The sequence below is a fragment of the Somniosus microcephalus genome, chromosome 6 (assembly GCF_052327205.1).
Source record: "Somniosus microcephalus isolate GS21.2 chromosome 6, FLI_Smic_1.0, whole genome shotgun sequence".
Taxonomy (NCBI): domain Eukaryota; kingdom Metazoa; phylum Chordata; class Chondrichthyes; order Squaliformes; family Somniosidae; genus Somniosus; species Somniosus microcephalus.
The window spans coordinates 32192432-32264520 of record NC_140992.1 but is presented as its reverse complement, the minus strand read 5'-3'; the positions used below and the strand labels follow the sequence as shown (position 1 = coordinate 32264520).

General features: G+C 44.9%; 2 protein-coding genes across 2 annotated transcripts in view; both read right to left on the bottom strand.

Moving 5' to 3' along the window:
* Positions 1–27889: 27889 nt before the first annotated feature.
* Positions 27890–54087, bottom strand: LOC147115587 (collagen alpha-2(IV) chain-like). The gene is made up of 5 exons (XM_085989960.1): positions 53930–54087; positions 50249–50365; positions 45650–45838; positions 41999–42285; positions 27890–33779 (listed from the first exon to the last, which is right to left on the bottom strand). The coding sequence occupies exons 1-5, from the start codon at positions 54024–54026 to the stop codon at positions 33519–33521; spliced, it is 951 nt and encodes a 316-aa protein (XP_085846086.1). The 5' UTR covers positions 54027–54087; the 3' UTR covers positions 27890–33518.
* A 16502-nt stretch (positions 54088–70589) lies between these two features.
* Positions 70590–72089, bottom strand: part of LOC147115586 (uncharacterized) — a 217811-nt gene continuing 216311 nt past the window's right edge. The window contains exons 37-38 of the mRNA XM_085989605.1: positions 71225–71296; positions 70590–70768 (exon numbers count right to left, since the gene is read on the bottom strand). Coding sequence (XP_085845731.1) covers positions 70590–70768; positions 71225–71296 — 251 coding nt within the window. The remainder of the gene's footprint in view (positions 70769–71224; positions 71297–72089) is intronic.

Here is a 72089-nt window from a genome sequence, read left to right as displayed (position 1 = left end):
AACCGGCGACCAGCGAGGCCCGAGAGCACTCGGAGCAGCGGGAGCAGCGGAGGAGGAGCCCGGTATAAAAACCGGCGACCAGCGAGGCCCGAGAGCACTCGGAGCAGCGGGAGCAGCGGAGGAGGAGCCCGGTATAAAAACCGGCGACCAGCGAGGCACACCAACTCAGCAGCGGGGAGAGAGGTAAAAAGAAATCAGTGTGTGACGTCATCAGGGAGCAGGTAAGTGATTGGTTGGTGAGTATTTCTCTTTTTTAAACTTTAACTCTGTAGTTTATAGTTACTAGGGTCTTTTCTGGTGTAGCAGGTACTGTTGGTAGACTATACAGGCGCCTTAGCGAGATCTTTAATTGGTGATAGTAAATTAATTTAAATTAATTAAAGGGTAAGTCATGCCAGGAGAGCCCAGCCCCGTGATGTGCTCCTCCTGCTCCATGTGGGAATTCAAGGACACTGCCCCTGGTGACTACGTGTGCAGGAAATGCATCCATCTGCAGCTACTAGCAGACCGCATTGAGGAGCTGGAGCTGCGGGTGGATGGGTTGTGGAGCATTCACGATGCTGAGAAGTTCGTGGATAGCACGTTTAGTGAGTTGGTCACACCGCAGGGAAGGGCTGCACAGGAAGAAAGGAAAGGGGTGACCATCAGGCGGAGCAATAGAAGTAGGCAGGTAGTGCAGAAAACCCCTGTGACCATTCCCCTCTCAAACAAGTATACCGCTTTGGATACTGTTGAGGGGGATGACTCACCAGGGGAAGGCGGCAGCAGCCAGCTTCCTGGCACTGGGGGTGCTCCTGCTGCCCAGGAAGGGAGGAAAAAGAGTGGGAGAGCAATAGTGGTAGGGGATTCTATAGTAAGGGGAACAGATAGGCGTTTCTGTGGCCGTAGACGTGAATCCAGGATGGTTTGTTGCCTCCCTGGTGCCAGGGTCAAGGATGTCACTGAGCGGCTGCAGGGCATTCTGGATGGGGAGGGTGAACAGCCAGAGGTCGTGGTCCACATTGGTACCAACGACATAGGTAAAAAGAGGGATGAGGTCCTGCAGCAAGAATTTAGGGAGCTAGGGGCAAGATTAAGGAGCAGGACCTCAAAGGTTGTAATCTCTGGATTACCCCCGGTGCCACGTGCTAGTGAGTATAGGAATGGGAGGATAGAACAGATGAATGCGTGGCTAAAGGGATGGTGCAGGAGGGAGGGCTTTAGTTTCCTGGATCACTGGGTCTGCTTCTGGGACAGGTGGGACTTGTACAAGTCGGACGGTTTACACCTGAACCAGAGGGGAACCAATATCCTTGCGGGGAGGTTTGCTAGCACTGCTGGGGGGGGTTTAAGCTAACTCGGCAGGGGGATGGGATACAGAGTGGAGCTATAGTAGGGGGTGATGTACAGCCAAATACGGAGGAAAAAACAAGTCAGCAGGGAAGGCAGAGCAAAGATGTGAAGGCAAAAGGGAATATGGCAGGGCTGGAAGGCATTTATTTTAATGCAAGGAGTCTTGCAAATAAGGTGGATGAACTGAAGTTGTTGTTGAACACATGGGAGTACGATATTGTTGCTATCACGGAGACATGGTTGAGGGAGGGTCAGGACTGGCAGCTGAATATTCCGGGGTATAGAATCTTCAGGCGAGACAGAGGGGGGTGTAAAAGGGGAGGGGGTGTTGCAATATTAATTAAGGAGTCAATTACTGCTGTAAGGAGGGATGATATATTAGCGGGTTCCTCTAATGAGGCCATATGGGTAGAACTTAAAAACAAAAAGGGGTCAAGCACTTTGCTGGGAGTGTACTATAGGCCCCCAAACAGTCAGGGGGAGATAGAGGAACAGATATGTAGGCAAATCTCAGAAAAGTGTGAAAATAATAGGGTAATAATAGTGGGGGATTTCAACTTCCCCAATATAAATTGGGATAGTCAGAGTGTGAAAGGCTTAGAGGGTGCAGAATTCTTAAAGTGCATCCAGGAGAGCTTTTTGAGCCAACATGTAGAAAGTCCTACAAGAGAGGGGGCGGTACTGGACCTAATTCTAGGGAATGTAGCCGGGCAGGTGGTGGAAGTGTCTGTAGGAGAGCATTTTGGCGATAGTGACCATAATTCGGTGAGATTTAAGGTGGTCATGGAAAAAGACAAAGACGGCCCGGAAATAAGGGTTCTAAATTGGGGGAAGGCCGATTTTAATAAGATAAGACAGGATCTGGCCAAAGTGGACTGGGAGCAGCTACTTATAGGAAAATCCACATCAAAACAGTGGGAGGCTTTCAGAAGGGAAATAGAGAGAGTACAACACCAACATGTTCCTGTAAAGGTCAAGGGTGGGACCAACAAGCAAAGGGAACCTTGGATGACAAGGGATATACAAAAATGCATTAGGAAAAAAAGGGGGGCTTTTGGCAGTTACAAAAGACAAAAGACGGAGGAAGCCCTAGAGGAGTATAAAAGGTGCAGGGGCATATTAAAAAGGAAATTAGGAGGGCGAGGAGGGGCCATGAAATAACACTGGCGAGCAAAAGAAAGGAAAATCCTAAGATGTTTTATAAGTATATTAAGGGCAAGAGGATAACCAGGGAAAGGGTAGGGCCCATTAGGGACCAAAGTGGCAAGCTGTGTGTAGAGCCAGATGAAGTAGGTGGGGTTTTAAATGAATTTTTTGCCTCTGTGTTCACTATGGAGAAAGACGATGTAGACATAGAAGTCGGGCAAGGGGACTGTGACATACTTGAACATATTAGCATCGGGAGGGAGGAGGTACTAGCGGTTTTAGCAGGCCAAAAAGTGGATAAATCCCCAGGCCCGGACGAGATGTATCCCAGGCTGTTGTGTGAGGCAAAGGAGGAGATTGCAGGGGCTCTGACACAAATTTTCAGAACCTCTCTGGCCACAGGGGATGTACCAGAGGACTGGAGAACAGCTAACGTAGTACCATTATTCAAGAAGGGTAGCAGGGATAAACCAGGGAATTACAGGCCAGTGAGCCTAACATCTGTGGTAGGGAAATTATTGGAAAAAATTCTGAGGGACAAAATTAGTCTCCGCTTGGAGAGGCAAGGATTAATCGGGGATAGTCAGCATGGCTTTGTCAAGGGTAAATCATGTCTGACCAATCTGATTGAATTTTTCGAGGGGTGACTAGGTGTGTGGATGAGGGAAATGCTGTGGATGTGGTTTACATGGACTTCAGTAAAGCTTTTGACAAAGTCCCGCATAGGAGGCTGGTCAAGAAGGTAAGAGCCCATGGGATCCAGGGGGCCTTGGCGCGTTGGATCCTAAACTGGCTGAGTGGCAGGAGGCAGAGGGTGATGGTCGAAGGTTGCTTTTGTGACTGGAAGCCTGTGTCCAGTGGGGTACCTCAGGGATCGGTGCTGGGTCCCTTGCTGTTTGTGATCTACATTAATGATTTGGATGAGAATGTAAAGGGTATGATCAGTAAGTTCGCGGATGACACGAAAATTGGTGGGGTGGTAAATTGCGAGGAGGAAAGCCTCAGGCTACAGGACGATATTAACGGGTTGGTCAGATGGGCGGAAAAGTGGCAAATGGAATTTAACCCGGAAAAGTGCGAGGTGATGCATTTTGGACGGACAAATAAGGCAAGGGAATACACATTGGGCCAGAAATTCCAGGCCAGAAGCGTGAGTACGGTCGGCTTACTCACGCTTCTGGCCGTTGGAAATGCCGGCGTTCAGCATGAACAGCGCATGCGGGGAACGCCGGCATTTCCAGACCTCGAGCGCGTGCGACTGCGCAGGCAGCGCTTGCGCAGTGAACTTCGTGGATTTCATTCATGAAATCCGTGAGGTTAAGTCCTTAGAAGTTACACTGAAAAAAAGCAAGTGTAAAGTGGTTCATTGGCTGCGGAGGAAGATATATTTTATCGTGGAGCTTTTGAAATGCAATATTTTTGTTTGGGAAAGGGAGGGAAGTTATTTTAAGAAATTTTAAGTAAGTTTTAAAGTTAAAATTTTTTTTTCTTTAAAGGGTTTTCAGAACGGTAGGTAGAAGGAGCAATTGTGGCTGTGTGAATGGAATGTGAGAATGAGTTATGTATGTATGTCCACATATATTCCTTTACGTATATGTATGTATGTTTTATATTCCTTTACTATGAATGTATGTTTTTAATTATGATTTTCCAATAAGTTACTTTCTCTGAAAGTCATAATTAAATAATACATTCATACACATAAGTAAAGGAATATATACATAACACGCAAAGGAATATATACAGACATACATACTTTCAGAAGCTCCACGATAAGAAATATCTTCCTCCGCAGCCTCTGTAGCAACTGTACCCATGCTTTTTTCATGTGTAAGTTGTAATGACTGGACCTCACTGAAAGCATTAATGAAAGCGGCGGATTATACTGCGCACGTGCTGCATGTGCAGTCGCACGCGTTCTGCCTCTGAACCCCTTCGTTCAGAGGACAGGAAATGCCGGTTTTCCCCACATGCACTGTGCATGCTGAAAACCGGCATTTCATCCGGCCAGATGCGTAAGTACCCCGACCGTACTAGCGCATTTGGAAGGGAATTATTGGGCCAACATTTTACATGTCAATAAAATAAAAAATTTAACACTTGCACGACTTGCCCCCTCGCATCTGCGACTGAGGGTCCAAGGAGGTGCATTGCGCAAGAGGTCATCATCGGACGTATCCTCACACTGTTCCCTTTGGGGAACTGTATGAAGTGGTGGAAGGATTTATGGCCGTGATTAACGCTCATTCCGTGACCGTAACCATCTTTGAACCAGCCATTAGGGTGGTTAGTCCTATGGCGGGAGGGTTTTACGGGCTCCCACAACCCATCTGAGGGGGGGGGGCCACCAACACCCATGGACGCAAGTATCCCGCTGGATGTCCACCCAGAATTTAAAGTTGGAGCTCCGACTCCACTTGCCGGGACTGTCTGGAGTGGGGTTCAAAACCCTACTCCTTCTGGCCCAGCGGCGGGGATGCTTACTGCTACACAAAAGGCCCACTCCGCACAAAAGGTGACACCCATACGTTTCCTGCGCCTTTTCCCCCCCCGTGACTGGAGCCCTATGCTGCCATTTCACGTTGCTAATCGGATTGGGCGTTTGTCATAGCGGTAGGATCCCCGCCGCTGGGCCAGATCAGGGTAGGGTTTCGAACCCCGCTCCAGACAGTCCCGGCAAGTGGAGTCGGAGCTCCGGCTCTAAATTCTGGGTTGACATCCAGTGGGATATTTGTGTCCGTGGGTGTGGGTGGCCCCCCCTCCTTGTATAGCTTGTGGGAGCCCGTAAAACCCTCCCGCCATAGGACTAACCGCCCTAATGGCTGGTTCAAAGATGGTTACGGTCACGGAATGAGCGTTAATCACGGCCATAAATCCTTCCACCACTTCATACAGTTCCCCAAAGGGAACAGTGTGAAGACACGTATGACGACGACATTGCTAAATAAATAAATGGAATTTAAAAAATTCTTTTAGGGCTTTTAAAAGTCTTTAAATTGCTTTAATTCTCTTTAAAACTACTTCAGATTACTCAAAATAATGTAAACATTTAAAAAAGTTTATAAAAGTTACCAAAATCTTCAAAAAACTTCCAAAAACCTATTTAAACTGCTGCTTTGCATGTAAAAAAGCAAAGCAGCTTGACAGAAACATTGGGGGCGTGTCCAGTGAAACTGGGACCTCAAGGGGCGTGTCTCACTTACACTGCACGCTCCTGGGTCCGCGCTGGCTGCACTCCTGGGCGGCGTGACGTCATACGCTGCCCGGGAATGTGCTTTCTATTTCTCCAAGTTCAGGCGTCCCAGAAGCTGATCGGCAGGAGCGCGGGGTAAGTGCAAATACGGGGCTTGCACGCGCTGCAAGCCCCGTTCTGGAATTTCTGGCCCAATGAGTGGTAGGACCCTAGGAAGTACAGAGGGTCAGAGGGACCTTGGTGTACATGTACATAGATCCCTGAAGGCAGCGGAACAGGTAGATAAGGTGGTTAAAAAGGCATATGGGATACTTGCCTTCATTAGCAGAGGCATAGAATATAAGAGCAGAGAGGTTATGATGGAGCTGTACAAAACGCTGGTGAGGCCACAGCTGGAGTACTGTGTGCAGTTCTGGTCGCCTCACTATAGGAAGGATGTGATTGCTTTGGAGAGGGTGCAGAGAAGATTCACCAGGATGTTACCTGGGATGGAGCGCCTCAGCTATGAAGAAAGACTCAACAGGCTGGGGTTGTTTTCCTTGGAGCAAAGGAGGCTGAGGGGGGACCTGATTGAGGTGTACAAAATGATGAGGGGCATAGATAGGGTAGATAAAGAGGAACTTTTCCCCTTAGTAGGGGGGTCAATAACAAGGGGGCATAGATTCAGGGTAAGGGGCAGGAGATTTAGGGGGGATTTGAGGAGGAACTTTTTCACCCAGAGGGTGGTTGGAAGCTGGAACTCACTGCCTGAAAGGGTGGTAGAGGCAGGAACCCTCACAACATTCAAGAAGCATTTGGATGGGCACTTGAAATGCCATTGCATACAAGGCTATGGACCAAATGCTGGAAAATGGGATTAGACTGGACAGGGATTGATGGACGGCGCAGACACGATGGGCCGAAGGGCCTCTTTCTGCGCTGTAAAACTCTATGACTATGACTCTATTTATCATAAATCTTATATATATTTTGTTAGGTCACCAGAAATGCCACAAGGCCAGGTTCTAGAACCATAGAATGATACTGCACTAAAGGAGGCCATTTGGCCCACTGTGCCTGTGCCGGCTCTTTGAAAGAGCTATCCAATTAATCCCCACAGCCCTGAAAATGTTTCCCCTTCAAGTATTTATCCGGTTCCCTTTTGAAAGTTATTATTGAATTTGCTTCCACCATCCTTTCAGGCAGCGCATTTCAGATCATAGCTCGCTGTGTTAAAAAAAATTCTACTCATCTTGCTTCTGGTTCTTTTGCCAATTACCTTAAATCTGAATCCTCTGCCACTGGGAACAGTTTCTCCTTATTTACTCTATCAAAACCTTTCATGATTTTAAACATCTCCAATTAAATCTCCCCTTAACCTTCTCTGCTCTAAGGAGAATAACCCCAGCTTCTCTAGTCTCTCCATGTAACTGATACCATTCTAGTAAATCTCCTCTGCACCCTCTCTCTAAGGTTTTGGCATCCTTCCTAAAGTCTGGTGCCCAGAATTGGACACAATACTCCAGCGGGCGCCTAACCAGTGATTTATAAAGGCTTAGCATAACTTTCTTGCTTTTGTATTCGATGCCTCTATTTATAAAGCCATGGACCCTGTAAGAGCCATAAAAGCTTAAGAAAATACTTTAAAATAGTGGCTAAATGGCATAATACAGTTAATTTACCTGAACGACTTATTGTATTAAGAAACCCCCTATTTTCTTGCTCCAGTAGTATAGTCCGACACCCCCTTCATTCTTGCCACAATGGAACAGTCCCTAAGCCACACATGGGTGCAGCCATCTTACAGTTTTAAACTGCACGTGGTGAAAGAGGCAGAAGCTGTGAGGTTTGGAGCAGTACAGTTTTTGACCGTGTTCGTTTATACGTGTTTGCTTTGTAATTCTGTTTGTTAAGTGTTATAGTAAACCGTTTAAAAGACAAAGCTACGTTTGGGAACGTTTTATTTCGACACGCGTCTACTCGATGTTAAAAGCCCCACAGCCCAGTGGCCTGCCTGTTTGGAAACTAAGAAGCGCCACTACAGACCCCATATGCTTTTTTTTTTTAAAACAGGCTTCTCAACTTGTCCTACCACGTTCAAAGATTTGTGTCCATACACCCCCAGGTCTCTTTATTCCTGCACCCCCTTTAAAATTGTAACAGGGGGGTTGGCATGCCATACCCTCTTGCTTGTTGTTTATAATAAATATTCTTAGCAATCTTCATCGTGGCAATTAAGGTCATTGGTCAGGAGAATAATGCACCTCAGGCTAGCTGATATCTTAACAATTGGTAACAATTAAATCATTGGGGAAACTGTGGCTGAAATTACTTCAGTCTAAATTATTTCAAATATACTTGAACCTAAATCTGCGTGCAGGATTTTGAAAAAGGCATAGCGCAGAGGAAAACTACCACCGTCAGTGCAACAGTCCTTCCCTTTGCATAAACAACTTCTAGTTTGTCAACAGATATAGCCACCTGTATGGGTCCAGATCATAGCTTGATCAGTCTAGGTTATTTAGGACCCTTCCCTATAACACAGTATAACTCATGAGGGTAGAATCTGGAAACCAGTTTCAAAGTTCTAGTTCTGATAAAGGGTCATCGACCCGAAACATTAACCATGTTTCTCTCGGCACAGATGCTGCCTGACCTGCTGAGCGTTCCCAGTGTTTTTTCGTCTTTATTTCAAAATTCTAGTGGCATTTATGCATGCTTTTTTCTCCGTCTCCTACCCCTACAATTTGCAAAAGAGACTTCTCTTCGCCTGATCAGATTGACGCGCCTAGGTTGAGTGGTGGAAGGTAGGAGAGTTAGCCACTTAAGATGATTGGTGAAAATCATACAGACAATGCCTTCCACTTGGTCTCAGATCGTGAACTTGATGCCTACTCTGTCCTATCCATTAAATAAAGTGCCAGCAATACAAACAGAAAATGCTGGAGTTGCACAACAGATCAGGTGTGAGCCTTCCTCAGAACTGAAATAAAAGGGGCGATTTTGTGAATGGAGGCGGGTTGGAGGCGGGACTGCTGCTTGTCGGGTTTCAGTCCCTCCTCCATCGAGTTGTGGCTAACGCACGCTATTTTCCCCTGATTGACCTTGTTAAGCCCACCCAGCGGGCTTAGCAGGCCAATTAAGGGAAAGCCGGTTGCAGAGCATGTCAACGTGTGACGTTTCATCTGTCAAAAATTTTGGACAGATGAATTGTCATCGTTTGACAGCTCTGTGAAGCTGTCAAACAGTGACAATCTCTGCAGTTTGATGAGGTCTTGCATACAAGACCTCATCAACCTTCTTTCTTTGACAGAATTGAGATGTTTGTTGCATTGGAGAATGCAACGGACATCTCTCATCTGCAACACGGAGGTGCGAGGCTCCCCGTATAGAAACCGACTGAAGGCTGCAGGAAGAAACAAAGGTAAGTACACTTTTAAAAACACTTAGGACTTACCTCAGATACTTACCTCTCCACACTTGCACCCATCACTTACCTTCACACCACACTTTTGAAACCCCCTGACCCCCGCAGACCCATTACGCGCCTCATTGACCCTGGCGGGTTTTGGTGCCGTCGGGAAGCCTGCACTTATGAGGGCAAAAATGGGATAATCCTATTTTCTGCCTGTTAACTACCTGTTAACAGGCAGTTAATAGGCTTTAATCCCTTCCCACCTCCAAGGAGACGGGATCCGGCACGGGACGGCAACCCGCCTCCTGGGAAGATGGCACGGAGGCGGGTTGGGGGTGGGTTTGCCACCCACCCCCAAATTCTGCCATTTTCCCGGCAGTCCCGCCTCCTCGGGGCTGAGGAAATCGGCCCCAAAGTTTCAGGATGATTCTAGAATTCCTTTATTTTCCTACTAATGTTTTCCTGTATGAAAAAGCACCAAATTCAGAAATAATGAAATTGCTAACAGTAAATAAATACAATAGTTACACCTAATTGAGATTGGCTTACCTTGTTACCTTATAAAAGCCACTTTTGCAAAGGAACTAATGCTTTGAAAAGGCTCTAGTTTGGTACTGCCTGCTTACACCTCCTTAGAGAATGCACATATCTCGGCTGTTCTGTTTTATGTACTCTGCAATGTCCAATTTTTTAAACAACTACAATGTTCCAATGAATTACTCCTGGGACACATTGATATTCTCATTCTATCTATCTGACTCTCTATCTCCCTTTCACAAGATATGAAATAAATAAGAAGTCATGGCACTACATAATGCATACAGTCTGCTGGAAGGAGCAAGCTTGGGGACCAAATGCTTTTTTAGTGGTGTATGTTTCTTGTGTTTACAGTTTCTTATCGTTCTACTCTATGACTTGAGCACATGATCCAGGCTAACACTTCAGTGTAGTACTGCGGAAGTGTCACACTGCCGGAGGTGACGTCTTTTGGATGAGATGTTAAACTGGGGCCTTATCTGCCTCCCATGTTTTTAAAAATTAATTCTCAGGATGTGGGCATCGCTGGCAAGGCCAGCATTTATTGACCATCCCTCAATGCTCTGAGAAGGTGCTGGTGGGCCTTGAGAGGACAGTTAAGAGTCAACCACGTTGGTGTGGGTCTGGAGTCACATATAGGCCAGACCGGGTAAGGATGGTGGGTTTCTTTCCCTAAAAGACATCAGTGAATCAGTTGGGTCTTTATGACAATCCAACATGGTCACTTTTAGTTCCAAATTATTTTTTTAACTGAATTCAATTTCTCAAACAGCTAATGGTGGGATTTCCCTGGATTATTAGTACAGGGCTCTAGATAATTAGACATAAAAGGTCTCATGGCACTATTCGAAGATAAAGAATTCTCCCGCTGTCCCGGCCAATATTTATTCCTCAATCAACATCACTAAAACAGATTATTTGATCATTTATTTAATTTCTGTTTGTGGAACCTTGCTGTGTGCAAATGGACTGCTGCATTCCCTACATTATAACAGTGACGACACTTCAAAAGTACTTCATTGGCTGTAAAGCGCTTTGGGACGTTCGGTGCTCATGAAAGGTGCTATATAAATGCAAGTTATTTTTTTCCTTGTTTACAGTATTGCCACTCCTGCTTATTTTCCCATTACCTGTTTTCATTATTCTTGTTCCAGAATCCTGTACAGATTATTTCCCCTGTAAAATACAGTAATTCCTGTAGCTATTGTAAACACAGGAATTGAGAAATTGGCCCAGAAATTTTGTTTGCAGGCCTCCCGAGGGCTCCCGGGAGGCGCAGAGTTCTGTTGCTGGGCCTCTCCAAACTGCCGGTGCGCAGGGCCCACGTATCCCAGGGGCGCAGGTGGTTCGCAGTGTCCCTGGGATCACGTGGGCCATGGGGAGCCAATCAGAGAAGGGAATCTCCATTCATAGATTTGACAGAAAGACCTGTTAAATCTATGAATAGAGATCACCCCCAAAAACATAGTAAAACTTTAAATAAATTTTTTTTTTATCACATTTTTAAAATGACTTTAAATAACATAAATTAAGTATTTTATACAAAAATGTTATTTTTTGAAAAAAAAATTTAAGTTTTTAACGGGGCTAAAAATAAACGTAGCTTTCTTTAAAGTATTTTTAAATGATAAATCAGTGGAAATTAAAAAAAAAACGTTTTTCAACTCTTATCCTGGTAAAAGCAGGCCTTGCACCTGATTTTACCAGGCGCAAGAATTGTAAGTGTTTTCTGCGGGCAGAGGGTCTCCAAAAAACAGAACTCTCCACCCGCAGAGGCCCTGCTCCAGGGCAGCCGGAGGATCTGTCAAGAGCTGTCTTGACAGATCGGAAATGCCGGTTTCCAGCGCATGCACAGTGCATGCCTGAAATCGGCATTTCCGTTGGCCCTACGGGTGAGTACACAGCGTGTACACACCCGTAGGGACTGGAATTTCTGCTTCAATGTGTTTTGTTTTAATGAACAGTTTTGGGCTGCCTGAACTGGAGCACACAGTTACATCGAGATTTGAGCTAATTTTTGCCCTTTTCAAAATGCCTTTCAGTCTCTCAAACCTTCCCCAACCAGTCCAGTGTTTGCTAGAGCTGTGGTGCACCCTCTGTTGAAAATACTGGGTTATAGCAGAAGACAGTGGGCGACAGTTTATACATATTCAAGTAGTTTCTACAATGAATTGGGAAATGGAAAATCTTTACACCCAGAGCCAGAAACAAGGGCTTGCTTTAATAAATAATTTATGTTCCAAGCATTTTAATTATGTGATAATGACCGGGTTGTTTTAGTGAGCGATCGTTAGCCAACTGCACAAAATGTAAGACACATTTTTACCAAACTTCTACAAATTGAAACAGCAATAACATCTGAAGCTTCAAGTACTTACCTGGCGACATAAAATCCTTGCTTGTGTATCAAAGTCTAAAGTGTAACAAGCATTCTGCTGCTCTTGTCAGGCTCCTGCCAGTTACCATTTGATTCAGCAGTTAAAATATTTAATTGAATAAAATTAAATTAACTTCATTGACTTACTGCTCATCAAGATAACTGATAGTGGCATAGTGCTCTGTATTTGAACTATGCATAATTAACCTGAACTGTCCCTCTTCTTCCAGTAGGTATAAAAGATTAAGGAGAGAAATGGGCCAACTTTGTAAATGGTTAGGAGAGTTGATGTACTGTGTGGCTCAATGTATTTAATTGAAAGAGCTAGGTGAAGGGCAAAGCCTATTGTTCAAGAACCTACTCATAGAGGAGAGAAAACAAGATAAATTAAGAACTAGTGATTAAGTGATGCCAACTTTGGGCTTTAAAAGCCTGATCCAGTCCTTACCCAACATTTAAATTTGGTGCTGCTCATCTAGTACTGTACTTCTGAACTGGGAACTTTAGAATATTGTACATCTGATCTGGGTGGGGAACTGATCTGTTCAAATATGTACTGTTCATTTGACCTGGATACTGTACATCAGAATGGTGTACAGAACTGCACATTTGATCTGAATACTGCATAGTACTGCACACTTAATCTGGTCCTAAGGTATAAAAGTAAACAGTATTTGCTGATGCGCAGAGAGATCAGCACAGACTGTCTTAAAATGGAGTGCACTTAAACAGATTGTTGTAACTTGGGAATTTGGAGAGTGGGAATTCGGAGCAGAGGGGGAAGGAAGTGCTGCTTTTTGCATCCAAAACTTGAGTGCTTTGTGTTACAGGTAAATATTTAATTTCATCTACCTAGAACTTAAACTAGATCTAGTAATTAGTTAAAAGATAAACTGTAAGCTAAGTTAATTAAATACATTAACTTTAATTACCTAAATAATTAAAACAAGGTTATATAGGGATAGCAGTGCAGGCGGTGTGCCACAACTGCAGCATGTGGGAGTTTGTGGAGAGCATTGCGATCCTGGACAACCACGTCTGCAGTAAGTGTCTGCAACTCGAGGAGCTTCAGCTCAGAGTTGTTGAGCTGGAGTCCGAGGTGCAGACATTGTGGGGCATCAGGGAGGGGGAGAGTTATCTGGACATTTTGATCCAGGAGGCAGTCACACCCCTTAGGTTAGGTAGTGGTACAGGTCTGGTTAGTGTTCAGGGATAGGAGGGTGTGACTGCAACTCAGGCAGGTAAGAGTATAGTCAGAGGGATAGATACTGTTCTCTGCAGCCGAGATTGGGAGTTCCGAAGGCTGTGTTGCCTGTCCGGTGTCAGGTTAAGAATATCTCCCCGTGGCTGGAGAAGAATTTGGAGTGGGAGGGGGAGAATCCAGTTGCCGTGGTCCATGTAGGAACCAACGAAATAGGTAGAACTAGAAAGGAGGTTCTGCTGAGATTGTTTGAGGAGCTAGGAACCAAATTAAAAACAGAACCTCAAAGGTAATAATCTCTGGATTGTTACCTGAGCCACGAGCAAATTAGCATAGGGACAAGCAGATCAGAGAGTTAAATGCGTGGCTTAAAGAGTGATGTGGGAGGAAGGGGTTTTGAATCATGGGGCACTGGCACCAGTACTGGGGAAAGAGGGAGCTGTTCTGTTGGGACGGTCTCCACTTAAACCGGGCTGGGACCAGTGTCCTGGCAAATCGAATAACTAGGGCTGTAGGTAGGGCTTTAAGCTAAAAAGGGGTGGGGGGAGGGGAAATTTAGAAAGCTAAAGAGAAAAGTCAAGGCAATGGAGTAGTGTAGCGACTTGGGTAAAGATAAGCAGTGTGTGACAGGAAGGGACAGAGAGTTTAAAGGTAATCGTGGATCAGCGAATAAGATGAAAGCAGGGAATAATGGTAAAAGATTAAAACTAAAGGCATTTTACCTGAATGCACGAAGCATTCATAACAAGGTAGAAAAATTAGTGGCACAAATAGTGATAAATGGGTATGATCTAATAACCATTACAGAGACATGGTTGCAAGGTGATCAGGTTTGGGAACTAAGTATTCCAGGGTACCTGACTTATCAAAAAGACAGGCAGACTGGGACAGGAGGAGGAGTAGCCCTGATAATTAAGGATGACATAAGGACAGTAGTGAGAAAGGATCGTGGCTCAGAAGATCAGGAAGTAGAATCAGTATGGTGGAGATAAGAAATAACAAGGGGCAGAAACAGTGGCGGGAATAGTTTATAGGCCCCCTAACAGTAGCTTTACCTTTGGACAGAGTATTAATCAAGAAATAATAGGAGCTTGTAATAAAGGTAATACAATAATCGTGGGGGACTTTAATCTGCATATAGATTGGGCAAATCAAATTGGCAAGGGTAGTCTGGCGGACGAGTTCATGGAATGTATTCAAGACAGTTTCCTAGAACAATACGTCATGGAACCAACCAGGGAACAGGCTATTTTAGATCTTGTTTTGTGTAATGAGACAGGGTTAATTAGTAATCTTATAGTAAAGGATCCTCTAGGAAAGAGTGATCATAATATGATAAGAATGTCACTTTCAAACTCAATGTGAAATTCTAAGTCCAACACTAGAGTCTTAGGGCTAGATTTTCGGGGAGCCGTCAGGCGGGGTTTCAGGCGTGTGGGGGGGGGGGGAAATCCCGACTTTGGGGGTCCCGCCATCATCCCACCCAAAACACCGCCCCACGTAAGTTTCAGGGGCGGCGGTTACCCGCCCTGCACTGGGACCCGCCGAAACCAGGCGGGAAGGGATTAGTGCCAATTAACTGCCTGTTAACAGGTAGTTAACAGGCAGTTTTTAGCCTAATCCCCATTTTGAAGGGTTTTGTGTGGGTTTCCCGACGGCTCCAAACCACGCCAGGTTGGAGCGGCGGGCCATCGGGTTGAATGAGTTGGAGGGGTCGCGATGTTGGCGCTCAAGTGAGTGATGGGTGCATGAGTGTAAAGGTAAGTGTGTTTGGTGTGTCTAAAGTGTGTAAAGAACTTTTACTTACCTTTACTTACCTTCACAGCCTTTCTTCCTCTAGGCGTCAGGAGTGCATCAGTCAGGCAGAACTTAAAGCTGAACGGCTGCGATCTGTCAAAAGTGACAGCTTGCAGCTTTCCGAGTCTGCGTATGTTAAAAGGAAGAATTGGTCCCATAGAGGCTGAGACAGGAGACATTATATTGGGATACAAGGAAATGGAGAGGCTTTAAACAAATATTTTGTATCTGTCTTCACAGTAGAAGACACAAAAAGTATACCAAAAATAGTGGGGAACCAAGGGGCTAATGAGAGCGAGGAACTTAAAGTAATTAATATCAGTAGAGAAAAAGTACTTGAGAAACTAATGGGACGAAAAGCTGACAAATCCCCTGGACCTGATGGCCTACATCCTAGGGTTCTAAAAGAGGTGGCTACAGAGATAGTGGATGCATTGGTTGTGACCTTCCAAAATTCCCTAGATTCAGGAAAGGTCCCAGCGGATTGGAAGGTTCCAAATGTAACCCCGCTATTCAAGAAAGGAGGGAGAGAGAAAACGGTGAACTATAGGCCAGTTAGCCTGACATCAGTCGTCGAGAAAATGCTGAAATCGATTATTAAGGAAGTGGTAACAGGGCACTTAGAAAATCCTCCAATCCCGCCTCAACGGCCCAATGAAAATTGAACCCAAAGAGTCTGCAAAGGGATATCGATAGACTGAGTGAGTGGGCAGTAAGGTGGCAGATGGAGTTTAATGTAGGGAAATGTGAGGTTATTCACTTTGGTAGGAAGAAGAGAAAAACAGAACATTTTTTAAATGGTGAGAAACTTTCAAATGTTGGTGTTCAGAGAGATTTGGGTGTCCTCGTGCAAGAAACACAGAAAGCATACAGGTACAGCAAGCAATAAGGAAGGCAAATGGCATGTTGGCCTTTATTGCAAGGGGGTTGGAGTATATAAGAATAAGGAAGTCTTACTACAATTACTAAGATCCAAGGAGAGGACATATAAATTGGCCAGAAAAAGCAGTAAACCTGAGGATTGGGAGCAGTTTAGGATTCAGCAAAGGAGGACAAAGGGATTAATTAAGAGGGGGAAAATAGAGTATGAGAGTAAGCTTTCAGGGAACATCAAAACTGACTGTAAAAGCTTCTATAGATATGTGAAGAGAAAAAGATTGGTGAAGTCAAGCATAGGTCCCTTGCAGTCAGAATCAGGGGAATTTATAATGGGGAACATAGAAATGGCAGACCAACTAAATACATACTTTGGTTCTGTCTTCACAAAGGAGGACACATATAACCTCCCAGAGATGTTGAGGAACATGGGTTCTAATGAGCGGGAGGAACTGAATGAAATCAGTATTTGTAGGGAAATGGTGTTAGGGAAATTGATGGGATTGAAGGCCGATAAATCCCCAGGGCCTGATAATCTACATCCTAGAGTACTTAAGGAAGTGGCCCTAGAACTAGTAGATGCATTGCTGGTCATCTTCCAAAATTCTATAGACTCTGGAACAGTTCCCATGGATTGGAGGGTAGCTAATGTTACCCCACTATTCAAAAAAGGTGTTAGAGAGAAAACGGGGAATTATAGACCGGTAAGCCTGACATCGGTAGTGGGGAAAATGCTAGAGTCCATTATAAAAGATGTAATAGCAGAACACTTGGAAAACAGTGACAGGATCGGGCAAAGTCAACATGGATTTACAAAAGGTAAATCATGCTTGACTAATTTACTGGAATTTTTTGAGGATGTAACTGGTAGAATAGATAAGGGAGAACCAGTGGATGTGATGTATTTGGACTTTCAGAAGGCTTTCGATAAGGTCCCGCATAAGAGATTAGCGTGTAAAGTTAAGGCACATGGGATTGGGGGCAAGGTATTGACTTGGATAGAGAACTGGTTGGCAGACAGGAAACAAAGAGTTGGAATAAACGGGTCTTTTTCCGAGTGGCAGGCAGTGACTAGTGGGGTACCGCAGGGATCCTAGGACCCCAGCTATTCACAATGGCCCAGAAATTCGGGTCTCCACGGGTGAGTACGCACAGGGTACTCATCCGTAGACCCAATGGAAGTGCCGGTTTCCTGCATGCACTGCGCATGCGCGGGAAACCGGCACTTCCATTCCCCTGAAAGAAGGGGTTCAGAGTTCGAACGCGTGTGCAGGAGAGGCTGCGCATGCGCATCGAACTTACGTTTTTTTTTACAGGTTTTCCCGGGAGGGTAAGTCTCCAGAAGTTACACATTTAAAAAGCAGGCGTAAGGCCTGCTTTTTACAAGGTAAGTGGTGAATTAATTAAAATTAAAACATTTTTTCCACATGTTTATTATTTTTAAATACTTTAAAGCAAGGTAAGTTTATTTTGAGCCCTGTTAGAAAATAAAATTATTTTTTTCAAAAATTTAAATTATTGTTTAAGTTATTTCATGTAATTTATAATTTATTTTAAAAATGTGATCTTTTAAAAAATGTATTTGAAGATTTAGTGACATTTTGGGGCCCGTAGTATTTATAAGTTTTGACAGCTCTTCCTGTCAAACTTATGAATGGCGCATTCCCTGCTCTGATTGGCTCCCCATGGCCCACGTGATCCCAGGGGACGCATTGAACTAACTGCGCCCCTGGGATACGCAAGCACTGCGCGCCTGCAGCTGGAGCAGGCCCAGGATCGGAATTCCACCGGGGCCCACAGCTCAACGGCCAGCGTGTAAGGTAAGTGCAGGTCAGGGGCTTGCACCCGCGGGAAGCCCTCGACCCGAATTTCTGGGCCAATATATATTAATGATCTAGACGAGAGAACTAGATGTAATATCTCCAAGTTTGCAGACAACACAAAGCTGGGTGGGCTTCTGTGCTGTGAGGAGGATGCCGAGAAACTCCAGTATGATTTGGACAGGTTTGGTGATTGGGCAGATGCATGGCAGATGCAGTATAATGTGGATAAATGCGAGGTTATCCACTTTGGTGGCAAAAACAGGAAGGCAGATTATTAACTGAACAGCAATAGATTGGGAGAAGGGGAAGTGCAACGAGACCTGGGTGTCCTTGTGCACCAGTCGCTGAAGGTAAGCATGCAAGTGCAGCAGGCGGTTAAGAAGGCAAATGGTATGTTGGCCTTCGTAGCGAGAGGGTTCGAGTACAGGAACAAGGATGTGTTGCTGCAGTTGTACAGGGCCTTGGTGAGACCACACCTTGAGTATTGTGTGCAGTTTTGGTTGCCTTATCTGAGGAAGGATGTTCTTGCCATGGAGGGAGTGCAGCGAAGATTCACCAGACTGATACCTGGGATGGCAGGAATGACGTATGAGGAGAGATTGGGTCGATTGGGCTTATACTGGCTGGAGTTTAGAAGACTGAGAGGGGATCTCATTGAAACTTATAAAATTCTAACAGGACTAGACAGACTAGATGCAGGAAGGATGTTCCCGATGGCGGGGGAGTCCAGAACCAGGGGTCACAGTCTAAGGATAAGGGGTAAGCCATTTAGGACAGAGATGAGGAGGAATTTCTTCACCCAGAGAGTGGTGAACCTGTGGAATTCTCTACCACAGAAGGCAGTAGAGGCCAATTCATTAAATATATTCAAGAAGGAGTTAGATATATTTCTTAAGGCTAAAGGGATCAAGGGATATGGGGAGAAGGCAGGGACAGGGTACTGAGTTTGGATGATCAGCCATGATCTCATTGAATGGTGGAGTAGGGTTGAGGGGCCGAATGGCCAACTCCTGCTCCTATCATCTATGTTTCTATGTTTCTATGTAATTGTACAGGGCCTTGGTGAGACCATACCTGGAGTATTGTGCACAGTTTTGGTCTCCTTATCTGAGGAAGGATATACTTGCCTTGGAGGCGGTGCAATGAAGGTTCACTAGATTGATTCCTGGGATGAGAGGGCTGTCCTATGATGAGAGATTGTGTAGAATAGGCCTATATTCTCTGGAGTTTAGAAGAATGGGAGGTGATCTCATTGAAACATATAAGATTCTGAAGGGGATTGACAGGGTAGATGCCGAGAGGTTGTTTTCCCTGGCTGGAATGTCTAGAACTAGGGGGCATAGTCTCAGGATAAGGGGTAGGCCATTTAAGACCGAGATGAGAAGGAATTTCTTCACTCAGAGGGCTGTGAATGCTGAGCCTTTGAGTATATTCAAGGCTGAGATAGATAGATTTTTAGACTCAAGGGGAATCAAGGGATATGGAGATTGGGTGGGAAAGTGGAGTTGAGGTCGATGATCAGCCATGATCTTATTGAATGGCGGAGCAGGCTTGAGGGGTTGTATGGCCGACTCCTGCTCCTATTTCTTATGTTCTAATCCTTAAGGGTTGTAGATTACCTGTCCAATTTGCATCTACTTTGTATTCCAAAAGCTGAAATCTAAGAGCCTGAAATTCCAGGGGGCGGGGGGAGTGGATTCACAGTGGACTGCCAGCTGGGTGAGGGGATGGAATCTGGATGGTTCAGGGTCCTGTCCCTTTTCAGCCCCATTAGAAATCACAGCACTTTTGCGGCGGATTCATAATACAGCCACCCCCAAACAGGTGGATATAAATGAGAAAAATACATTGTACAATGTATTTATCTCATTTTTGCCCCTAATAACGCTAAATGCCGGGGACACCAGAAAGGCCTCGGTGCCCAGTGTTGCTATGGCACTTGGGATTCAAAAATTCAAAGGCCTGTTTTTGGGAAGGCAATTATTTGCGGAGCAATCAATCACATTGTCAAAATTGGCAGGAGAAGTCAAGAGTACATATTTTAAAAATGTTAGCGTTTGTTCTGGAGCCACTGACTCCCTCCCCTTTCCCGGTCTTGTTGGAACCTGCCCAAGATGTTTAAAATAGCCTGACCCTGGGATTTCTGATAGGGTCAGGGTGGTTGGCTGTGGGCAGGTTTGAGTTCTGCTCCACTTGAAGGCTTCCTGAGGAATTTCATGGCTTAAATGTTTAACGCAGGGCTTAAATGCCTTCCTGCACCAGCTTTGAAAAGTATTGTACTGAATGCTGTCTCTGCCCCCTCGGCGAAATCATCCAAAAGCACAAAATCAGATACCACATATGCGCTGACGACACCCAGCTCTACCTCACCACCATCTCTCTCAACCTTTCCACTGCCTCTGTATTGTTAGACAGCTTGTCCGACATCCTATCCTGGATGAGCCGAAATTTCCTTCAATTAAACATTGGGAAGACTAAAGCTATTGGCTTCAGCCCATGCCGCAAACTCCATTCCCTAGCCGCCAATTCCACCCCCTCCCTGGCCTATGTCTCAGGCTGAACCGGACTGTTTGCAAACTCTGCGTCCTATTTGATCCTAAGCTGAGCTTCTGACCCCACATCCTCTCCCTCACCAAGACCACCTACTACTACCACCGTAATATCGCCCATCTCTGCCCCTGCCCCTGCCTCAGCCCATCTGCTGCTGAAACCCTCGCCCATGCTTCTGTTACCTCCAGACTTGACTATTCCAATTCCCTCCTGGCCAGCCTTCGTAAACTTAAGCTTATTCCAAAACCCGTTCAATTGCGAAGGAATTCAACCTTATAACCCATTTAGAAAAATACACTACCTTATAAAGAATTCTACCTTATAACTTCTTTAAAAACAAGACAAGCTGGATTTGGAAATCCTAGCGATGAAAGAATTCTGGCCTTGTTGGCACACGACAGTTGTTTACCCTGAATAAGTAACCTTATTAAATCAGGACAGTTGTTGACCCTGGATAAATAACCTTGTTAAACTTCTTAAGAATGACACATGATGTAATGGAAAAGGCACAAAGGACATCTGCCCTTTGAAAATAAATGGTAAACTCCCAATAACTATTGATGATACAGCAGTAAGAAGTGCAGGGGTCAGCTAAAAGATGATTAGTGATAATTAACTTGGATCAACAAAAATCCTTATGCAAAACAACTGAAAAAGGGTATAAATATTGAAGTCTCAAATAAGATATCAGACTCACTTTAATCGGGCAAAGCGATTCTCGACTACAGAGGCGACTCTGTAGTCCTTCACTCTTTTGTACCTCGGGGATTGAAGGTAACTGCTACCTTGATAATTGATGGATATCCTGTATAGAAAATTTTAAGAACTGTAATACTGTAGCGAAGTTAAGATTTAAAAGTAAGATTCTCTGTTAAAAATAAGATTGTATTTTTTCTCTTTTTAGAGCTGTTAACATTGTGATTGACTGATTCACCAACTGTAAATTGCATGTCGGTTCTTTTAATAAATCTCTATATATTTTAGAATTGTCTCACATAAGTCTTTTGTATCAATAACTCGCTAACCTAATCTCTGTACACTCTTTGGTGAAGAGGTACATTTCTGAGGGGAGATCTCTGGACCCTCATAATATCCGGGACGTTACAGTCTGGTTAAACTTATTAAAAGTGCTATCTGGAGGATGGTAACTGTAAGATTTGTAAAATTTCCGCATCTCCCCGAAGGTTATTATTAATAAAAGGGACCCTGCATGGACATTTTTAAATTGAAAAGGGTGCCTCATGGCAGAAAGCCTGTGGGATTCCAAAATGGATTCTGCAGCGCAGACAGCTTGGGAGAAATCGAAACTAAGGCTGCAGGTTTTCTGTGAAGAGAAACTTTGTGTTTTGGAACGAGACAGGACTCTGAATTATGCATTAGACTGAATTGGAGACGGATCTAATTGCAGTTTAGGCCTATAGTTAAAGCCATCAAACAATCTGCATACATTATCGGAAACAGATTAACACAGCCATCGAGGTTGGACAAGCCCATCAAGGAACTTTCAGGACAATACAAGTCAATTATCGGGCCGGTAGATGCGATTACCGGCCATCTAAAACCCGTTAGTATGAATTGCTACCATTATTTTAAACTAGCCTGCCAAGTTTAAGACAAAGAACTAACCTGATTTGGCGCGAAGATAAGGGTTTTCGATGAAGGTATAATTGAAGGCCCCGGGTAGCATTGCGGGGGACAGCTAGTTCGTTCGTTCGGAGGAGGTCCGTAGAGTTCATTGGTTGGAGTGCTGGTGCTGCTCCTCGGGCCCCTCGCCCTTGTGGCCGCCGCTCTTTCCCCATCCCACGGCCTCTGCCCGTGCCCCTTTCCCACTCCATCTGGAACTGACACCGGGTCAGGCAGACACGGACAGATTCAGGCCAGGCGAGGCGGGACGCGATGAGGGGAGAAGGGAAAACCACCGAGGGGCAGACCGGCTGGAGAAGACCAAACGAGGGGAGGTTTTGAATCATCGGGCCTTCAGCCTCGGCCGACCTTCGAATATCTGCACACTAACTCAAACTGGCAGCTGTCGACGAAGAATCATTCCTGCAAGGTAAAGTACCCAAACAGAGACTTTCACTTTGGGGTACTCGAACCTGGACAACGTCCTTGCAGCACCCGGAGACCACGTGACGACGGCAGGCTCCAGAGAGCACTAAGAGTGAACCCCGAACCCCACCACTGTTTTGAATTGAGCAAACCCCGTTTTTGATTGGTGAGCATAGATTCTGACCCCTCATAGTTTAATCTAGTTAGGTATGGGGGTGGGATAAGGATAAGGGGATTGTTAAGATAGTTGTTTTCCCTCGATGTGTCGTGTGTTCCCCATTCCCTGTATAAGTGCATTTGCCTGTAATGTTATAGTGGTAACTTCTTTTAAGACTGTATTAATTTTCCTGTTCAATAAAATCTTGGTTTTTGCTTGCATCCAAACCACCTGTCTACTCGAGTTTTCTGTATCGCTGCCTGTACCTAAGTCCGGTGTCTAGAACCCAGGGGCGTGGGAGCGATTCGAACCGCTCACAGTCAGGAGCATAACTGACTGGGCGCATGCACCACACCCGCCACCTCCTACATAACATTCTCGGGTTGCTCCTTTCCTTTAGGGAGAGATAGCCCAGACCTTTAGACCCAGTTAAGCGTCTTTAGGATTCGGCTACCTCAAACTTTAGTTGAAAGTGAACATCTGAGAAATACGCCTGATCCGGGATAGTCCCAAAGGGGCTAGGATTTGTAAATATCCTTTCACAACCACCACCCCCCGTGCTCGCTGACCTACATTGGCTCACTGTCCCCGAACGCCTCCATTTTAAAATTCTCATCCTCGTTGTCAAATCTCCTCATGGCCTCACCCATCCCTATCTCTGTAACCCCCTACAACCCTCTGAGAACTCTGCATTCTTCCAACTCTGGCCTCTTGTCCATCCCCACCTTCCTTTACCTCACCATTGGCGGCCGTGCCTTCAGCTGCCTCGGACCTAAGCTCTGGAATTCCTTCCCTAAACCTCTCTACCTCTCTCTCCTCCTTTAAGACTCTCCTTAAAACCCACCTCTTTGACCAAGCTTTAGGTCACCTGCCCTAATGTCTCCTTCTTTGCCTCTGGATCAATTTTTGTCTGATTACATTCCTGCGAAACGCCTTGGGATGTTTCACTACATTAAAGGCACTATATAAATGCAAGTTGTTGTTGTTGTCTCTGTAGAACTCTAATTTAAGTCTGTTCATTATAACTAATTTGTCTGTGAAACTCATTCTAGATTGCTCATGTAATCTAATTGGACCAATTTGCAGTGTATGTTTGTATGAGATAAAATATGAAAACCTCTCCAGTAATGGGATGTTTATTACTTAGATGAAAAGAAAAAAATCTACATACAAGTAGTTTTAAACGTGCGGTAGAAATTGCGTAATTATCATTTCCTAAACATTTCCAAGATCAGCACAGGTAATGGTAATGGAGTAGGACAGAAACAAAACCTGTTCTATTTATAATATATCTACCAATTTTACAAACATAAGCAAAAGACAGTTTGTGTTTTTAACAGCTTGCTAAAATTTCAGACATTGTCAATCAGTTGAATAGTATTTTCAGTCATTGTATTGGGATCTCCACTAAAGACCAAAGCCATTCATGACTTTTTAAAAAATACTGCAATGACTTCATAATTAAATAACATATTCAAAGAATATATATATAAAATATATATATATATATACTTATGTTGATTACTTGAATAGTTATGTGGTTTGTTACAATACCAGAATAAAACTGTCATCAGCTGGCTACTGTACATTTAAACAACATGCACTCTGCTCGCTGTTTAACAAAGCACCATTTTCCAAACTCCACACTCAGGTTGGTGAGCAGGCAGGAAAGGAGAGGCAGTGCATTGGGACTTGAACTATGAACAACGCTGAACCTCAGTTTAAAGTTGCAAATCTTTGCTTTGTCAACTAAAACAAATGAGCAGTGCTGTACCTGTAAACATGACTTATTGTTTCAGCATGGGAAAGAGCTGAGAAATTTGTTCCTGCACTGAAACAGACTATGATTAGTTCTGTAATCAGATCCATATAACAGAACCCCACTGATCATGATGAACACAATCCTGACTTGCTGAGTTTTTCCAGCATTTTCTGTTGTTATTTCGGATTTCCAACATCTGCAGTATTTTGCTATCGTACACATGTATATGGCTTGTAGTTTTGGCAAGGGCAGATGGGTGATTACAACTGATTTATCACTTAAGCCAAATTGCACCCAGCTTTATATATACTATATATATACAGTTACAGCATCTAATGCATGTTTTTTACATCAGACTTCAGGAATCATATTCCACACTATCTGAGAAGCTGAAGCCTCGAGTTCCTGCAGATTTTTGGTCCTTCGTTTCGCCTCCTTGATTCAATTTCCATTTTCTTGGAGTGCTTTGTGATGTTCTTCTACAATTAATGGTGTTATATAAATGCCATTTGTTGATTTTAGATCTCTGTTAATTGAAGAGATTCAAGCCAATAGGCTACATTTCCCAACATACAAATTAGTTAATTTTTCCCTCTGTCTCGCTATAAAAATCCTCACCCTAAATAGATGGAGAGTAAAGAGCTGCTTCTCCATATTGTATGCAAAGATTTATATATATATATATACACATATTGGCCCAGAAATTCGGGTCGGGGGCTTCCCGCAGGTGCAAGCCTCCAACCTGCACTTACCTAGCGCGCCGGCCATTGTGCTGTGGGCCCACGTGGGATTCCGATCCTGGGCCTCCTCCAACTGCCGGCACGCAGTGCTTGTGTATCCCAGGGGCGCAGTTAGTTCGATGCGTCCCCTGGGATCACGTGGGCCATGGGGAGCCAATGGTAGCAGGGAATGCATCAGTCATAAGTTTGACAGGAAGAGCTGTCAAACCTATAAATACTATAAGCCCCAAAACATCACTAAAACTTCAAATAAATTTTTAAAAAACCATCACATTTTTAAAAAACTATAAATTACATGAAATAACTATTTTAAACAATTTAAATTTTTGAAAAAATTTATTACATTTTCTAACGGGGCTAAAAATAAACTTACCTTTCTTTAAAGTATTTAAAAATAATAAACCTGTGGAAAAAATGTTTTAATTTGAATTAATTCACCACTTACCTTGTTAAAAGCAGGCCTTGCGCCTGCTTTTTATATGTGTAACTCCTGGAGACTTACCCTCCTGGGAAAACCTGGAAAAAAAACGTAAGTTCAATGCGCACGCGCTGCCTCTCCGGCGCACGCGTTCCATCTCTGAACCCCTTCTTTCAAGGGAACGGAAGTTCCGGTTTCCCGTGCATGCGCAGTGCATGCACGAAACCGGCACTTCCATTGGGCTTATGGGTGAGTACCCTGTGCGTACTCACCCGTGGAGACCCGAATTTCTGGGCCATTATAATATCTACTATATGCAACCTATAATTCTATAGTTCATCAATCTTTTGTATTTTCATCTCAGTAGAATGTTTAATATCTATAACACAGTGAACTTTCCATACTTGTATCGTGAAAAGCATCCAAACAGTACAAGTATAGATTATGGCCCAGAAATTCGGGTCTCCACGGGTGAGTACGCATGGGGTACTCACCCGTAGGCCCAATGGAAGTGCCGGTTTCGTACATGCGCTGCGCATGCGCGGGAAACCGTAACTTCCGTTCCCTTGAAAGAAGGGGTTCAGAGGTGGAATGCGTGCGCCGGAGAGGCAGCGCGTGCGCATTGAACTTACGTTTTTTTTCCAGGTTTTTCCGGGAGGGTAAATCTCCAGGAGTTACACATATAAAAAGCAGGCACAAGGCCTGCTTTTAACAAGGTAAGTGGTGAATTAATTAAAATTAAAACATTTTTTCCACAGTTTTATTATTTTTAAATACTTTAAAGAAAGGTAAGTTTATTTTTAGCTCCATTAGAAAATGTAATTAATTTTTTCAAAATTTTAAATTATTGTTTAAAATAGTTATTTTATATAATTTATAGTTATTTTAAAAATGTGATTTAAAAACATTTTTATTTTAACTTTTAGTGATGTTTTGGGGCTTATAGTGTTTATGGTTTTGACAGCTCTTCCTGTCAATTTTATGAATGGGCATTTCCCTGCTACCTTTGGCTCTCCATGGCCCACGTGATCCCAGGGGATGCATCTAACTAACTGCGCCCCTGGGATACACAAGCACTGCGCGCTGGCAGTTGGAGCAGGCCCAGGATCGGAATCCCACGCAGGCCCACAGCCCAACGGCCGGCGCGCTAGGTAAGTGCAGGTCAGAGGCTTGCACCTGCGGGAAGTCTCCGACCCAAATTTCTGGGCCATTGTCCTTCCAAATTGGGGTTGTATCTGGTAAAGGTGTTTTGAGCTATATAATATTAGGGTGAAGTACTGATGGTTATAGTTTTTTGCTGATTATGGTAGGAGCATTTTGGGGTAATGAATTAAGAGCACCATATAAGAATATTAAAGCTCATTGACTTAGTGCAATTTGTGCCATGGAATTGATACCAATAAGATTAAATAAGCCTACTGGCATTGTGTAATTATATTTGCTAATTGCACAACATCAAACTGCACACATGGTTAGGTTTCTGAGCACATCAGCAGTATCTGTTTCTCACTGATTTAACCAGCACTATTATGTGGAATTTCTTTCCAGTATTGTGTCTACCAATAATTCAGCACTTGTATTCCGTAGGATGTTACATATTCAGAGCAGATTACATTTCAATGTACGTCCTCACACGATTTACACAGAATAGTAGTTCTTTCCCAGAATGTTTAATCTAAAGTGAAACCTAGAAATGCCACAAGAATCTAGTAAGCAGACAAGGTTCTGTAAATTATAATGTCTGCTGCTTTGATATGAGCAGCTGGGCAAAGATTAAACAATCCAATTTGACACATTGGAATTGAGAAGTTTTGAAATTCTTTCCAATTGCAAAATATTCAAATTTGCTCTCTCTATTGTAGGTGGTTCCTTTTTTCTAATTGTGTTTATTGTGAAATCTAAAGAAACAAAATGTTAAATATTTGAACAGTTGCCGCCCATGTGTTTTTTGCATAAAGCCAGTGTTACTTGTTGTATATATCTTTTTATTATACATTAATTCAAATGAAATGATAACATTTTAATGGCAAGTTAAATTATGATAATAGTAAAATACACTGCTTTGGTTTGGTTAATTGTTAATTTAAGACTAGTGGACATGGAAATGATGCTCAGCATGATGTGATATCAAGTATATTTGTTTAACATTTTCCCCTCTTCTGAACGGAGGGATATTTTGCACGGCGGGCCCCCATCCACTATGCATTGGATTGAGGTTGGCGATTCACTCAAGGCCCTCACCATCTCAGCTATCCGAGCTGGATTCAAACCAGGTCTTACGAAGGTTAGTGCACTGTGGCACCCAGTCACTTTAATCCTGTCATAGCAACTCAAGTAACACACAAACCAGGATAAAATAATGTGATATTTTTGATCTGGGTTATATTTAGTGCTTATAGCTTTAATTTCTTCCATTTCATTGTACTGTATTTTTTTACTGTGCAATCCATTCAATGCCTCAGTGTTTCAAGTGGTTGTTAACATTTAATGACTTCAAATAAAATTTCTGCAGAGGAGAATTAGGCAACACACATTCATTATATCCTGTTTCTGAACCAATGTGACATTTAATATGGACACTTGAAAGCAACAGAAAGACCGCGCATCATTTTGTGCACTTGTCCAATTGTGCTAAATACATGGTTCTGAATTAACAAAGCACCATAATAAGGAAGAAATCAGAGAATTTGCCATTTCTTTCACAGAAAACCTTTGATAAGTTCGGCATGCCAGTGTACTCTTGCTTTTGTCATTTGTCTCAGAATAAAGGCAGCAGAAAGTTTCTGTGCATATTGAAAGACAAATACAGTACTGTGAATTATTTTAGACATGCACTGAATAGCCTATAGTACGAAAGTGACTAAATGAACTGTACGATTCCCTGGCTGCTATGCTTCCCAGTCCAGGATTTTCCACCCACTTGTTTCAATGGGCAGAAAATCGCAGGCGGGGAACACAGAAGCAAAATAATCCAGCCCCTATTTATATCTGCGTCACCAGGTCTTATCACACTATTTGACATTAGGGGCTAAATCATGTATAAAATCTATACCTCCTGAATAAATATCCTGGCAACATAAAGGATCCCCCTTGGGCTTTTTGTTGGCACCTTAAGAATAACGTAAATTAAGTTTATCAACACTCACAGCACCTTAAATGAAGCCTGGTGAGGAAAAAGGTCAACATTTGATCATCTTCCACTAAATTGGCAGAGTTTACTGTTTTAATGTGTTTGGAATGTTTATTGTTATTGATACAGTGATATAGTTACAGTAACTTTTCACAGACCTATAGGGGGATTTTAATAGTAAAGAGTGTGTGAGTTTGGGTTCGGGAGGGTGTTTAAAATCGGTGAAACTGTCAGCGTGTCCAGAAGCCGGCTCCAACACGTCGACTTCCGGGTTTAACACAAGCGCATTTTGATGGGTGTGCGTAACCCCCACCCCAAAGAGGCGGGTCACTCCTTATAATATTTATATGAGGCAATTTGAACGAGATTTTCACCGGGATTTAAATTTAACAAGACATGCACGGGTTTCCCAGGCTTCCTGAAACGCACCATTGAAACGAAGGCGAGAAGACTGAACGGCAATTCGTGGGGCTCATTAAAAGTCAGGCAAACAGACATCAATAAATACTCAGTGCTCACGGCTGCTTCCTTACCCCCCACTGCGAAAGGATTTGTTGAGAGTGCTGGTGTTGAGAGGTTAGTTTGGACGAGGAGCAAGATGACCATCAGCAGCAGCAATAGCAACAGTCTGCTGTGGAGAGACCTGCAGGTGGTCGGCTGAGAGGGGAGCAGCAGAGGGGGGAGCAGCAGAGAGGGGAGCAGCAGAGGGATCAAGGTCACAGGAGGCACTACCCACGTAACAGGGTGTACAGGCAGAGGCTTAGCTCTCGTGACCTCTCAGAAGAGCAGTGCTTCCAGACGGTTGTCACGTCAGACATCTGCAGCCTCCTAGAAGAAGACCTGCTCCCTGCTGGACCTGGTGGCCACGCATTACCAGTGGTTGTCAAAGTGGCCACCGTCCTCAACTGTTTTGCCTCTGGATCCTTCCAGGACACTACCAGAGACATATCCAGGATCTCCCAGTCGGCTGCACACAAATGCATAAGGCACTTCACTGCTGGGTTGTTTGCCAGGGCCAGTAATTATGTCAACTTCGCCTGTGATGACGCCAGTCAGAATGGATGGCCGCTCTGGTTTGCATCTCTGGCTGGCTTCCCACAGGTGCAGGGCATCATCGACTGCACACACGTGGCAATCCGCGCACCTCCCAGGTCAACCAGGAGTATTCGTAAACCGCAAGGTCTTCCACTCGATCAATGTTCAGCTGGTGTGCAACCACAAGAAAAGATTTATGCAGGCGTGCACCAGTATCCCAGGGAGCTTCCCTGATGCTTTCATCCTACAACAGTCCAAGCTCCCCGACCTCTTTGGACCTGCACGCAGAATTAAGGGGTGGCAGCTAGGAGACATAGGATACCCCCTTCAAACTTGGCCGATGGCACTCATAACTAACCCCACCAATGAAGCCCCTCATAACTAACCCCAGGAGCAGTACAATGACAACTCAGAGGGTTATGAATCTTTGGAATTCTCTGCCCCAGAGGGCTGTGAATGCTGATTCTTTGAATATATTCGAGGCTGAGATAGATAGATTTTTGGACTCTAGGAGAATCAAGGGATATGGAGATCGGGCAGGAAAGTGGAGTTGAGGTCGATGATCAGCCATGATCGTATTGAATGGCGGAGCAGGCTCGAGGGGCCGTATGGCCTATTCCTGCTCTTATTTCTTATGTTCTTATATGATCACCAGATGTGTCATTGAGCAAGCCATGGGCCTGCTCAAGATGTGGTTCAGGTGCCTGGACAGATCTGGAGGCACCCTTTAGTACTCACCAGCAATGGTCTCCAGAATGGTCATGGTGTGCGGCGCTCAGCACAATATTGCACAGCAATGAGGATTGGAGCTGCAGGAGGAACAAGACGCTGAGCACACATCGTTTGCAGACAAATCCAATGGAGGATGAGGAGGAGGCAGAGGATGAAGATGGCTACCCAACGCAGCACCAGCCCCTCACATTGCTGCCTGGGATGTCAGGGATTCCCTTATATATGTAAGGTTCAGTTAGTCCCTACCACTGGACTGATGTAACAATCACACCCAATGGCCACTCTCTCCCCCTCCCTGCCAATCCCACTGACACAAAGCAGTCCGAGAACCAACCAACCACCCATTGGTCCCCGTCAATTCTTGTCTTCCTTTCATCAACAAGCAACTGAAAAGGCGAGTTGCCGCCCAACAACCAAGAATGGGCGACATGGGAAAGTGGTGCAAGGTAATAAATTTTATGTGATTCTATTAAACAATGGAAACTTAACAATATAGAACATTTTGTCAAACGCCCTTGTGCATACACTTGTTGAACTACAAAGCTTTACTCTTTCTTTTCCTACCGCTCCTACATGGTGCAACTCCTGTGGCTTCAGCAGAGGTAGAGACAGGCTGCTCAGATCCCTGTTCTGACAGTTGAGATGTTCTTGGTGTATGACCTCCGGGTACAGGAGCCCATGAGGGCCCCGCCAAAGACTGCTGCACCTGCACCTGTGCAGGGGCAGACTCGGCCATCGGGAGAGGAGGCAGCATATCGGGTACTGACTGGGGTGGGTTGGGGGGGGGGGCAATGGTGAGAAGTGGGAGCCCTTTGAGTGGAGTTCCCATTTCCATGTCCCCTTTCACCATTATCCTTCTCGTGCACCAGCCGCACTTAAGTGCTACCACTCTGCTGGAGAGCATCGTGGTGCAGATCAATGCTGTGCTGTAAGGCCAAGGCATCTGTTATCCTATTTAAATGTTGGCATTCAGAGTCTGCACGGCCGTGGTCAAGGCCTGCATTGACTTATTTGATTGCTGTGATTGAGGTTCCACGGAGTTGGCCAAGCTATCCATGGAAGACGACATCCTCACAACACCCTGTGACATCAACCCACTGATACCGGAGGCAGACTCCTCCATTGCCTCTGCAATCATGGACAGTGTGTGTGGAGGCCTGCCAGTAAATCATAGATTTTCTGCTGCCCCTCCTTTTCATCAATGGTCCCCCAGGGTACAGCATCAGTGTCCAGCTGAGCAGAACTTGGAGAGGGTTGCACCCTCCGATACGACCTCTCCACAGCCGCCCCTGCCACCACTGTTTGCTTGTGCTCACTTGTGAACTGTGTCACCAGGTGAAATCCCAACTAACTGCCGAGCTGGATCTACTGACGTGTGAGTATCTGCGCTGATGCATGGTAAGCATGAGTCCTGTGATGGTGCACCCTCAGAAGGAATCAGCTGCTCTGTGGACTCATTATCCAGGAGGTCCACTGACAGCTACTGCACACACGAAGGCCCTGACGGAGAGAAAAGACACGAATTAATGGCAAGGTAAGAATGTTGCAGCTTAGCATTATGAAGATGATCATATTTCACTCGCTGCTGAAATTAAGTCAACATGGCTGAGTGTTTTATGAAATATGAGTTGCTGATATTTAATTCCGTCACCAGGTAACTGGGAGGTCCCAGTCTCTCATTTCCCACGGTCAGGAGCGGTGAGATGCCACTGATCTCCAGTGCTTCCTCCACTGCAGCTGTCAACTGGGAAATCTGTGGAGGACCTTCCCCCAGTCCTCCTCCTCTCCCTAGTGTTCTGTGATCCCTGCTCCTGCAATGGGGCAAAGAACAGACCTATGAGTAATGGCATGTGTTCACCCAATGGATGCAGTGCATTTGGTGAGGGTGACTATCAGGGAGAGGCATCAAATTGCATAAGGATCAGGGGGAGTCTCAGTGGTGGATTGATAGATGCGCATGTGAGGAAATGCATAGAAAGAGAATGATGGGTGTGCTTACAAGGTAAGTGGGTGTGAGGAGTTATCTGATGGAGTAGGCTTGACAAGGCAGAGTGTGGGTGGGGGGGGTGGGGTGGGTGATGATGTGCACAACAGGATGTAGGTGAATGTGCAACTGTACTCACCTTTCCTGACCTGGTTAGGTCATTAAAGCACTTCCTGCAGTGAAGCCAGGAGCGTGGCACAATGCACCTGCTTCTGACCTCCTCGGCCACCTCCAGCTACACCTTCTTCATTGCAAGAGCAGGTTTCTTCCTCCCATTTCTAGGAAGAGTATCGCTCGCCTACTCGATGGTACGATAGCAAAATACTGCAGATGTTGGAAATCCGAAATAACAACAGAAAATGCTGGAAAAACTCAGCAGGTCAGGCAACATCCGTGGAGAGAAATTTGAGTTGACGTTTCGGGTTGAACCCTTCTTCAAAACTGGAAAGAAAAGAAAATAGATCGAAGGCAGGGCTGCGATCGGACGAAAGAAGTGAAAGAGACAAAAGAAGCAGAAGAGACAATAAAAGGTGGATCAAGGGACCAGCAGTGCATCAAGGGATGCGTCATTAAATCTTGGTGCAGTCCGTGACCATCCTGAATCCATTACAGCACTTCGCCCACACTTTGCTGCAATGTCTAACTCCTCCAAATTCCATCCTTGGATTAGCCCTTTGACTGCTCCAGTTGAGATCGCATCATGTGGGTCCGCACCGTGCCCGCGGTCATGCATTCAATGCCAAACCCAGAAGTAATATTATAATGTGGTGGCACCGTTGAAATACCACAAACCGACAAGCCGATACCTCTTCCAGGTTTTGGACTCGATATCGCACCCACTCTGCTCCGAACGCGCTTCAGAGCTACTATCGGGACCATTGGTATTAACAGTGATATAGTTACAATAACTTTTCACAGACCACTTTCAAATGCCTTGACTATGTAGTTTTTTTCTGTCATCTTAATTTTACAAGTTTGTGCTAAGACCAGGTGACAAAAATAATTCAGCTTTTTAAAAAATAATTTTACATATCTACATTTCATATAAAATTTAATCTCCATAGATTTTACTTTTTAATATATTGATTATCATAAGCATGCTAGTGCCAGTGTAAATTCCACATTCTCCTGACATACATTTTCTAATCAGTTGAAGTTGAAGGTGTACTTAGAGAGAGAAATTATATGAGCACCATTAACCATTAGGCCTGAATTGTTGTCTTCCCTTTGGTAAAAGGTCTTACCATATTCTTATCTTGTAGAATTCCAATGCAGCTGAAATTATTTATTTTTTCAAACAAACCTGACATCTACTAACTCTTTGCCTTTGTAATTGCTCTATTTTCAGAGTTTCTGATGGAGCAGATAGTTCAAACTGCTGGTTTGGTTGCACAGTTGTCAGCCAAAAGCTGTATTTATCAGTAAAGTAGTGGCAGGTGCCACGAGCCCCTTGGCACTCAATGAATGGCGTTGAACGGAAATCCTCCAAGCAACTCCCAGGCGACGTTAGAGACTGGCCTCCTCCTTCAGCACCCGCTCCTGTGTGCTGCAACAAGAAGGTACGATGTAAAACTCATAACTGGAAGTTAAATCTGTAACACTCCTAGTTTTATTTAATATTTTTAAATTCTAACCTTCGGTGCCATGCACCACTCCCTGAATAAGAAGCAAAAAGGTGAGCCAACACCTGTTTGCAGTCAAACGCTCTCTCCTGTGGGAAATTATATTAATCCACTTGGTGTGTGACAAAGACAATTAGCATAGATTGGGAAGTAAGTATACAGGATGAAGTTGCATCGACCAGAATTGCACCACTCCTGCTATTTTTCACCCAGCACCAAACGTAGCCTCTCTTCCATACATACCAAAGGCCTTGCTTAAAAAAAAAGTGTTGCTTTAGTCACAGGCTATCAATACTGCTACTTGGTTGATGTATCAGGAGGTGTCCTCGAGTGTTTTTGAAAACCACTCCTCCAGATTTCAGATGAGACGTTAAAACCGAGGCCCCTTCTGCCTCTCAGGTGGACGTAAAAGATCCCATGGCACTATTTTGAAGAGCAGGGGAGTTCTCCCCGGTGTCCTGGCCAATATTTATCCCTCAACCTACATCGCTGAAATGGATTATCTGGTCATTATCACATTAGCAAACTGGCTGGCACGTTTCCTACATTACAACAGGGACTACACTCCAAAAAGTACTTTTTGGAGCGTTCGCGATGCTCGGGACATCGTGAATAGCACGTTTACGGAGTTGGACACACCGCAGGTAGAGGTTGGACAGGAAGAAAGGGAATGGGTGACCAACAGGCAGAGTACTAGGCACAGGCAGGTAGTGCAGGGGTCCACTGTGGACATCCCCCTCTCAAACAGATACACCACTTTGAGTGCTGTTGGGGGGGGGTGGCCTATCAGAGGAAAGCAGCAGCAGCCAACTTCCTGGCACCAGGGGTGGCTCTGCTGCACAGCACGGGAGGAAAAAGAGGGGTAGAGCTATAGTAATAGGGGATTCTATTGTAAGGGGAATAGATAGGCGTTTCTGCGGCCGCAAACGAGACTCCAGGATGGTGTGTTGCCTCCCTGGTGCAAGGGTCAAGATGTCTCAGAGCGGCTGCAGAACATCTTGGAAGGGGAGGGTGAACAGCCAGTTGTCGTGGTGCATATAGGCACCAACGATATAGGTAAAAAGCGGGATGAGGTCCTAAAAGCGGAATATAGGGAGTTAGGAGTTAAATTAAAAAATAGGACCTCAAAGGTAGTAATCTCAGGATTGCTACCAGTGCCACGTGCTAATCAGAGTAGAAATAGAGGGATATTTCAGATGAATACGTGGCTAGAGGAATGGTGCGAGGGGGAGGGATTCAAGTTCCTGGGACATTGGAACCGGTTCTGGGGGAGGTGGGACCGGTTCAAACCGGACGGTTTGCACCTGGGCAGGGCTGGAACCGATGTCCTAAGGGGAGTGTTTGCTAGTGCTCTGGGGGAGGGTTTAAACTAAAATGGCAGGGGGATGGAAACCTGAGCAGGGAGACAGAGGAAAGGGAAACAAGGATAAAAACAAAAGATAGGAAGGAGAAATATAAAAGTGGCAGTCAGAGAAATCAACGGTTTAAATCAAACGTGGCCACAGTAAATAATAATTCTAATAGGTCTAAGAGCGTTAAAAAAACAAGCCTGAAGGCTTTGGCCTAGAAATTCAGTGGGCTGCGTCACCAGTTAGTGCCTAAAGAGGGCACTCAGTGGCTTTAGCGCCACTGGCCATGCCTCCCGCGATATTTAGCTGGGGCGCTAATGGTGGCGTTAGCCTGTTGCGCTGCGCCGCCACCGATGACGTCACTGGTGTGCGCAACACCCCGCTACCGCCCCGATCTCGATATTCGGTAGCGCCCGCCTCTGCAGCACCGTTCGCAAATCGCGCCCGGTTCACGGGGCCTACCTGTGGCAGCACTGGCGCAAATTAAGGTGGAGGTGCAGGGCGGCCATTTTTTCGGTGGCCGCCTGCCAGCACCTCCGTCCCCGGCCTCCTGATCTCCCCCCGCAGCAGTGCCGGCTGTTTTCCGAGAGCCCGGCACGTCTGCTCGGTGCTGGGCTCTTTTGCCAGCACTCGTGATCTCCGATCGCGCTGGTGCAGGCCCCCCCCCTTAAGAATAGGAGGGAGGCCTGCAGTACCACAGCGCGCCGTGCCGCAGCGTGTGGCGCTGCGGCACGTTGCGCTGTGATATTCAGTTTCAGCGCCCTAAGAGGGACGCGGAGCGCCTCGAGACTCGCCCCGTGTCCCTCTTGGGGCGTTCAAGCTGAATTTCCGGCGGTCGCAACTGCTCCGATCGCTGCGCTAATTCCGGCGCCCAGGCGAGCTTGGTGCCCCGTTTGCGGCCCCACCGAATTTCTCCCCCTTTGTGTCTTAATGCGAGGAGCATTCGTAATAAGGTGGATGAATTGGCTGCGCAAATAGAGGTAAACAAATAAGATTTGGTTGGGATTATGGAAACGTGGCTCAAGGATGGCCAAGGCTGGGAACTCAACATCCAGGGGTATTCGATATTCAGGAAAGATAGGCAAAAAGGAAAGGGAGGAGGGGTAGCATTACTGGTTAAAGAGGGGATTAACACAATTGTAAGGAAGGATATTAGCTCTGATGATGTGGAATCTGTATGGGTAGAATTGAGAAATACTAAGGGGCAGAAAACGTTAGTGGGAGTGGTATATAGACCTCCAAACAGTAAGGCGGAGGTTGGGGATGGCATTAAAAGGGAAATTAAAGAAGCGTGCAGTAAGGGCAGAGCAGTCATCATGGGTAACTTTAATCTACATATAGATTGGGCTAACCAAATTAGTAACAATACTGTGGAGGAGGAATTCCTGGAGTGTTTACGGGATGATTTCCTGGACCAATATGTCGAGGAACCAACCAGAGATCAGGCCATCTTACACTGGGTATTATGTAATGAGAAAGGATTAATTAGCAATCTTGTTGCACGAGGCCCCTTGGGTCGGAGCGATCATAATATGATCGAATTCTTCATTAAGATGGAGAATGAAGGAGTTGACTCAGAGACTAGGGTCCTAAATTTAAATAAAGGAAACTACGATGGTCTGAGGAGCGAGTTGGGTAGGATTGATTGGGGAATGTCACTCAAAGGGTTGATGGTGCATAGGCAATGACAAACATTCAAAGACCGAATGGATGAACTACAGAATTTGTTCATCCCAGTTTGGCATAACAATAAATCAAAAAAGGTGACTCAACCGTGGCTAACAAGGGAAATTAGGGATAGCATAAGATCCAAGGAGAGGACACATAAATTGGCCAGAAAAAACAATAATCCTGAGGATTGGGAGCAGTTTAGGATTCAACAAAGGAGGACAAAGGGATTAATTAAGAAGGGGAAAATAGAATATGAGAGTAAGCTTGCACGGAACATAAAAACTGACTGTAAAAGCTTTTATAGATATGTGAAGAGAAAAAGATTGGTGAAGTCAAGTGTAGGTCCCTTGCAGTCAGAATCAGGGGAATTTATAATGGGGAACAAAGAAATGGCAGACCAACTAAATACATATTTTGGTTCTGTCTTCACAAAGGAGGACACAAATAACCTCCGAGAGATGCCGGGGAACATAGGGTCTGATGAAAGGGTGGAACTGAAAGAAATCAGTATTTGTAGGGAAATGGTGTTAGGAAAATTGATGGGACTGAAGGCCGATAAATCCCCAGGGCCTGATAATCTACATCACAGGGTACTTAAGGAAGTGGCCCTAGAAATAGTAGATGCATTGCTGGTCATCTTCCAGAACTCGATAGACTCTGGATCAGTACCCATGGATTGGAGGGTAGCTAATGTTACCCCACTATTCAAAAAAGGTGGTAGAGAAAAAGCGGGGAATTATAGGCCGGTAAGCCTGACATCGGTAGTGGGGAAAATGCTAGAGTCCATTATAAAAGATGTAATAGCAGAACACTTGGAAAACAGTGACAGGATCGGGCAAAGTCAACATGGATTTACAAAAGGTAAATCATGCTTGACTAATCTACTGGAATTTTTTGAGGATGTAACTGGTAGAATAGATAAGGGAGAACCAGTGGATGTGGTGTATTTGGACTTTCAGAAGGCTTTCGATAAGGTCCCGCATAAGAGATTAGCGTGTAAAATTAAGGCACATGGGATTGGGGGCAAGGTATCAACTTGGATAGAGAACTGGTTGGCAGACAGGAAACAAAGAGTTGGAATAAACGGGTCTTTTTCCGAGTGGCAGGCAGTGACTAGTGGGGCACCGCAGGGATCGGTCCTAGGACCCCAGCTACTCACAATGGCTCAGAAATTCGGGTCTCCGCGGGTGAGTACGCACGGGGTACTCACCCGTAGACCCAATGGAAGTGCCAGTTTCCTGCATGTACTGCGCATGCGTGGGAAACCGGCACTTCCGTTCCCCTGAAAGAAGGGGTTCAGAGTTCGAACGCGTGCGCAGGAGAGGCTGCGCATGTGCATCGAACTTACGTTTTTTTTTTACAGGTTTTCCCGGGAGGGTAAGTCTCCAGAAGTTACACATTTAAAAAGCAGGCGTAAGGCCTGCTTTTTACAAAGTAAGTGGTGAATTAATTAAAATTAAAACATTTTTTAAACAAGTTTATTATTTTTAAATACTTTAAAGCAAGGTAAGTATATTTTTAGCCGTTAGAAAATAAAATGATTTTTTCAAAAATTTAAATTATTGTTTAAAATAGTTATTTCATGTAATTTATAGTTTATTTAAAAAATGTGATCTTTTAAAAAATTTATTTGAAGATTTAGTGACATTTTGGGGCCCGTAGTATTTATAAGTTTTGACAGCTCTTCCTGTCAAACTTATGAATGGCGCATTCCCTGCTCCGATTGGCTCCCCATGGCCCACGTGATCCCAGGGGAGGCATCGAACTAACTGCGCCCCTGGGATACGCAAGCACTGCGCGCCGGCAGCGGGAGCAGGCCCAGGATCGGAATTCCACGGTGGCCCACATCTCAACGGCCGGCGCGTAAGGTAAGTGCAGGTCGGGGGCTTGCACCCGCGCGAAGCCCCCGACCCAAATTTCTGGGCCAATATATATTAATGATCTAGACAAGAGAAGTAGATGTAATATCTCCAAGTTTGCAGACGACACAAAGCTGGGTGGGCGTGTGTGCTGTGAGGAGGATGCCGAGAAACTCCAGTATGATTTGGATAGGTTTGGTGATTGGGCAGATGCATGGCAGATGCAGTATAATGTGGATAAATGCGAGGTTATCCACTTTGGTGGCAAAAACAGGAAGGCAGATTATTAACTGAACAGCAATAGATTGGGAGAAGGGGAAGTGCAACGAGACCTGGGTGTCCTTGTGCACCAGTCGCTGAAGGTAAGCATGCAGGTGCAGCAGGTGGTTAAGAAGGCAAATGGTGTGTTGGCCTTCGTAGCGAGAGGGTTCGAGTACAGGAACAAGGATGTGTTGCTGCAGTTGTACAGGGCCTTGGTGAGACCACACCTTGAGTATTGTGTGCAGTTTTGGTTGCCTTATCTGAGGAAGGATGTTCTTGCCATGGAGGGAGTGCAGCGAAGATTCACCAGACTGATACCTAGGATGGCAGGAATGACATACGAGGAGAGATTGGGTCGATTGGGCTTATACTGGCTGGGGTTTAGAAGAATGAGAGGGGATCTCATTGAAACTTTTAAAATTCTAACAGGACTAGACAGACTAGATGCAGGAAGGATGTTCCCGATGGCGGGGGAGTCCAGAACCAGGGGTCACAGTCTAAGGGTAAGGGGTAAGCCATTTAAGATAGAGATGAGGAGGAATTTCTTCACCCAGAGAGTGGTGAACCTGTGGAATTCTCTACCACAGAAGGCAGTAGAGGCCAATTCATTAAATATATTCAAGAAGGAGTTAGATATATTTCTTAAGGCTAAAGGGATCAAGGGATATGGGGAGAAGGCAGGGACAGGGTACTGAGTTTGGATGATCAGCCATGATCTCATTGAATGGCGGAGTAGGCTCGAGGGGCCGAATGGCCAACTCCTGCTCCTATCTTCTATGTTTCTATGTTTCTATGTAATTGTACAGGGCCTTGGTGAGACCATACCTGGAGTACTGTGCACAGTTCTGGTCTCCTTATCTGAGGAAGGATATACTTGCCTTGGAGGCGATGCAATGAAGGTTCACTAGATTGATTCCTGGGATGAGAGGGCTGTCCTATGATGAGAGATTGTGTAGAATAGGCCTATATTCTCTGGAGTTTAGAAGAATGGGAGGTGATCTCATTGAAACATATAAGATTCTGAAGGGGATTGACAGGGTAGATGCCGAGAGGTTGTTTTCCCTGGCTGGAATGTCTAGAACTAGGAGGCATAGTCTCAGGATAAGGGGTAGACCATTTAAGACCGAGATGAGAAGGAATTTCTTCACTCAGAGGGCTGTGAATGCTGAGCAGTGACAGGATCGGATAAAGTCAACATGGATTTACAAAAGGTAAATCGTGCTTGAGTAATCTACTGGAATTTTTTGAGGATGTAACTGGTAAAAAAATAGGGGAGAACCAGTGGATGTGGTGTATTTGGACTTTCAGAAGGCTTTCGATAAGGTCCCACATAAGAGATTAGCGTGCAAAATTAAGGCACATGGGATTGGGGGCAAGTTATTGACTTGGATAAAGAACTGGTTGGCAGACAGAAAGCAAAGAGTTGGAATAAACGGGTCATTTTCTGCGTGGCAGGCAGTGACTAGTGGGGTACCGCAAGGATCGGTCCTAGGACCCCAGCTGTTCACAATATATATTAATGATCTGGACGAGGGAATTGGATGTAACATCTCCAAATTTGCAGACGACACAAAGCTGGGTGGGAGGGTATGCTGTGAGGAGGATGTCGTGAATCTCCAGCCGATTTGGACAGGTTGGATGATTGGGCAGAAACATGGCAAATGCACTATAATGTGGATAAATGTGAGGTTATCCACTTTGGTGGCAAAAACAGGAAGGCAGATTATTATTTGAATGGCAATAGATTGGGAGAAGGGGAAGTGCAAAGAGACCTGGGTGTTCTTGTGCACCAGTCGCTGAAGGTAAGCATGCAGGTGCAGCAGGCGGTTAAGAAGGCAAATGGTATGTTGGTCTTCGTAGCGAGAGGGTTCGAGTACAGGAACAAGGATGTCTTGCTGCAGTTGTACAGGGCCTTGATGAGACCGCACCTTGAGTATTGTGTGCAGTTTTGGTCGCCTTATCTGAGGAAGGACGTGCTTGCCATGGAAGGAGTGCAGCGAAGATTCACCAGGCTGATACCTGGGATGGCAGGAATGACGTATGAGGAGAGATTGTGTCAATTGGGCTTATACTCACTGGAGTTTAGAAGATTGAGAGGGGATCTCATCGAAACCTATTAAATTCTGTCAGGCTTGGACAGACTAGATGCAGGAAGGATGTTTCCGATGGCCGGGGAGTCCAGAACCAGGGGTCATAGTCTAAGGATAAGGGGTAAGCCATTTAGGACTGAAATGAGGAGGAATTTCTTCACCCAGAGAGTGGTGAACCTGTGGAATTCTCTGCCACAGCGGGCGGTGGAGGCCAGTTCATTAAATATATTCAAGAAGGAGTTGGATATATTTCTTAAGGCTAAAGGGATCAAGGGATATGGGGAGAAAGCAGGGACAGGGTACTGAATTTGGATGATCAGCCATGATCGCATTGAATGGCGGAGCAGGCTCGAGGGGCCGAATGGCCTACTCCTGCTCCTATCTTCTATGTTTCTTTGTTTCATTGGCTGTAAAGCTCACCACCACCTTCTCAAGGGCAATTAGGGATGGGCAATAAATGTTGGCCTTGCCAGCGACGCCCACATCCCAGGAACGAATATAAAAAAAAGGCGCTTTGGGACGTCCGGTGGTCATGAAAGGCGCTACATAAACGCAAGTCTTTCTTTTTTTCTTCCAGATCAGTTTTCACTGTCCCTCAGATTACCTGGCCCATATTGGCAAAATTCACTCCTTGGGCGGACGTTCCCGTTCCAGTGTCACTTGAGACTGGTTTTGGAACTCATGCTTTGTAATCAAGTCTTCAATTCTTTAGCTTTGTAGGGACGTGACAGATCACTGGATCTATTATTTTACTGCATAGTTACATGTAATTTTCTGTTGCCACTGATAATTATTCATATTACAAAGGTAATACACCATGTGATAAATTTAAAGCTAATACGTTCCATTTTGGTTTTATAATGATGTGTATAAATGTATCTTAAGTGGACAACCTATTAAAAATTCAGCTTACCATCAAAAAAGAATATCCAGCCCAAAGGCTGATCCATCCTGATGGGCAAGGAGGGATGGTCTGATCCTGGCTGTGGACAGCCACTGCGACAGAAGGTGCCTCGCAGACAGAACACCTGCTGATGTAAGGTTCTATCTCATGTTCGATGAGTGGCATCATGGGGATAGGTGCGGTGGTAGACAGCCAATAGGATTTGTCATTTCTAGTGGCGTAGTGACAAACTTCATCAATGCTGCAATATGCAAATGGCATAGTACTGAACATTGGCAGACAAGAGCCAGCTAGACCTGGGAGAACAGCAAGATTGCAGTAATGGTTATCAATAACTATCTGACAACATGATCAGAAATAACAGAATAAAATATCTCGAGAGCCATGCCATTTAGATGAATTGCTGTCAAAACACAAACTCAGCCAGTTTTTCTCTTGTACACCAAGCACAGCAATGCTACTCCTGGGCACAGCCCTCCACTTTCTGTCCAGAGACAGCACCAAGCACACATTCCCATTTGTGTCGTAGACCATGAGGAGGCTTTCCTGCCAAGCTGCAGCTACCTCAGTCTATGAGTAACAATCCCATGTTGTGTCCAAAGTGGCAATTTCTTTCCTGAGTAGTAATGCCACAGAATTAATACTAATGTAAAATCAGAAGTCTCCAAACCATACAGATGAGGAAGGGTCGAGATTCAAACCACGCTCTGTTTTCAGTCAGCTGATTTGGGGCAACAAGAGGTGAACTGCATTGAGTTGCAGTACCCCAGGGTGAGAAAGGGAAAATGGCCACAAGTGAAGCTCCTGATTATACAGGGACCTCGGCTGAAGCACCAGTGTGTGGATGTTGGGTGAGGATGGATTGGGCTAGGCTGTGATGTGCTCAATAGTTGGGTAGCCTGCCTGCACCCACTGTCAGGCTCAGACTTGGCACTTGGCCAAGGCACTGGAGGGTGATTGCTGCCTAGTGAACAGTATCCAATTGAGGAAATTAGGAGAACGAGGAGAGTGGAAAAATTACAAGGAAAAAATGTAAAATCAGAAAGTTTTATGCTATGGCGTGACACTGCTGAGCCTGGTTTCCAACGTAAACCCTATTGCCACTGTCTGGCGTACATAGGAGGTGTAAACTCAGTGAGTTATGAAGTCTTTGCCAACAAACTCTACCACCTAGTTCTCAAAGCACTTACAGCAGTATGCTTCATGGCTTAAACAAAATGCTGTGCAGATGGTCATCTATTAGTATAACCTGTCTTGTGGACTATCTAACCAGACTGCTGCATATTATTTCTCAATTTATTATCTGTTCACGCACACGGAATGCAATCACAAAAGAGATTTTTCCCAACATTTTTAATATAGAAAGCATGTTATTTTGAATTGAAATCCCTTATTATTGGGCTACTCAGGCAGTGGTGGTGGGGTTTGCAGGGCTTGAGATGGTTATAGAAGTAGGGAGGTGCGAGGCCATGAAGAAATTTAAACATGAGGATGAGAATTTTAAATTTCAGGCATTGAAAGACCAGCGAGAACAGGAGTGATGGGCGAGTGGGACTTGGTGTGGGATAAGTCACGGATAGTCGAGCTTTGGATGAGCTGAAGTTTATGGAGGGTGTAGGATTGGAGGCCGGTCAGGAAAGTATTGAATGGTCAAGTCTAAAGGTATGAATGAAGTAGGGGCGGAGGCAGACAATATTATGGAGGCGGAAGTAGACGGTCTTTGTGGTAGAGAGGACAGAGGGTCAGAAGTTCAGCTCGGAGTCAAATAGGATGTTAAGGTTGCGAAAATTGTCGCTCAGCCTGAGACACTAGCTGGGGGGTAGGGGTGGGGTGATGGAATCAGTGGCAAGGGTATGGAGTTTGTGATGTGGGCCACAAGACAATAGCATTGGCCTTCCCTACATTACAACAGTGACTACACTACAAAAGTACTTCATTGGCAGTAAAGTGCTTTGGGACATAATGAGGTTGTGAAAGGCGCTCTATAAATGCAAGTCAGTCTTTCTTTTCTCAATGTTTAGCTGGAGGAAATTATGCCTCATTCAAGACTGGATGTCAAGCAAGCAGTCTGACAGCATTGAGACTGGAGGGGCCGAGAGAGATAGTGCAGGATGTTGTCAGCATTCATTGACCATCTGGTAAATCTAAACTTGCTTTCTAAAAAACTGATACATAGGGAAAATTCCTCACAAACATTATGTGGAAATGAAAGAGGCGGTTTCCCCCAGATAGTTTAGGTGCTAAAGAGGCTCCGAGGTGGCCAAGGTGAGGTCTTGAGCTGCAATGCCAGTTTAGTCCATGATTAGCCAAAGACACCACCTTGGTAAAGGAGTAGAAGTGCACGCTAGGAACGGCTGCCTGGAGGATCGATAAAGGCCTGATTGATAATTAAATTGCCCGATAGCGCCCATTAAAGAGGCGGCACGGCATTTTGGTGGCTGGCGCTTCAACATCCTCTCTGAACCGTGGTCAGCTGAACAGGAGTAAACAAGTCATTGCTGAGGATTTCTAGCGTTACTTAAAGGCATGCTCAGCTTTCACTGTTCACTTGCTGCTGGAGGTTTCAAGAGGACTTTTGAAACATATCAACAATTATTCTGGAAATTCTCTGAGGACTTCTCCTAAAGAGAGTAAGTGCTGTGCGACTCCACCTTATTGGAGACCTTATAGTAGTCATCAGGAGAAAGGGAGTGGTTGGTCATTGGCATCTTGCTAGGGGTCCCCCTAGATCTGCAGGAGTAATGAGAGGAGGACATGAGGCCAGGCAGAGCAGCACCAGCTGCTGCAGGAGAGAGGGAGAGGACAGCGAGGTGGACTCCTTAACCTCTGGAGAGGGTGCAGAGAAGATTTACAAGGATGATACCTGAAATGCGAGGGTATACATATCAGGAAAGGATGAACAGGCTGGGTCTCTTTTTGCTTGAAAAAAGGCTGAGGGGTGACCTAATAGAGGTCTTTAAAATTATGAAAGGTTTTGATAGAGTGGATACAGAGAGAATGTTTCCACTTGTGGGGAAGAGCATAACTAGAGGCCATCAATATAAGATAGTCACCAAAAAATCAAATAGGGAATTCAGAAGAAACGTCTTTACCCAGAGAGTGGTGAGAATGTGGAACTTGCGACCACAGAGAGTGGTTGAAGTGAATAGTATAGATGCATTTAATGGGAGGCTGGATAGTGCCACATCTGAGAAACTGTGCACCCTCTCCCTCGGTCCCTGAGCCATCCTGTGTCAGACAGCCCACTCCACACCTTCAGTGGGAGTGAGTATGTGGAGCCTGCATATACCGCTCCAGAAAATTGCTTCTAATCAGTGCTCGAGTCCTAAACCTGCAGGTGTCCGTTTTAGCGCCTTCAGGCAAGTTCAAATCATGGTAATCAGCAATTCGCCCCAAAATTGGATGCTAAAACCAGGCATTCAAACAGGTGTGTCTTATTAGCACAGCACCTACTTAGCGCCTGGTTTCACCCTTTCACCAAAATAACCCCCAAAGTGTTTGGTGCATCACTTTAAATTGGCAACTTTGTGGCCATTATCATTCTGAATAAAATTGAGATGATGTACACTGCAAAGGACACAGCTGAGAAACCGTAAGACACAAAATAGGAAAGTATGGAATATTATCATATATATAAGATTATGCATTGTCTGTACTTACCAATATCTTGATTGTGAGACTTTTCTTGGCCCTCCAGATAAAGCAAACTGTATCCTTGCCACAAGCTAAGCATGTTTTGAGGACATGTGGGTATCTTCTGTGACTGACTATGCACCACAATCAAGAACCCAGCAGAGAATGGAGGACATATGCCTGGATTTCCTAATGGTCCTTGTTGTCCAGGAGGGCCTGAATTAAAGGACAAAGTTACATTATAGCTTTAATAAAGCAATGGCAACTGTAAGTCATCCAACGTCCAAACTAATCAAAAATGGACAAATTGTAATAAATTTGTTGGACTCGTATTTATATTGGTTCAGATTTTGAAACTACTTTGGAGCTGATCCCTGAGGAATTCCACCTTCCTTTAGTAACACATGCTATCATAGAACCTGTAGCGGTAAATCTTCTTATAGTTGTGCTGGTGTTACACGAGATTAGGGCCACGTTATAGGGCCAATTCAGCAGCCCCATTGGCCAGGATAACAGCAGCACGACTGACATGGAGGACACAAAGAACTGGGAGAGCAGGCCCTACACCAATTTCTTTCTGGGCTACAATTCAGCATTCTTCCATATTGAGTGAGTTGAAATGTTAGATCCATTTCATGCTTCAGCCTCACTAAGGCCCCAGACTTGATGTAAAAGTGTTTAAATTACACCTCGCACAATTCTATAGTGTTTGCACCACGTGTGCACTTTTCCCCATCTGTGCCCATTTGGGATAGGATCAGAGAATGCTCCACAGATGAAGGAGCTCTTAAATTGCTCTTGTTGTAATGCTTACAGTACCTTGTTAGCCCAGTGCTGGTTTTCTTTTATACTTTTTTTTCCATATTCTCAAATTTCTATCAATAATTTTGCACCCCAAATTTTTTTTCCAGGCATTTTAATTTTTAGTTGCAGGTGTTGGGGGCTTCTTTCACTTTGCTCAGTGCACAGGGGGTTTAACTTGCATGTTTAAATCGTGTTCATGAGCTGGTCTTGCAACATCATGATAATGCTGCAAGCATTTATGCTACCAACTTTCTGGTGGGTGTTATAAATCTCATCATTCAAGAAACTACTTGTGAAATAACGCTGGACGGCCAGCTGGTGGCGTCGTCCAAGGAGTATAAATACTCGGACGTCTGCCCCAGCTTTTCAGGGACATTTTGTAAGACAAGGAACTAGTGAAGTACAACTAGACCTCCATGTTCTGAAACAATTAAAGCCTTGCTTTCTGCTCAAACCAAGTGCGTAGTGAGTTTTATTACGTCAGTGGATATGTTTGCTTCCTGACTGTCCAGACATTATGTAGGGTTACTCTGTTTTTTGGGGATATTCAGAAGTGGAAGAGGAAGGGGGAAATGATAGTCGTAGGCAACCTCTGTCTCCAATGTTAAAATTAGGAACAAGACCATTGGTGCATTGATAGTAACACAATCCAATGCTGACCACCTGAAGTTTAAATGGATGTAAGGCCCCTGAAATTTTTGAGGGTCAGTGAAAGTTTGATGGAGAAGAACCCTCATCTGCCTGCAGCACTCATCGTAGATCCCATCCCAGGAACAGAGTTATTTGCATTGCCGGGGTGGGTGTATCAAATGCATCTGCCTAAATCTACCAACTGATCACCTGGGCTGGAGCGCTTCAGCTATGAAGAGAGACTGGACAGGCTGGGGTTGTTTTCCTTAGAGCAGAGAAGGCTGAGGGGGGACCTGATTGAGGTGTACAAAATTATGAGGGGCATAGATAGGGTAGATAGAAAGGAACTTTTCCCCTTCGTAGATGGGTCAATAACCAGGGGGCATAGTTTCAAGGTAAGGAGCAGGAGGTTTAATGGGGATTTGGGGAAAAACTTTTTCACCCAGAGGGTGGTTGGAATCTGGAACTCACTGCCTGAAAGGGTGTTAGAGGCAGAAACCCTCACAACATTCAAGAAGCATTTAGATGAGCACTTGAAACGCCATAGCATACAAGGCTACGGACCAAGTGCTGGAAAATGGGATTAGAATAGACAGGTCTTGATGGCCAGCGCGGACATGATGAGCCGAAGGGCCTCTTTCTGTGCTGTATAACTCTATGACTATGATCTCAGGGTGGCACCCAGACATTCTGACAGGAGGACCCCAAGACCCTGCCTGGACAAGCTGCCAGCGAATTTATTTTTTGCTTCCATCGGAGAAATTTTCAGACATTTGGCAGTAAACAGCCTTTCTGTCCCATCTCCAATGTATTTATAGCTAATAAATGAAAATGTTCAAAGAAAATGATAAAAACATTCAAATGTTTTGAGAACCGCTGAGGACCCAGATAGTCCCCAAGACAACGGTTCTTACGCCAGCTCTCAGCGGGTTTGGTTGAGCCCTTTTAAGGATGGAATAAACGGAATTTCCCAGGGAAGTCCAGGAACTCCCATGACACGTCTAGGGTCGCCAGCCCTCCAGAACTGTCCTGGAGTCTCCAGGAATTAAAGATTAATCTCCTGGACACTTCCGTGAGCACCTTAGGAGGATAATCATAGGGGGTATTAAAAAATTTTTGAATTTTTATCATTTTCTTTGAACACTTTGCAACTCCAAGCATGTATACACTTTGGACACAGTTTTAAGGCTTTGGGCAAGAGATACAGGGGGGATGTGAGGAAATACTTTTTTACGCAGCGAGTGTTGATGACCTGGAACTCGCTGCCGACGGAAGTGGTGGAAGCGGAGACACTCAATGTTTTCAAGGGGAGGCTAGATAGGCACTTGAGGGAAATAAACTTGTAGATCTACGGGGATAGAGCGGGGGAATGGGACTGACTGGATTGCTCCACAGAGAGCCGGCATGGACTCGATGGGCCGAATGGCCTCCTTCTGTACCGTTATGACTATGGGGTAAAAATTTTTAGCGCCCCATAAAAGTTAGTGCCCCCGCGGCCGATTTTCCCAGGTAGTGCCCCGAGAGGGAGGAGGGGCGCTACTGGAAGCGCCACGTATCCCTCTTGGGGCGCTGCGAGACAATATCGTGGCGCTACTTGCCGCAGTACTGCAGGCCTTCCTCCCCTTATTAAAGGGGAAGGGCCTGGCGCAACGCCTCCCGGCGCCCAGCTGGGCCACCAGGGATCGGGAGTGCCGGCAAACGAGCCCGGCACTCAAGAGGAGTGCCGGGCTCACGGAGAGCAGCCGGCACCCCGTGGGGGGGGGGGGGGGAGCTTCACGGGGGGGCCGGGGACAGCAACGGGGGCAGGTGCTGGCAGGCAGCCAGCAACAAAAATGGCCGCCCACCACCTCCCCTTTAACTAGCGCTGCCCCGACTGCAGGTAGGCCCCCCTGACCCCGGCGGACATAGCGTCTGGCGGTATGTCAATGGGGGGGCGCCACCCAATATTACAGCCGGGGCGCGAGCGGGGTGCTGCGCACGGCGATGACGTCAACGCTGGCGGCGCAGAGCCACTAATCCCCCACTGAATTTCGCGGGAAGCGTTAGCGGCGCCGCGTTTAGGCACTAGTTGATTTGCGCCCACTTAAGGCGCTAACGGGAGGCGCAAATCAACCGAATTAAGCCTCCTATGACTTTCATTTATTTGTTATAAATATATTGGAGATGGGGAAAAAAGGGTGTTTGACTGGACGGGGCAGTTGGGGGAAGGAGATCATGTGGTGAAAGCTCCAGGGATACGTTGAACCAGTGTTGGCGACCCCAGACACACCCCATCGACGTAGGGTGGACGGATGTAAGATCAGCCCATGGCCTTCCCCAGTGGAATTTAAAGGAGCAGTGTAAACGGGGCAAAACCCTGGCATAACTGGATTTTTATCCAAGTTCTTCACACTCCCCCCTCACCATCTTCCTACCACCTGCAACCACCCCCCACCATGAATGGAAATCGTCCTTCCTGCTCTCCCAGAGCCCAAGAATTTTGGAGTCAAACCCTGTTCCACAAGAAGACAGCAAGCAAGATTTCATAGAAACATAGAAGATCGGAGCAGGAGTAGGCCATTCGGCCCCTCGAGCCTGTTCCGCCATTCAATGAGATCATGGCTGATCATCCAAACTCAGTACCCTGCCCCTGCCTTCTCCCCATATCCCTTGATCCCTTTAGCCTTAAGAAATATATCTAACTCCTTCTTGAATATATTTAATGAATTGGCCTCAACTGCCTTCAGTGGTAGAGAATTCCACAGGTTCACCACTCTCTGGGTGAAGAAATTCCTCCTCATCTCTGTCCTAAATGGCTTACCCCTTATCCTTAGACTGTGACCCCTGGTTCTGGACTCCCCGACCATCGGGAACATCCTTCCTGCATCTAGTCTGTCTAGTCCTGTTAGAATTTTATAAGTTTCAATGAGATCCCCTCTCATTCTTCTAAACTCCAGCGAGTATAAGCCCAATCGACCCAATCTCTCCTCATACGTCATTCCTGCCATCCCAGGTATCAGTCTGGTGAATCTTCGTTGCACTTTCACCAGAATTTCTGGGGGGGGGCGAAATTTATAGCAAGAAAGCGTAAGTCAGATCTTAGTGCGACGAATACATTTAAACTCGGTATAAATCAGGAAGTTTTTTTAATAAAATGATTCCAGATTTTCTGTTGAAAAAAATAAGCAGTTGAACCATAAGATTTTTTCTCACCTTGATCTCCGGTGATTCCTCGCAGCCCAGGTTTGCCGAGGTTTCCTCGTGGCCCAAGGGGTCCAGGTGCACCATCAGCGCCTGTCCATCCAGGTTCCCCTTTTAATCCTTTGAGTCCTGTAGATGTGCAGAAAAGTGAACGCTTATACATTTGTCCAGGTTTGTTGGAATATAATTAATCTACATTAGTAATTGAAATGGCTTTTTCAGCTTTTAATTTTGAGAAGAAATATACTGCGAGATGTCAGTGTTTATTTAAGGAAAAAAAAGTAAGAATTTAATTGAAAATCAGTGGGAATAAAATACCTTACTGGGTCAAAAATTAAGCATAATATGAGTGTTCATTCATAGTGCATCCTGTGTGTGTGTTTGTACGTGTGTGTGTGTGTGTGTGTGTGTGTGTGTGTGTATGTGTATGCAAAAGGCAAATATATCCCAGTAGGATTCCTTAACTTAATATGAATGCAAAACAGAAACAGAAGGGACGGTATTTGGAAAGCCAGAAGCAGCTTTTAAAAATTCATTCATGGGATATTGGCGTCGCTGGCGAGGCCAGCTTTTATTGCCCTTGAGAAGGTGGTGAGCCGCCTTCTTGAACCGCTGTAGTCCGTGTGGTGAAGGTACTCCCACAGTGCTGTTAGGGAGGGACTTCCAGGATTTTGACCCAGCGACGATCAAGGAACAGTGATATATTTCCAATTCAGGATGGTGTGTGACTTAGAGGGGAACTTGGAGGTGGTGGTGTTCCCATGCACCTGCTGCCCTTGTCTCTCTAGGTAATAGAGGTGGCAGGTTTAGAAGGTGCTGTCTAAAAAGCCTTGGTGAATTGCTGCCACTTATGCCTGAATGTTGCTGTCCAGGTCTCGCTTCATGCAGGCACGGGCTGCTTCATTATCTGAGGAGTTGCGAATGGAACTGAAAACTATGAAAACATCAACGAACAACCCTCCTTCTGACCCTACGATGGATGGAAGGCCATTGATGAAACAGCTGAAGATGGTTGGGCCTAGGACACTGCCCTGAGGAGCTCCTGCAGCGATGTCCTGGGGCTGAGATGATTGACCTCCAACAACCACCACCAATGTTTCCTATTATTTTTTTGTGTCCGCGGTCCCTTTAACTGGCTGCGCAGCCCATTCAAATTTTCGCGCATGCGTGGTTTTCTTCCATATAAAAGCCGGTGACTGACGTGCGGCCGCGCAGCTTAGCGGGAACATTGACCACAACCATCTTCCTTTGTGCTAGGTATGACCTCAGCTCGTGGTGAGCTTTCCCCCTGATTCCCAGCTTATTTAGTTCAAATGTAGATAAAACAAGTGGGAATAAAATGGATTTTTAGTTGGAGGATAAGGAAATGGCAAAAGCATCAGAAAAACTAATGGTCTGAGAGGAAAATGAAAAGAATTGCCCTGAAAACCCTTTGGCTGCAATCCTGGCAGTTTGGCCTGGATGTTGTCCATCAGTACCATTCAATGCGGACCCTGTCGGGATGTGTAAGGTTAGTTGCAGGATGCCTCATTTGCACAGGGTTGGTGGGCACCCTGAGCACAAAGGGATTATCTCAGTTGTTCCGTTTGCTCCACGCTGCCAAAAGCCTTGGGGTGGTTGCCCAGCCTCCCTCCCCACTCCCCCACCTCAGTCACCTGTGTAAAAGTGCCAGGGTGGTAATCCTTTAAAATTAAAAGAAAAAACCCTGCCTGATCTTTGAGGCTCGAGGCTGCTTGCCTGGCCTGGACACACCACCCTCCCCTTGTGCGACCCATTTGTGCCCTTCTGGAATCTGGTAAACCTCATCTCATTCGTCACAACAGCCTCCAGTGTTACACAGGGGCCAGGGAAATGGGAACTCCCAGCACAGAGAGCCCTGGCCCCCAGAACCAGCCCTCATGTCCCCTCCACGTAACTGGCATTGTAAGGGCTAACAAGTCCGAGTGGGAATTCCGAATTAAGGTTGGGATCCGGCACAGCCTTTTTGCAAGCTGCCCCACCTGATTTTCAGAGTTATGGCAGGGGTCTGGAGCAATAGCCATAGGAATTCAGCCCGTATAAATTTATAAATAGGTAAAAACTGAAAACACAGAGCTCAAATTAAGTGAAAGGTAAATGAGCCCATGAATGGAAAGTCCTTCCATTTGTTTGATAACAGATCAGCATTCAATTCCCCAGCATACCTGAGTTAAGCTGCTTTTATATTGGCATCGGTGGGGTGTTTGCACCATTTTTGTTTTATTGGGTCTTCCTTAACACAGGCCCTTACCAATCCATCAGGGCTTCAGTAACCAGCAGCAAAGACATCCCATTCAAACCAATACAAAAGCAGCTTTCATTTCCCATGCAACAGGAGCCAATAAAAAAGATTACCTGCGGGAAAAAATATTACTTCTTGCGCCTGTCACTTTCAAAGATTAATTATATTTTATTTTTAAGCAATTTTTTTTGCGATGTGACAGTCATGAGGAATGGAAACATGTTTCCTTTTTGCACCCAGTACCAAGTGCTCCCAGGTCGGGTATGGCATTGGTTCGCTGCAGAGTAAACCTCCTTCTGCCCTGCCAGCAAGTTGCCTTAACCCCAACCCCCAGAGCACCAGTTTGACATTTCCAGTAGTCGGGTGGTGGAAAGAGGGAGCAAGTCATTTAGCCTTGGCTCGGTGGTAGCACTCTCGCCTCAGAGTCAGAGAGGGTTGTGGGTTCAAGTCCCACTCCAGGTTACACATGTATTGCTTACTACGCCTCCTGTTGTGCAGTCTCACCCCAGAGACTTCTAGGCTGACACTCCAGTGCAGTGCTGAGGGAGTGCTGCACTGTCAAAGGTGCCGTCTTTTGGATGTAACGTTAAACCGAGACCCCGACTGCCCTCTCAAGTGGACGTAAAAGATTCCATGGTATATTTTGAAGAAGAGCAGAGGAGTTCTCCCTGAAGTTCTGGCAAATATTTATCCCTCAACCAACATCACTAAAACAGATTATCTGGTCATTATCACATTGCTGTTTGAGGGAGCTTGCTGTGCACAAATTGGCTGCCGCATTTCCTACATTATAACCGCGGCTACACTTCAAAAGTACTTCATTGGCTGTAAAGTGCTTTGGGACTTCCTGAGGTCATGAAAGGCGCTATATAAATGCAAGTCTTTTTTTTCTGTTCACATGTATCTCCCAGCTGCTGATTATGGAGCTTTTTTAAAATGAAAACAGACAAAAAATGTTTATGCAATACTCAGCTTATAAAGCTACACTCCCAGTAATATAATAAGTTATCAAGTACATGGTGCCATAAACACTGCATATTTACTGAAATATTTCTTTAGATAGCGCAACATAAACTTAAAAACTGGATTTTCCAAAATGAAGGAAAACACCATGTAATAATATAGTGATATTTCTATCTTAACCCATTCTTTGCTTATATCTATTCTGCTTGGTTGCACCTTCTGACCTGCTCTGCTTTAATTGATTCTGCTTGAAATTTTCTCAGAACGTTTTAGTCAGTCATAGGTTAGCCGCCTGCTACCCTTCAGGAAACATCCAAATGGTTACACGGTATTGCTTACTACACCTTCTGTTGTGTAATGCCATCGATACACCTGACCTAATGCAAGATTGGTACCATCACCATCTCATAGAGGACATTGCCCAACACACGGAACTCACATACAGTGCGTACTTCAAAAGCAGGCAATACCTGGAGGGCCACGTGGACCAGAATATCCCATTGTTTCTACTGGTCCTGGAGGACCTGGGAGTCCTGGTGACCCCGGATCTCCTTTATAGTGACTCATATCCACGTCCCCGACATCAGAAATAATTGAACCAGGCGAGCCTACAACTCAACCAACAAACAAGTCATTAATTAAAGACATCCTGACTCAAAATGTAAAATAAAACAATTCAAGAATTTATTTGTAATATGTGTTAACAGAAACTGTCTGAGGAGCCCCAAAAATAGGAACTTGCAACACAAAAGTAAATGGCCACTCACACCTTTAAGAATCTAGGTCCTGAAGGCCAGAGCAGGAAGGCACAGCTGCACTGGTTTCAAAGACTAAAGAAATGAGTAAGTCAAAAGGATTGTGGAATTTGTCATGCAACCAATTCATATAATTGTTTACAATTCGGAGGGGCAATTTTAACCTAATCTGCCCGTCAGGGATCCCACGGGATCGGGTGTGACATGAATCAACTGAGCGGCTTGCGGGTGGCGCTGTCCAGGGAGAGTATAAATACTCAGGCACGGGGCCAGCTTGCGCAGGACATTCTTTAACAGGAACTAGTGAAGGACACAACTAGACCTCCATGTTGAAAAACAGTTGATTAAAGCTTTGTTTAACGCTTAGACCAAGTGCCTAGTAGTTTTCTTACGTCAGGGTGGACGGTTGGTTTTACATCCCAGCCCAATTGGGTTTTGCATTGAAGTCGATGGAGAGTAATATTGGGCAGGGTGTAAAACCAATCCTCTGGGTTTCCCGCCCAGGCAAATTAGGTTAAATATCCCCTGAGGAATCTCACGGGGACTGTGCACGCTCTCCAAAATCTGTAAAAAAAAAAAACAATTTATGCAGCCAGATTCTGCACCTTGGGCCGGAATTTTTAGAGGTAAGAACGGCTGGGTTAGCGGCGTGGGGGGGGGGCAGTGAAAGTTGTACAAATGTAAAACCCGACCCCAGCCTGCCTCCAGCCCGCCCACTTTCACCTTTTACTCCAGCGGGACGGTCGGGGTGGGGTGGACTGCCAGCCCACTGCCAGGAGGCAGGTTGGCAATTTAAGTATTATAATGAGGCCTGAAGCCTCTACTTTAACCTGCTTTGCAGGTTTTACTGCAGGCTCCCTGTCCAGCAATGCCTCAATTTTAAAATTCTAATCTTTGTTTTCAAATCCCTCCATGACCTTGCCCCTCCCTAGCTCTGTAACCGCCTTCAGCCCAACAACCCTCCAAGATATCTGCACTCCTCCAATTCTGGCCTCTTCTGCATCCCCGATTTTAATCGCTCCACCATTGGCAGCCGTGCCATCAGCTGCCTAGGCCGTAAACTTTTGAATTCCCTCCCTAAGCCTTTCCATCTCTCTAGCTCTCTCTCCTCCTTTAAGACGTTGCTTAAAACCTTCCTCTTTGGCCTGTCCTAATACCGCCTTGTGTGGCTTGGTGTCAAATTTGATAGCGCTCCTGTGAAGTACCTTGGGATGTTTTACTACCTTAAAGGCGCTATATAAATGCAAGTTGTTGTTGTTGTCTAGTCACTTATCATAACTCACCTGGATCACCTGAAGAGGTCACAAATCCAGTACCAAGAGGGAACGCAGCATGAAAATCAAAACAAAAAAAAGAATTAATGCAAACAGTCCAATGAACGTATTAATGAACGAATCACAGGGTTATACATAAATCACAGGGGTAAGGTTGCAAACACAGGATCCAGGCTGCAGGGCACGAAAGAGGCAGAAGTGATGGGGTATTAGTCATAGAAAACACATGCAATTCTGCACATGGTGAGTTTGGGGCCTCAGGAAGAAATGATGCTCCGAATGGAGGTCAATTACTTCCCCATAATGAGGAAAATTCTCCCAATATTCGTCCTCAAGGAGAAGCCCAACTGTGCCGGTGTGACATTTACATTTCACAAATCACAATACGATACTGTTAACCATGGCCAGCCAACCACGGTTAGGTGTTATTTAAAAGAGCAAAGAATCACTTAAGGGCAGGGATACAAATTTCACAACTTAAATACATGCAGACTATTGAGGCCGAGTAATTTGTGTCTCTTGAGATATGGAAATTGACTTTGGAAAAAAACACAATTGAGAAATCCCAATGGTCAGATTAGAATCTTATTTCAGAACACTGAAATTACACCAGTAACTGAAGCCAAACTCGAAGTTTAAACCTAGTCAATGTGAATTTGACAAATTCTGGTGATACATTGCAGAACTGAAGGTGGCAGAAACAGGGCAAGGAATGTTCACCATGGAAAGAGGAAAAGTTATTATGGATAATAAAAAGTGTAATTCTGAAATAGAGAATTACATTTGACAAGAGATCACATTATTTGCTGATTACTGTTCTATGATGTCACTTTGGTAAGGTTCTTGTTGAGTTTGCTAGCGGTTTTAGCTTTCTGTAAATGGCACCAAACTACTAAAATAATAAAGCTGCATAGAGCACTGTATATCGAAGAGTTTTCACAATCCCCAGTTCAATGAGTCCTTTAGTGGGGCTTTGTTGCAGTGGAGGGCGGTATTCTCTTTTTAGAATATTTATAACTCTGAGCCTTCCGAGTGCCACGTGTTAACTTTGGCTAAGAGGATGGAGTCACCGGTTACTAATCCTCGGCCATTGCAGGTCCAAAAAACAGTCAGAAATGCTTTGACTTTCCCTCCCTCCTTCTGGAGTGATACCTCACCTCTACTTTGGGCCAACCTGTTACTATAACGGAGATTGTCGACTAATGAAGTGACGTACATGGGAAATCAATCAACGCTACCCTACAATGAGGTACGCTACCCTACACTGAGGAATGCTACCCTACTCTGAGGAACGCTACCCTACTCTGAGGCACGCTACCCTACTCTGAGGCACGCTACCCTACTCTGAGGCACGCTACCCTACTCTGAGGAATGCTACCCTACTCTGAGGAACGCTACCCTACTCTGAGGAACGCTACCCTACTCTGAGGCATGCTACCCTACACTGAGGAACGCTACCCTACTCTGAGGAATGCTACCCTACTCTGAGGAACGCTAGCCTACTCTGAGGAACGCTACCCTACTCTGAGGAACGCTACCCTACTCTGAGGAACGCTACCCTGCACTGAGGAACACTACCCTACTCTGAGGCTACCCTTCACTGAGGAACGCTACCCTACTCTGAGGAACGCTACCTTAGTGTGCCAACAAACTGTGATGTCATGCTGGTTCAAAGTGAGTCCTTCTGATATCGTCAAATAAGAATTTAATTTCTGCTGGCACTTTATTAGAATCTCATTCCAATTTTCAAAGTAGGAAATACAACGAAGTGAACCAGATAAATGGTGTGTACAGTATGGGATCAGTCTTGTAAGCTCCTACTGTGTTCTCAATATTCTATGTATAGTATTAGAGAAATCTTGTTAGAATTTACACTATTCCCAGCTATATGCAAGCATTTGATCAGCCTTGTGACTTCATACTATTCTCAGAAAAATATTGAATGCAATATCTGAGGAGTCTGATGCTTTTATTGTTATAATATTCAATTCACTTTGCATCACTACCCAAGTTCAGAAAATGATTAAAAGGTAACTGACCTCGAGGTCCTCCTGGGCCTGGACAACCATGTTCACCTCGATCACCTGCAGCTCCCGACGGTCCAACAAGCCCAGGGAACCCAACGTACCCCTGCTCTCCCATTTCACCTTAGCAATAAGCAAGAATAGAGGATTGTAACTGTAGCCTGCATTGTGAAATATGAAATAAAGTGCAATAATTTTGGTCTTTAAAAACAATGTTCGAACTGCGAGAGGCCAGTGGAGTGTGAAATGTCAGAAGAGTACGGGATTCAGAATTAGGAGGGATTCAGGAGGGGTGCAGTTGAACAGGCGTTTTTTGTTCTATAATTAATATTTGTGTGAAATGAGTAGGTGGAGTTTGACTCTGGTGAGAGTGCGGTGCTATTGGGAGTTCAGGCCAATAACTTAAACACAGACATATGACAGTGCAGCGAACCCTCGTGATATGTGTAGAGTGTGATATGTCAGCCATCATCGACCCCCACTGTTTTCAGGGACAGCATATAAAAAGAAAAGATTAATTAAAGGATGGAAGAAAGATGGAGTCTAATTGTGTAGAATGAAGTATGGTGGCGATATTAAATAAATATTTTGCTTTTTTTTTACAAATGATGGTGAAAGCGAGGATGTAGGTGTATTATAGGAGGATATAGAACAGTTGCCACAGATAATTGTAGAAGAGCAATTGGTTCTGAAAAGACTAGCAGAACTCAAGATGGATAAGTCACCAGGCCCTGACAGCGTGTGCCTTAGGCTGCTGAATGAAACCAGACAGGAAATAGCAGAGGCTCGGCCACAACTATTCAAACCTGCTTAAATGTGCAAATTGTGCAAGTGCACTGGAGAGTAGTCAATGTAACATCTCTGTTCAAGAAGTGAGAGAAGGATAAATTGGTTCACTTTACACCAGTCTAACATCAGTTGTGGGCAAACCCAGAATCTATGATTAGAGATAAAATTAGTGAGCATTCAGAAATGTATGGGTCAATCATGGACAGCCAGCACAGATTAGTTAAAGGCATATTGTGTTTGACAAATTCTAAAGAGGTTTTTGAAGAAGTGACTGATTGGATAGATAAAGGGAATGTAGTACATGTAGTGTATATGGATTTTCAACCTCCAGTGTCTCAGGCTTGTAAGAAAAAATCAGGTATATGGTACAAGAGGAAAAGTAGCATCACGGGTAGAAAGTTAGTTGGAGACAAAGGGCTGGATTTTGATTCTGGAGGTGGGTAGGAGGCGGGACTACAACTTTCGGGGTTGTAGTTCCGCCTCCATTGAGTTGTAGCCAACCCACGCGATTTTGACTTGATTGATCTTGGTGAGCCCGCCCAGCGGGCTCAGCAGGCCAATTAAGGGCCACCCGGCAACAGGTGACGTCACAGATGGATATTTAATCTGTCAAGAGCTTTTGACAGATGAAATATCAGCGTTTCACAGCGGTTTGAAGCTGTCAAACACTGACAATCTGTACTCTATGTTAATTCCTTCCTCTCAGGATGATTTAGATATCTCCCCGGAACAGAAAGCTGAATGCTGCAATTTTTGACAGATCGCGGCCATTCTGCTTTCTGTGCCGGTGAGATAAGGGACTCCCGAGACCTGAAGGAAGGAAGGCTGTAAAGGGAAGTAAAACTTCTTTAAACACTTTACACACACCAAACACACTTACCTCTGCACTCATGCACCCATCACTCACCTGAACACCGGACATCGCAACCCCCCAAGCCCTTCATCCCGACGGTCCACCTTGCTAACTTGGCATGGTTTGGAGCCGTCGGGAATCCCACACTTCAAGAATGAAAATAGGGATTAGGCTAAAAACTGCCTGTTAACTACCTGTTAACAGGCAGTTAATTGGCACTAATCCCCTTCCCGCCTCGGGGAGGCGGCTCCCAGCACAGGTCAGGTATCTGCCTCCTTTGAAACTGACATGGAGGTGGGTTGGGGGCGGGATGGGTTTGTGCCCCCCGATTTCGGGATTTTAACCCCACACATGCCTCCAATCCCGACTCCACGGCCCAATGAAAATCCTGCCCAAAGAGTTGGTGTAAATGGTTGTTGTTCAGATTGGGGAAGGGTTAGAAGTGGTGTAATACAGGCATCAGTGCTGGGTCCACTTTTGTTCTTGGTATAATGAGCTGATTTGGACTTGGGCAGAGGGAACGCAATCTCAAAATTTGCTGATGACACAAAAGTAGGAAACTTGGCGAAGAGCGAGGAGGACTGTAAAAGACTTCAGGATGATGCAGACCATTAGTAGAGTGGGGTGACAGGTTACAGATACATTGTGGATAAATGTGAGGTAATACCTTTTGGAAGGAAAAACAATGAATAAGAATATACACTCAATGGAAAGATGCTGAAGAGTGTGAATGATTCAAATACACAATTCCCCGACTGCAGGTAAATAAGATCATAGGGAAGGACACAATATTTTGGGTTTCATAAATACAGTAGCAGCATAGCGTACAAGAGTAAAGAAGTAATGATGAACTTGTATAAAGCATTGCTTTAGGCTACAGTGTGCAGTTTTGACCACCCAATTATAGAAAGGACAGAGAACTACAGTGAGCTTACAGTCCAGATTCACCAGCGATGGAAAGCTATAGTTATGAGGAAAGACTTGAGCTAATGGGATTTTTCCACTGGAGCAGTGAAGGCTAAGAGGAAATTTAGTTGAGGTTTTTTTAATTATGAAAGTTTTTGATAGCCTGAATTGGAAAAGACTATTTCCTCTGGTTGGAGAATCAAAGATGAAGGGAGCATCAATTTTAAATTGTTACTAAGAGAATGAGGAGAGAGATTAGGAGAAATTCCTTTATTCAGCAGATTGTTGGAGTATGGAATGCTTTGCCACAGGTAGTGCTTGAGGAAGAGAATGTTGCATCTTTTAAGGGAAATTTGGAGAGATAATTGAAACAGAGGAAGATATGGGATTAAGGGGAGAGAGTGGGGGACAGTGGGGTTACACAGACATGTTGGGCCAAATCGCCTCGTATGCTGTAAACATCTATACTTCTGTGGAATAAAGGCAAAATAAAATGCATAATATTTTAATAAAATTGCAATCAACCTCCAAAATCTATCATAAATTAGGAATTTTTTGTTGCAAAATTTCTTCTTTTACAAACCATCTAAGGTTTAGTGGGAGTCAGCATTGGAGTTCTTAGCATTTGGGTATTCTTGTAGCACAGGCCAGTACCAATATATTACTGAAAAGTCACTTTAAAAATGTACTTTGAAAATACCTTTTTGACCTTGCGGCCCTGGAGGGCCATTAAATCCACACAAGCCCTGCTCTCCTGGTGGTCCTTGAGTTCCACTTCTACCTGGTGTGCCTGGTTCGCCAGGATCCCCTTGGAATGGTATGGAGGGGATCCCTGGGTCACCAGGAAAACCAGGAGGACCTGCAAAAGAAGACAAGATAACTGAACATAAAAGATTAGGCAGATAATCTGAGAATGAAGGCAATGTAAACTATATTGATCCCACGTAATACCGCTAGGTAGGATCCACCATATGCCTATGACGAGGCTTGTGCTATAATGCAGATCACCTTCTGGCTACTGAGGTAGAGCCACTTATGCCTCACTCCTGATCTACTACTGCCAATTGCAGCACTGTTACAAAGCGCCATGAAGTGTATAGTCCACGCTCAGTGGTAGCGACATTATGAGGAGTAAGTAAATAGAACGCCATTTGCTCTGATGTCGCAGTACTGAGCAGGGATTCCCAACCTCCGAATCACTCCAGTGCTGACCTTACTATAAATCATGGGATCAGCTTTTAAAAATAACCATGGGTGATGCCGAGTGCAACTTCTGTGTCACATGGGACTATTGCTCTGGGGGATGAGGGGGGGTTGAAAATTTGGCAATTGCGGCCTTTAAAAAGCCTATCATGGTTGAGGATCTATGGCAGCGGGCTGGAAGGGCAGCTGGTAAGTATTAAACAGTTGGACGAACTGACCAGACTGTCAGGCTGCTGTAACAGATAGCTCATGTGAGATTTTGGGGCAGTTTTAAAGAATCTCTTCAAATGGAGGAATGGACAAAGGCATAAAAATCTGAGCGGGATATTGCAAGGAGGCAGAAAGAGCGCACAGTTTTAACAAGGCCGAAGCTCATGGTGGAATGCCACACAGGAGAGAAAGACTACTGGGTGCCCATGGGAGGAAACCGCAGGAGAGTGTCTCTCATGCTATACGGAGGGAAAGAATGCCATCTCTGTCACCCCAGAACTGCAGATTAGTGCCGGAAAAAGTCCAATGATCTGAAGAGGGCAGGCAAGGTCGTATACCGGGCCCTCCCCCTTTTCTTCCTTGGGTACCATGGGCGCCAACACACTGCTCTTCCTCTAGAATTAATAGCTGCACAAGTCATCCTTCATACTGTATTGTGGTGAAAGGCTTCGCTAACCCTATATGAGATGGCATAAAAATTTAGTGTGGCTCACACTTTCACAGCCACAGACAAAACTGTCTGGGCAGACGAGCTTGGCTACATGTCTTCATGTAATAACTGGCACAGTTCCCCATTGCAGAAGTGAACTCTTCTCACACAGAGCTCCACACGGAGATCTTCATACGACCTGTGTTGCCTGTAAATTCTTTAGGAGGAAGCATGAGTAATATCTTGTAGGGCACATCCTTATCACATGGTGCCTCACTCTCTTTTCTTCTATCCTGTTCCTCCTCCTCCATTAAACTTGCAAATAAGACAATACCCACACCAGGTACTCAGAACTTCTTACAATGGATGGGGGCAAAAGTAACCTGGGGTCTCGCAGCCTCAGGATGTCAGATGCGAGACCAGCTCTATAACAGCAACAACAACTTGAATTTATATAGCACCTTTAATGTAGTAAAACGTCCCAAGGTGCTGCACAGGAGTATTTTAAGACAAAATATTTGACACCGAGCCACATAAGGATAAATTAGGGCAGGTGACCAAAAGCTTGGTCAAAGAGGTAGGTTCTAAGGAGCGTCTTAAAGGAGGAAAGAGAGGTAGTGAGGCGGAGAGGTTTAGTCAGGGAATTCCAGAGCTTGGGGCCTAGGCAACAGAAGGCACGGCCACCAAAGGTTGAGCGATTATAATCAGGGATGCTCAAGAGGGCAGAATTAGAGGAGCGCAGATATCTCGGGGGGGATGTGGGGCTGAAGGAGATTACAGAGATAGGAAGGGGCGAGGGCATGGAGGGATTTGAAAACAAGGATGAGAATTTTGAAATCGAGGCGCTGAATAATCGGGAACCAATGTAGGTCAGCGAGCACAGGGGTGATGGGCGAACGGGACTTGATGCGAGTTAGGACACGGGCAGCCGAGTTTTGGATGACCTCAAGTTTACGTAGGGTGAAATGTGGGAGGCCAGCCAGGAGTGCGTTGGAATAGTCAAGTCTAGAGTTAACAAAGGCATGGATGAGGGTTTCAGCAGCGGATTAGCTGAGGCAAGGGTGGAGACGGGCGATGATACAGAGGTGGAAATAAGCGGTCTTAGTTATGCTGCGGATATGTGGTCGGAAGCTCATTTCAGGGTCAAATATGACACCAAGGTTGCGAACAGTGTGGTTCAGCCTCAAACAGATGTTAGAGAGAGATGGAGTCACTGGCTGGGCAATGGAGTTTGTGGCGAGGACCAAAAACAATGGCTTCAGTCTTCCCAATATTTAATTGGAGAAAGTGTTTGCTCACCCAGCACTGTATGTCAGACAAGCAGTCTGATAATACAGGTGCAAAGCACAAAAAAAGACACTTTAAAAGCTTTTCTGTAATTCTCTTAATCATTCCTCACAGTTTCTTCAGACTGCCGGCTCAAAACTAAAGCACCTCTGCCGGTCTCAGCTGATGCTGGCAAAAGGTCATCATTTTTAGCTCATCAATTACCCTGTATAAAACACCGGTTAGGCCTCCGCTGGAGTATTGTGGCCAATTCTGGGCACCACACTTTTGGAAGGCTGTCATGGCTTTAGAGAGGGTGCAGAGGAGATTTACTAGAATGGTACCAGGGATGAGGGACTTCAGATATGTGAAGAGACTGGAGAAACTGGGGTGGTTCTACTTAGCCTAGAGAAGGTTAAGAGGAGATTTGATGGAGGTGTTCAAAATCATGAACTGTTTTGATAGAGTAAATAAGGAGAAACTGTTCCAAGTGGCAGAAGGGTCGGTAACCAGTGGTCACAGATTTAAGGTGATTGGCTAAAGAACCAGAGGTGACATGAGGGAACATTTTTTTATGTAGGGAGTTGTTATGATCTGGAATGCACTGCCTGAAAGGGTGGTAGAAACAGATTCAATAATGGCCCAGAAATTCGGGTCGGGGGCTTCCTGCGGGTGCAAGCCCCCGATCTGCACTTACCTTGCGCGCCGGCTGTTGAGCTGTAGGGCCCCGTGGAATTCCGATCCAGGGCCTGGTCCAGCTGCCGGCGCACTGTGCTTGCGTATCCCAGGGGCGCAGTTAGTTCGATGTGTCCCCTGGGATCATGTGGGCCATGGGCAGCCAATCGGAGCAGCGAATGCTCCAGTCATAAGTTTTGACAGGAAGTGCTGTCAAGACTTATAAATACTACGGCCCCAAAATAGCACTAAACCTTCAAATAAATTATTTTAAAAATCACATTTTTTAAATAAACTATAAATTACATTAAATATTTTAAACAATAATTTAAATTTTTGAAAAAAATAATTTTATATTCTAACAGGGCTAAAAATAAACTTACCTTGCTTTAAAGTATTTAAAAATAATAAACCTGTGGAAAAAATGTTTTAATTTTAATTAATTCACCACTTACCTTGTAAAAAGCAGGCCTTACGCCTGCTTTTTATATTTCTAAATCCTGCAGGCTTACCCTCGCGTGAAAACCTGTAAAAAAAAAACTAAGTTCGATGCGCACGCGCTGCCTCCCCCACGCACGCGTTCGACCTCTGAACCCCTGCTTTCACAGGAACGGAAGTGCCATTTTCCCGTGCATGCGCAGCGCATGCAGAAAACTGGCACTTCCATCGGGCTTACGGGTGAGTACCCAGCGCGTACTCACCCGTGGAGACCTGACTTTCTGGAACTTTCAAAATGGAATTGGATAAATATTTGAAGGGGAAAAATTTGCAGGACGATGTGGAAAGAGCAGGGAAGTGGGACTAATTGGATCGCTCTTTCAAAGAGCCAGCACAGGCACGATTGGCCGAATGGCCTCCTTCTGTGCTGTATCATTCTATGATTCGCCGATACCCTTGCTGCAATGGGTGTACAAGTCACGGGTTTTGCTGCTCCAACACTGCTGCTCATTAGCATTTATTTGAATGATGCACCAGCAGCATCGTCGGGCTCAGGTTGAGAAGGCCCCAGAACGACAGTACGGCCATCACGGGACGGTAAGCCAGTGGAATCCACCTCTAAAGTTGTTGGATCGCTCATTTTACGTCCCAAACTTGCCAAAAAGTGCAAGTAAGTTCGGGCCCGAGGAACAAAGCCCATTTGTGTTTCCAAATCACCAGCAGAGGGCAGCAGGACAACAATGCTAATTTTGTGGCTCACAGGCAAATGAAGCTGGAGCACCGTTTAAAGGTCTATATCACAGAATCACAGAAACCCCACAGTGCAGATAGAGGCCATTTCGGCCCATCGAGCCTGCACCATTGATATACCTATCAATTCATCCAATGAAAAGCAACGAGTTAAGAAAGTAACTATAGGTTTTTATTGGCTAAATAACAGAGCCCACCCTCGTGGGTGATCGGATACAACAAGGAGGAATGCCAGCCAGTCGACTACCTTTATACCTGGGCAGGTAGGTGGAGTCATGGGCGGAGTCAGCAGTGGTCAGCCCAGGTATAGCAGCGTGACAAGAGGCGACCTCGTATAGTGATACAACAGTGTGAACAGTGATAACCATAGAGTAACGATATAACAGTGATAACTATAGTGTAACGATAGTGAACGATAAAAGTGGTTTACCACATTCACCCCTTGTTTAGATTTGAGTCCGGCGGGGTGACACAACCAACACATATCCCACCCTATCCCCGTAACCCCATGTATTTTAACCCCCTAACACTAAGGGTCAATTTATCATAGCCAATCAACCTAACTCGCACATCTTTGGACTGTGGGAGGAAACCGGAGCACCCGGAGGAAACCCACGCAAACACGGGGAGAATGTGCAAACTCCACACAGACAGTCGCCCGAGGCCGGGTTCAAACCCGGGTCCCTGGCGCTGTGAGGCAACAGTGCTAACCACTATGCCACTGTAAGCTTATGTTATATCGCAAATATGATGCGTGACCCACAGCCCACTGTGACCACATATCCGCGCCGCCACTAAGACCGCCTATTTTCACCTCCGTAACATCACCTGACTCCGCCCCTGCATCAACTCATCTGCTGCTGAAACCCTCATCCATGCCTTTGTTACCTCTAGACTCGACTATTCCAACGCACTCCTGACCAGCCTCCCATCTTCCACCCTCTGTAAGCTTGAGCTCATCCAAAACTCTGCTGCCCGTGTCCTAACTCGCACCATGTCCCGTTCATCCATCATCTCTGTGCTCGCTGACCCACATTGGCTCCCGGTTAAGCAACGCCTCGATTTTAAAACTCTCGTCCTTCTTTTCAAATACTTGCATGGCCTCGCCCCTCTCTAGCTCTGTAACCTCCTCCAGCCCTAAAACTCTCCTAGATAAAACTGCGCTCCTCCAATTGTGGCCTCTTGCGCATCCCCAATTTTAATTGCTCCACCATTGGTGGCCATGCCTTCAGCTGTCAAGGCCCTAAACTGTAATTGCCTCCCGAAACCTTTCCGCCTCGCTACCTCTCTTTCCTCCTTTAAGACGCTCCTTAAAACTTACCTCTTTGACCATGCCTTAATATCTCCTTATATGGCTCGGTGTCAAATTATGTTTAATAATGATCCTGGGAAGTGCCTTGGGGTGTTTTACTACATTAAAGGTGCTATATAAACACAAGTTGTTGTTGTTCTCAGTGATGTCACCAAGTCACTGTGAGGAGTGATTAAGAGAGTTACAGAAGAGCTTATAAAAAGTGTCTTTTTTTGTGCTTTGCATCTGTATAGAACTGGCCTTGCCACCGACATCCTGAAGGTACAAGACCCCTGGGTTATTTTTGCCCCCACCCATAGTGAGAAGTTCAGAGTACCAGGTGTGGGATTCCTAATGGGTATTGTCTTATTTGCAAGTTTAAAGGAGGAGGAGGAACAGGAATGTGGAGCTGTGTGTGAGAAGAGTGCGCTTCTGCAATGATGCAATGGGGGAACTGTTCCAGCTACTGCACAGAGACGTGTAGCCAAGATCACCTGTGCTGGATTCCATGGTGTCAAAGCAAGGAAGCTGTACCCAAAAAATAACTGCTCCTCAGCTACTTCTCATGAGTCATTTTAAAGCATAAAACATAGTAACTAGTTACATGTCATAGTAACTAGAGACAATTAAAGTAGACTGGTAAGTGTACTAACGCAATTTAATTTTAACCAAAGTCGCCGGGCAGGAAACCCACGGGATCGAGGGGAACAGCGGTTTTACACCCCGCCCAATATTACCCTCCATTGACTTCAATAAAGAGTGAAATCGGGCGGGGTGAAAAGCCAGCATTGCACTCGATCCCGTCAGGTTCCCGACAGACGGGTTAGGTTAAAATTGCCCCCCATCTTTTTAGAGGTAATTGGTTGGTTGACTAACAGCGGTGTCAAAGCCCGCACCAAAGCCAGGTGAAATTAGTATAAAAGCTTTCGTTAAAGTGTCTGTGTGGTTACTGTCTTGGCAAAAGCTCTCATACCTGGTGGGCCATCAAAACCTGGTGGACCTTCGCTTCCTGGAGGTCCAGATGATATAATACTGCAAGGGGGTCCTCTCAGGCCTGGAGGTCCTGGTGCCCCACGCACACCTATAATTTCAAGGCAAATTTATTGGGCATATTAAAATAATGGTCCTAGTTATTAAAGTAGTTTAATAAACAGTTATATCATTGTTACAAACTTTGTATTTTGACAGAGTATATTCTAAAATACAGTAATTGATAAATATATTGTCTGCTTAAAGAGGAGCTGTAGTTTTCTAAATTGCAGTGTGATCCTATATATCTTATAAAAGGAGATATTTATTCAATGAATGGTATCTCTCACGTCTTCCTTCTTCCCGTCTTTCAAGCTTTAAGTCACGATCAGCTGAAGCCTGAATCTTTTTTGTCGTCTTCTATTTTGCTAAGTGCATTGATCAGCCGTTCAGGGATCCAAAGGAACAATTTTCATAGTGCACTGAACAGCTATGCAGGGCTCTGGGGGGGCATTTTCTACAATGCACTGATGAGCTGTTCAGGAGTCCAGGGAGCAGGGGAGTATCAGCATCGTATCTTATGTGCACTGATTGGGTGTCATGTTGGGAGAGACAACTGGAGTAAAAGTACATTATTGAAAGGGACTAGAGATCACCAGAGTAACAGAGAAAGCACCAGAAAAAGCCAGTGAAAATGAGAGAGAGAGAGATAGAGATAAGGAGAGCAAGAGAGACACAGGGAGAGTGCAAAAAAAGTTACTTCTATTGGTCCGATGAAACCCAGGATTCAGAAAGTGTCCCATCCTGGCCTTGGTAAGATGGGTAAATGAGGTAGGTGACCCTTCTCTGAATATAATTGGGAACTTCTGCCTTATGTGTTACCTTGTGCCCATGGAACACAGATCAATAGGGAAATGCACTCGACACATTACACCACTTTACATGTAAATTTCTGAATTTTCCACGGGGAAATGTATGTCCCAGACCCTCAAGAACAGCAGCTCACTCCTTCAGCATTTGTCTATCATAGTCTGGGGTGGTGGGGGAGGCACAAAACAACTCTTGCATAAAATGCCCAAACATTTTGAGCCAGCTATGCTTTATGCCTGGAACAAGACATTTTGTGCAGAATTAACTTATTGCAGTGACACCATGAATGGAGAATTCTCTCTGCAATTCAGTCTATCTTTAGTTAATTCAAGCCTTAGCATAATGGATATTCTGCAATATTGGTTTTGTACACATTTTGGGAGAGAGGTGCGAAGGAATAAATCTGATTTAAGCAAAAAAGATAGCCTCTAGGTTTGCCATTTCACAATGTTACTGAAGGGGAAATTCTACACAAAGTGCTTGTTAATACATGGGATACTGTGCACAATACCAGAATACAGGAACAAAGGGAGAGTTAGATATACTAGTAAGTGATCGCATATCACTTTTTGCACATTCAGATGCAATCATTAGCACAAACAATTAATGTGGGCAAAGTAACTTTCTTTAATAACTAGAACTCACAAATTGTATCTCAAGTGATCTATATATTCAAGTGCTCACCTGGAGAGCCTGGAGACAGTTCATATAGGCCATGACCAAACAGCAGGAGGTATTAAGGATTCATGTGATGGTATTAGACAAAGACAAATGCAAACCAAAAGAAGAATTAATACAACATGACAGCAGGTTTCTTCTCGTCCTACAACATGAACATGAGAAGGTGACAAGGTACATGAAGACAACAACTGAATGAAATAACATGAAGCAGTATTAGATCTGGCCATGTGTCCAAGGATCCAATGGAGAGTGTAAGATCTAGTCATATTTCCATTGATCAGTGTTAGAATTGATCATGTGTCCAATGGACAATGTTAGAACTGATCACATATCTAAGTCTCCAATCAATGGCTGACATTCTAATTATAGTGTTAATTAAACCAGATTGACTTGTGGCACGGATACTTTGTTCAATCGAAGCAGCTATCCAAAATATCTCTTTAAGGTGGAAGAAGATTAAAGCTTTTCTTACCCCCCGCAAATCACTTTAAAAACTCAGCAGGGCCTCCCAATACAAGCACAACCTGCCTGTTTGAAATGTGCTCCTGTGTCAGTGAGTACAGTGCTCCGTGGCTGGTACATTCAACACATCCTCTGTTGACAGGCATAGGAGTGCAGATCAACAGGCAGGCCAAAAGACCCCTCTAGATTAAAGTTCACCTTACCCTAGCACACGATTTTAAAAGCACTGCAAAGCTTCTAATTGCAATTATAACAAGCCTGTTAAAATGTGGTTAGAGTCCATGCAGGAAAATAATGAGGCACAGAAAAAAAAAGCACAAAGTGGAGAAGCCTACCAGACACTTTCAGGAGGTGTGGAAATACAAACCTCAAACCAGTACAATTGTTTGCTCAAGTAATATTGGCCCAGAAATTCGGGTCTCCACGGGTGAGTACGCACGGGGTACTCACCCGTAAGCCCAATGGAAGTGCTGGTTTCATGCATGCACTGAGCATGCGCGGGAAACCGGCACTTCTGTTCCCCTGAAAGAAGGTGGCACGCGTGCGCAGGCGAGGCTGTGCGTGCGCATCGAACTTAGTTTTTTTTTAACAGGTTTTCCCGGGAAGGTAAGTCTCCAGAAGTTAGACATGTAAAAAGCAGTCGCAAGGCCTGCTTTTTACAAGGTAAGGGGTGAATTAATTAAAATTAAAACATTTTTTCCACAGGTTTATTATTTTCAAATACTTTAAAAAAAGGTAAGTTTATTTTGAGCCCCGTTAGAAAATAAAATTAGTTTTTTTCAAAAATTTAAATTATTGTTTAAAATAGTTATTTTATGTAATTTATAGTTTATTTTAAAAATGTGATTTAAAAACCAAATTTATTTGAAGATTTAGTGATGTTTTGGGGCTTATAGTGTTTATAGATTTGACAGGTCTTCCTGTCAAACTTATGAATGGAGCATTCCCTGCTCCGACTGGCTCCCCATGGCCCACGTGATCCCAGGGGACGCATCGAACTAACTGCGCCCCTGGGATACGCAAGCACTGCGCGCCGGTAGTTGGAGGAGGCCCAGGATCGCAATTCCACGGGGGCTCACAGCTCAACGGCCGGCGCGCTAGGTAAGTGCAGGTCGGGGGCTTGCACCCGCAGGAAGCCTCCGACCCCAATTTCTGGGCCAATATTTATAAAAGTAGTTAAGGTGATGGGGGGGCAAAGCATACTCGGACTTTTGTTGTTTATTTCAGTAATGAAGCCTATTGTGTTTTCAGTTTAAGACACTGGGCAGCTGAGCCAGGCAGTACTCAAAGTGAGATTGAAGAGCTCAATCCCTTAAGATAACGTACTTTCCTACCTTCTGGTCCTCGAGGTCCTGGACTGCCCACTGGGCATGGAATAGAACTTCCTGGAAGTCCTGGAGCCCCCTTTACACCTTTTGATCCAGCTGATCCTGATGATCCCGATGGCCCAGGTTCACTAGGTCCTTTTTAATGACAGGATTGCAGCAATGTTAATAAATCACACGACAGGTCGCAGGGTAAAGCTAATTTTATAATCTAAAGGTAATTAAAGCCCGAGCATCAGACAGCAACGATGAAAAGGAACTGGACATGATTTTATACAATTAACACAGAGTTTGCCTGAATGTGTTTGGTATCTGTGTTCACAAGATGGTGTCGGTGTGATGGGTATCTGTCTTGAAGAGACGGCCTTTAGGTGTGATTTCTATTTTGCCTGAGTGATTACATATCGGTGTGCTTGGCAGCTGCGTTAAAATGATGCGGTTTGTATCTGTGTCGGGAAAAAGTATTTTGGTGCAATTACCTGAAAGAAATGATGTTTGGCTGTTACTGGTGTCTGTCTCAAGAACTTGGTTAGTTGGATGGAATAGCTGTTGTACAATGTTTAAAAATATACATAATAACTGTGTGGTCTTTACCTGGAGGGCCATGAGTTCCTTTTTGCCCTTGCAATCCATTTAGACCATTTAAACCAGGCGATCCAGGTTGACCTAGAGTAGAGGGATATGCCTATGAAATATTTTATTGTTTATATTTCCAGTTGAAAATAGTTATGTCTCAAATAAAGAAGATCAGTGCCCTAGTTGAGACAAACTATTATTTATCTACACAGAATAAACATTTGGGTATTTTTGAAGTGGGTGTTTAGTATAGGTTGGGAATCTGATAAATTCAGAAGGTTCAAGCCAAAGATTTGATCCACTATCTCACAAGCTGGCACAAACGTCTCCACTGTACACAGATCACTCCAAATGTTTTCTGCATTTTTTTTAGCTGCTATTTTTCCCTCAGCAACTGAAATTCCTAATAAAGGTGATTAAACAAAAGAAACGTCAATACTTATTTCAAAATCACATGATCAAATCTATTCACTGAATGATCTGCTGTGAAGTGCCTTGGGACGTTTTGCTATGTTAAAAGTGCTGTATAAATGCAAGTTAATAACTTCATTGAAGCTTTTCTCTGAAGGCCTCACTCTCTCTCAAAAGTTTGAACCAACACTTGAGATTTTTACCCAGACTCTGTGAGCTGAATTTGGATTACGCAGTCTGAGCACGTGCAGTGTATCTAAATTCTGATAATGCATTTTTCAGTCAGCCTTGCGGATGGAATATTTTTCTGTAGTTTCCAACACTTTCTGCTCAGTAGCTATTCTACAAATTATTTTGAAAAACAAGGCGGCAAATTTCAAAAACTTTATTGAGGTAAAATTTATATTGACTGTTTTAAAAGAAAAAGTTACCATGTTTGTATTGATGTGCAAGAGCGGCAAAATGAGAGCGT

What these genes read in the sequence shown, in the direction of transcription:
- LOC147115587 (XM_085989960.1), bottom strand. Translation starts at nt 54,026, where the DNA reads ATGAGTCACTATAAAGGAGATCCGGGGTCACCAGGACTCCCAGGTCCT. An exon ending in TGGTCCACGTGGCCCTCCAG is followed by an intron (nt 50,366 to 53,929) that starts GTATTGCCTGCT and finishes GCACATCTACAG; the next exon opens with GACTCAAAGGATTAAAAGGG. An exon ending in GTCTCACAATCAAGATATTG is followed by an intron (nt 42,286 to 45,649) that starts GTAAGTACAGAC and finishes CTGTTCTCCCAG; the next exon opens with GTCTAGCTGGCTCTTGTCTG.